This window comes from Rattus rattus, chromosome 18, assembly GCF_011064425.1.
Source record: "Rattus rattus isolate New Zealand chromosome 18, Rrattus_CSIRO_v1, whole genome shotgun sequence".
Lineage (NCBI taxonomy): Eukaryota > Metazoa > Chordata > Mammalia > Rodentia > Muridae > Rattus > Rattus rattus.
In genome coordinates this window covers 4,955,380-5,021,260 of record NC_046171.1, presented here as the reverse complement: position 1 = coordinate 5,021,260, position 65,881 = coordinate 4,955,380, and the positions used below count along the sequence as shown (strand labels likewise).

The 65,881-nt window shown below is 50.7% G+C and overlaps 2 protein-coding genes across 2 annotated transcripts in view; one reads left to right on the top strand and one right to left on the bottom strand.

The window, feature by feature from the left end:
• Nucleotides 1-14,460: 14,460 nt before the first annotated feature.
• On the top strand, nucleotides 14,461-47,293 carry Pnpla1 (patatin like phospholipase domain containing 1). Its single transcript, XM_032889194.1, is given in 10 exon segments — nucleotides 14,461-14,665; nucleotides 35,686-35,918; nucleotides 36,279-36,344; nucleotides 37,173-37,382; nucleotides 38,105-38,165; nucleotides 41,034-41,204; nucleotides 41,207-41,695; nucleotides 44,324-44,408; nucleotides 45,902-46,024; nucleotides 47,113-47,293. Coding segments are annotated over 10 exon segments (1,824 nt in total).
• Nucleotides 47,294-55,883: 8,590 nt separating this feature from the next.
• Nucleotides 55,884-65,881, bottom strand: part of Bnip5 (BCL2 interacting protein 5) — a 16,801-nt gene continuing 6,803 nt past the window's right edge. The window contains 11 exon segments of the mRNA XM_032888945.1: nucleotides 55,884-56,269; nucleotides 57,011-57,277; nucleotides 58,991-59,055; nucleotides 59,898-60,023; nucleotides 60,750-60,931; nucleotides 60,933-61,000; nucleotides 61,182-61,237; nucleotides 61,781-61,915; nucleotides 63,249-63,483; nucleotides 63,678-63,742; nucleotides 65,866-65,881. The exon segment at nucleotides 65,866-65,881 is cut by the window's right edge and continues 104 nt beyond it. Coding sequence (XP_032744836.1) covers nucleotides 56,234-56,269; nucleotides 57,011-57,277; nucleotides 58,991-59,055; nucleotides 59,898-60,023; nucleotides 60,750-60,931; nucleotides 60,933-61,000; nucleotides 61,182-61,237; nucleotides 61,781-61,915; nucleotides 63,249-63,483; nucleotides 63,678-63,742; nucleotides 65,866-65,881 — 1,251 coding nt within the window. The 3' untranslated portion in view covers nucleotides 55,884-56,233.

Here is a 65,881-nt window from a genome sequence, read left to right as displayed (position 1 = left end):
CCCGGTAGGAATCTGTTTTCTCCTTCCATTCTGTGAGTCCTGGGATCAAATTCATATCAGGCCTCGGTGTGACCTTACCCACTCGGCCATCTTGATAGTTCACAGCAGGTATTATGGTTTAAAGCAGTAGGTGACTGTTACAAGACCCTGTGAGGCTAGCCTCTGTGTCGCCTCAGCGTAGGCTTGGATATTTCAAAACATTTTTTTTTCTTTTTTTCAGAGCTGGGGACCAAACCCAGGGCCTTGTGCTTGCTGGGCAAGCGCTCTACCACTGAGCTAAATCCCCAACCCCAAAACAGACTTTTTAATAAGGGTTCTTAGATGCTTCAACCTCCCTTCTAGCCCACCACCCTCCAGAGGTAGCAGAAAAGAAAGGTTACTGGGATACAAGGGAAGGGCACCTGTTTAGAAATGGTCCTTTGGGGGTTGGGGATTTAGCTCAGTGGTAGGCGCTGCCTAAAGCGCAAGGCCCTGTTGGGTCCCAGCTCAAAAAAGAACCAAAAAAAAAAAAAAAAAAAAAAAAAAAAATGGTCCTTTGGAGCAAATCCAATCTTCATCGTCAGGATGTCAGCAGTTCAGATCACACGAACCAGCAACGCCAGCTCGATCCAAAAAAAGCCACGAGGTGTTTAGACATAGTTCCTTGGGGCGATGTCAATCTCTGATTGTCAGGACAGCAGCAGTCCAGTTCAGTGGTGTCAGGGTAGCAAACATGAATCAGCAGCGGTGGCACGATCCAGCAGAAACAGCCAGGCCTCCGCTGAATTGTCACGAGTCAGCACCAGTGACCAGCAGGTACATCAGAGGTCTGCCATGCCTCTCTCAACAAAGCGAAGGGGAGCAAAAACAAGTCACGGGAGATATAGGAAGCGTTGCAAAGCCATCTATGCAAGCCCGCCATCACTGTCTGTTGGGTCCTATTCATACTCCCCTCCAAACATCACGTGTTCTCCGAAAACACCAAAACTCCACGAGAGTCTGTATCAACTGACATATCCAGAAACTTCCACTTCACTCTGCCAATCCGCCCAAGTCCTCGGAAGCAGCAAGCCACCACCAGAACACCACCAGACGTCTTTGGGTGCATTTTTTTTTCAATGAAGTCATGACAAACAATGAATGGCAAGGATTACCCATGCCATCCAGTGTCGTCCACCGTCTGTTGGGTCATATTTATATTCCTAACATTACGTGTCTGCTTTCACAGAGTATCCTCTCACCTGTGTGCCCCAGCCAAGCATCATTTGACGTAACTGACTTTCCACCTCAGTCTCCTGGGTTTTCCTGGGTTGTCTCTGTGGATGGTTCTAAGCCAGACTGCCTACTGCTATTATGTTAAAACATTAATGGTCTCTACAATACTAACATATCCACCTCCAGCAGCTAGACTGTGGGGTACCTTTTCACGGACAAAGGCTGTATTATTTACTCTCCTGGTGTTTCCTGATAAAATACCCCGGCAGAAGTAACTTGAGGGAGAAAGGTTTTATTTTGGCTCACAGTCCCGGAGGGACACAGTCCACCCTGGTCAGAAGACATGGCCACAGAGGCAGGAAGTTGATCACACCGCATCCACACTTAGGAGGCCGAGTGGCACCCAGGAAGCGATGCCACTGTATAAAGCCTTCCTCCAGCGAGACTCCACCTCCTAAAGGTTCCGCCGTATCAACTGACTACATGACGGCTCTGTGGTATGGTTGATGGGAAGGTTTTTATGGCAGATACAAGAGGATAGCCAGAGGCTTCCGGAAGAGTCTAGTGCAGAGAAAGAAGCGGGCAGAACGACACCAGCAGACTGGACCTGGCCGTGAGAAACAGCAGCAGAACAGAGAGAGAAACGGGGTGTGGGGGTGGGGACCAGTGAGCATAATTGAATGAGGTAATAGAACAGGTAACTCTAGGGAGGGAAGCCTGTGAGCTAGAAGTTGAGACGGGCCAGGATACTAGTCTGGATGCTGGAAAGCGTAACAGGTAGAGGTCAGCATGTGCTTCGGTGTGCAGCAGGCACCACAGACAGCCGTTTGTCTGTCCCTTCTGCCTTCTAGAACTTGAGGAAATGGAGTTTCCTTTATTTTTTTTTTTAAGATTTATTTATTTAACTTATATAAGTACACTGTCACTGTCTTCAGCCACACCAGAAGAGGGCATCAGATCCCATGACAGATGGTCGTGAGCCACCATGTGGTTGCTGGGATTTGAACTCAGGACCTCTGGAAGAGTAGTCAGGTGCTCTAACCACTGAGCCATCTCTCCAGCCCCCTGGAGTTTCCTTTAAACCTGACATGGCACTAGCATGTCCCCTGAGCTAGTGGGGGACAATCCACATTCTGACCTCACCACGGGTCCATTCCGCATGCAAGTATCCAGGGACACTGGAGGAGTCAGCAAGGGACCATTGACCAAGTGACCTCTTTGGCTAGTTTGGAAAGTTACTGTCTCTGCTTTGGGGCAGAACTGCCAGCATCAGGGATGAGAGGTCACCCTTAGACATATCACCTCTGAGGATAAGTCTGCAAGGCTGAGTGGTCGTTTGGAGAAGCAGACTTATCGCTAAGCTGAGAACAGGATTGTTCCTGACACACGTTTACAAGCAGCACCTAAGACATAACTGCAGGGGTTGGGGATTTAGCTCAGTGGTAGAGCGCTTGCCTAGGAAGCGCAAGGCCCTGGGTTCGGTCCTTGCCTAGGGCGCAAGGCCCTGGGTTGGTCCCCAGCTCCGAAAAAAAGAACCAAAAAAAAAAAAAAAAAAAAAAGACATAACTGCAGCTGACGCTCTCTCTGCTTCCCAGGGAGTATGCACCTTGGTGAATTTCTCCTGCACGGAATCACGTGCTCTCCCGTGTCTGGCTCCTCATTCAGCTGGGTTTTTGTTTTGTTTTGGGTTTGTTTTGGGTTTTTTTGGAGCTGGGGACCGAACCCAGGGCCTTGCGCTTCCTAGGCAAGCGCTCTACCACTGAACTAAATCCCCAACCCCTCAGCTGTTTTTGATTCCATCCTGGGGCTCATATAGCCTTTTATAAATTTCATTATATAAACACTGTATGTCTGTCCATTCTGCCAAGGGTGTGTGTGTGTGTGTGGTGTGTGTGTGTGGTGTGTGTGTGTGTGTGTGTGTGTGTGTGTGTGTGTGTGTGAGAGAGAGAGAGAGAGAGAATGTGTGTGAGAGTGTGCCTGTGTGGTGTGTGCTGTGTGGGGTGTGTGTGTGTGTGTGTGTGTGTGTGTGTGTGTGTGTGTGTGTGAGAGAGAGAGAGAGAGAGAGAATGTGTGTGTGAGGTGTGCCTGTGTGGTGTGTGTGTGTGTGTGTGTGTGTGTGTGTGTGTGTGTGTGTGTGTGTGGTGTGTGAGAGTGCGTGTGTGGTATGTTTGCAGGCATGTGAGTGCATGACAGGATTGAGGAGGTGGAGGCCGTGTGAAGTCAGCTCCTTCCTTCTACCTTTATGTGGGTTTCAGGGAAGCTTGAGTAGCAAGTACTTTACCCCCCCAAATTGTCACCAGACCACACTTTATGCTTTTACACCCCAAGGCAAGTAACCCTGGTCCGAGAGGGTATCTTTTACTGTCTGTCTGTCCATCCATCTATTACAGTGCTGGGGTCAGACCTAGGAACTTGCAGGAGCCAGGCAAGTGCCCCGCCCTGTCCCTTTCAGTTGAAAAGAGCAGGTTCTAATGAGACAACATGGCAGGGCCATGGGAGCCGAGGTTAAAAAGGGACTAGAAGAGCCCACTAGCTGTGGGCCGACCTTGGTCCCTGTAGCACATCTCAGGCAACAGGGCGTGGAACGCGCAGAAGACTCTGAAGTGACTTCAAAGGAATCCTTCAGCTCTAGGGTGGGTGCTGTCAGAGATAAGGGCCAGGGAGGCAGATCTGACTGACTGGAAGCTTTGTGTGGAAGCCAAGTTCTGGAGATGAGATTGATTGCACACCCTGCCGGGACTGAGGCAGAGGTCCAAGGAGCTCGGGACTGTCCTGGGTTGGCCACACTTGGGTCCCTAAGAGAGAATTGTCAGAAGCATCTGGGGGGGAGTCTGCCATGGCTGGCTGTGAGGGAACAGAGAGAGGAGGAGGCTGGAAGTTGCCCAGCTGTGGGAGCAAAGTCAGCAGAAATGGTGGGGGAGTCCTGCCAGTTATAGGGAGTTCTGCAGTGTCGGGGTGAGGGTGGGGGTGGGGTAGGCAGTGGGGGTGGGGGAGCTGGAACATTGTGGGGCTCAGCTGTTGCAGGCCTGTTTGAGTTAATAGAGAGCCAGATGCCTTCTCTGGAGATGGGGGGTGTTGTAGGAGTGGATAAGAAAGTGGTGGCTTGGGGTTGGGGATTTGGCTCAGTGGTAGAGCGCTTGCCTAGGAAGCGCAAGGTCCTGGGTTCAATCCCCAGCCCCGGAAAAAAAATAAAATAAAATAAGAAAGTGGTGGCTTGGGGCTGGAGCGAGGACTCAGCTGTTAGGAACACTGACTGCTCTTCCAGAGGTCCTGAGTTCAATTCCCAGCAACCACATGGGGGCTCACAACTCATCTGTAATGAGATCTGATGCCCTCTTCTGCTGTGTCTGAAGACAGCCACAATGTACTGATATAAATAAAACAAATCTTTTTTTCAAAAAAAGGTGGCTTTTCCTAGTAAACAGAACCCCATTTTACAAGGGTTTTTTTTTTTTTTTTTTTTTTTTTTTTGGAGCTGGGGACCGAACCCAGGGCCTTGCGCTAGGCAAGCGCTCTACCACTGAGCTAAATCCCCAACCCTTTTTTTTTTTTAAATTTATTTATTTTATGTATACAAGTACACTGTAGCTGTCTTCAGACCAGAAGAGGGCATTGGATCCCTTTACAGTGGTTGTGAGCCACCATGTGGTTGCTGGCAATCGAACTCAGGACCTCTGGAAGAGCAGTCAGTGCTCTTAACCGCTGAGCCATCTCTCCAGCCCCTACAAGGGCTTTCTTTACGCNTGCGCGTGCGTGCGTGCGTGCGTGCGTGCGTGCGTGCGTGCGTGCGTGCGTGCGTGCGTGCGTGCGTGCGTGCGTGCGTGCGTGCGTGCGTGCGTGCGTGCATGAACCTTTACAGGATTCTGAAGGACAGAGTCCAGCCTGAGGTAAGCCCAGACTCAAATTTGGACCAAGTCAGTGTGTCTGCCCTTTTGGAGGGGAGATGACTTAGCATCCCTATGGTGTTCTCAGAGACGGGCTGTGGGTCCATGGCTGTGCCTCTGTCCTCTCCCAGGCCTGAGGTCTGGTTCCACCCCTCAAACCCTCAACTGCTCCTCCTCCAACCCCACTCCCCTCCCCTCCCCGCCATCAAGTCTCCTCTGCCTTCTCCCTCCTTAGTGGTTAGGACTTTAAATCTTTGATCATGTGACTCGGAACCCCAAAGTCCACACTGGGACCATGGATATGTAACCATGTAACCCCTCACTGGGATTACGTAGCGTCTGGAGATTGGAGCTCAGGTCCTTACATGTGCATCAACCATGTGATTAGCTCAGGCTAGACTCAAATTTGCTTCATAGCCTAAGGCTAGCTCTGAACTCCCGATCCCCCCTGCCTCCACCTCCCACATCCTTGGGATTACGGCAGGCACCACTGGGTCCAGCTCACTTTTATTGCACCCACAGATAGCTCTTTCGTCAGTGTAGTGGGTGTCTGGCTGTGGTATAGAGTGCTAACTGCCCATTCTATGGAGACGCGATTGCTTCCTCGCAATAGACTGAGGGCATGTGGTGCTTCCAATGATTTGCTTCTAGAACAGCACTATGAAGGCCGGTAATTGTTTCCCCAAGGTATCTGTGGAGTCTGGGTAAGGTCCCCAGGGCGCTGGGGAGCGACTGTTTGCCCAAAGTGCTGGTAACCGTTCCCATACCTGCCAGGAGGTTCCCATGGGTCAATGTTTGTGTTTTCCAGACTCAGCTAGATAAAACATTGACTTGGCGAGGTACTTCCTCCCCACCCCGGGCAGAGAAGGATCTGCCCCAAGGCGGTTTGCACTCACCAGCTGTTCAGCGTTGGGTGCCGTGTTGGCACGAGTGTGCAGTCAGTCCTGCAGCAAGCAGCCTCAGGGGCAGCCAGAGAATGCCGCCGCAGACTGGGAGCTGTTCAAAGGCGTGCACAGGTCCCTCTGAGGTGTTAAACTAGAGGCAGAAGCTGGTGTGTCCCCTGTATACCCCGTGCTGCCTGTTTCCGCCGATGTCCTGAGGCATGGCTCCTTCCTCTTTGAAAACATTAACTGGATGCTTTTCTAAGGTTTGGCGTGGACAAGATCAAATCTCACTGCCAGGAAGGTTACCTCATCTTCCCCCTTTTGTACTGAGACTGAGCCCCAGAGAGGGTGAGCACCTTGGTCCCAGTCACATAACTAGAGAGTGTAGAGCTGGAATCTTTCAGTCTGATTCTAGAGCCCTGGGCGCCGTCATCCCCCGGTTTATATTGCTTGTCTCTTCCCCACCGTAATCTGTTTTCTGTGACATCTGAAAAAGGGGACCACAAACACTCCAGCCGGCATCCTGACTCCTCTATCAGGTCCCCCCCAGAACACTTCACACTCTGACTATCCATCCAGGCCCAGCTTCTGAGTGCTTTTCTTTCAAGGGAGAACATGTGTCAATTCCCTCTGTGCTCAGCACACAGTAGGACAGCACAAAGCCCTGGTGAGCTGGGCACATGCCTTTTCCTATGACCTCACCTCCTGCAGGAGGCTCAGGTTCTGGCTTGGTTGGCAGTGTTAGCACGGACCCTGCTCTCCCTCCTCAGCACCCCAGAAAAGTCAATGTGGTGAGCGGCACAGGCTTCTAACCCCGGAGGATCAACGGCAACCTTTGCTACATAGCAAGTTTGAGGCCAGCCTGGTACAGACGAAACCGTGTCTCAGGTAAAACAAAAACCCAGCGAAACCCTTCAGTATGGTGCACTCAAAACCTTGCCAGGGGAGAAGAGAGCTCACTCCCACTGCTAAGATGAGCAGCAGAGACTTGGGGTGCCCTGGTTTGCCCTTTGACCTTTCTTGGCCTCCTTAGACCATGGAAGACTCCCAGGACCTCTGACTTTGTGTCCCCTTCACAGCCCCTGTAGCCACGCTGCCTCCCAGTGGCAGTCTGAAGGCAGTGAACAAGGGAGGATTATTTGCCTGCAAAAGATCAGGACTGGGGTTGGGGATTTAGCTCAGTGGTAGCGCTTGCTTGCCTATGCAAGCGCAAGGCCCTGGGTTGGTCCCCAGCTCCGGAAAAAAAAAAAAAAAAAAAAAAAAAAAAAGATCAGGACTATGCGAACACAGAGCCTGGAGTTTGGAGTTGGCGAGTCCGAGCTCGCATTCCTCAGAAGCAGAGCAGGCAGGTGCTGGCCCTGTCCGTGATCCGTGAGTGGCTGGGGACCAGCAAGGCAGAGCCACCTCGCTTGACTCCTGTGGCCTTCTGGGGCTCATCGCCTGTCTTTGGCCCTGCTGACAAGACTGTCTAATTGAATGCTTCAGAGACAGCAGAAGGCCACAAGGGACAGAAGAAGACGTCCCTTGTGTGTGTCTGCCCCTTGGGTGGCAACTTTGGGACCTGTGGAAAAAGAAAGTTCGCATCAGGACATTTCAGCACATATATATGTATACTCAGGTGAGATGCCCATGCACATAAACCAAACATTTAAAAATCTAAAAATTAGTTTTTCGTTATTCAGAACATTTTCCTTTTACTGGCAGAGTTTCGTTATGTAGCGACTATTGGCCTGGAACTTACTGCAACTCAAACTGGCCCCAAACTCACAGAGATCTGGTTGCCTCTGCCTCCTGAGTGCCGGGATGAGAGCTGTACCCTTGCCGTGCCCATCTTCAAACTGTTTACTTTTTGAATGAATGAATGAATGAATGAATGAAAATAAAATGGAACACATTTAAGAAATCATTTCATTTCTGATCAGAAACCTATTCAATCGGTTGGGCATTGAGGATCCTAGTTTTTTGGGGTTTTTTTGTTTGTTTGTTTGTTTGTTTGTTTCTGGAGACAGGGTTTCTCTGTGTAGCCCTGGCTGTCCTGGAACTCACTCTGTAGACCAGGCTGTTGGGCTTCGAGCTCACAGAGATCCCCCTGCCTCAGCCTCCCAGGTGCTGGGACTAAAGGCATGTGCCAGATGGGGGCAGTTCTTTTTCTTCTTCTTCTTTCACTTCAAATGATTTATTTATTTATTTAATGTATGTGAGTACACTACACTGTAGCTGTCTTCAGACAAAAGGGCATCTGTCCCTTTCCCTGGAGGCTGCCCAAGTCTGTAGGGACTTGCGAATCATTCAGAGGTTCCTGCTTCTATGACAAAATGCTTACTCTCCTCCTTAAGTGGGACAGCAGCCCATCGCACCCCCACCCCCTTCTGTAGCTTGTTCTTTTGCCTAAAATATGGTAAAGTTAGATTCGGCTCCCATCCCCACCATCCTGATGGCCTTTGTTCTCTGTACACGTGCGTGTGCCTCAGTTTCTCCAAAGACTCCCTTCCATCCACCTACTGGGGCGACCCCACACCGAGCACAGTTTGAGGACAGGTTGCCGAATGGTCAACCGTTGCCAGGGTTTCACTGTTTCACAGAACACCTCCGTGAGCCTCTACTCACCCAGCAAATATTTGTGATTGAGATCCGCTGTGCCCAGGTACCTTTCCTGAGGGACTTAGAGACAAGCAGGTGAAGCCAGCGCCACCCTGGGGGCCCCTGAGTGCGATATGTGCCGGGTGGGTGTCGGAAGAGAAGAGGTTCGGGGTTTGTTTGTGGGTCATTTTACGACTTTTGTTTCTAGGGCAAAGTCTACGTAGGCAACCCAGACTAGTCGTCTGGAACTCGCCGTCTTCCTTCCTCAGTCTCCCTTGTGCTGGGATCACGAGCGTTCACCACCACGCCCTGTCCAATTCACTTCTTCACGGGTCGTGTCCATATCCAGGTACCAAGTACAATAAATTAAGAATAACAACGTTTCCGCCCCGTAAGCCCTGTGCTGTCCACCTTTGCTGTGGGCTTGATTGGAGACGCACCATTGGACCTGGCGGTGAGGGTGTTAACTGAGCGGGGAGGGCCCAACTGGATTGTGGGTGGCACAGCCCCATGACCCGGGTCCCCGGAGTGGAAAGCAGAAGGGACCAGATCGCTAGATTTACCTCCTTGCTTCCTGACTGCGATGTGACCAGCCACTCCCATCCTGCCCAGAGCCTTCCCCACCTCGATGGGCCATACCCTCAAAACACCCTCCCGAAGTCGTTTTCCTATGTTTTGATTTGGAAGTCCATGCTTAGTTCATTGTCTTCAAGACTACAGTGTGGATTCCTCTTCCAGAGAAGGGAGGCAGGGGACTATCAATCAGGTGCAGGCTTGTCATTTTCGTACATTGCTGCACAAGCTCCTGGTTGCCCCATGTGTAGATCAGAGAGAACACTACAAATGGCGGCGGCGCCACGCGCAGGATGCGCTCACAGAGAGCACCTTGGGGATGCCTTTGCTGAAAGAGTTCGCGCTGCTCAAAGGGCGACCAGCTGTAGGAGATCACGTGCCGTATCCGCGTTGGGTTCCCAAACTTGCAGCCCCCGGTGGCGGTGGCGGTGTCCCTCTACCTCCACCTCTCATGTTGCTGAGAGGCCAAACCTACTCCATCTTGAGACCCGCCTCCAGATGCTTACCCGGATGGACGCTCCCCATTCGCCTCTATTTCCTATAAAAGCCTTGGCCCAGTGAGAGTTCTGGGCTGCTTCAACCCAACCGTCCTGTGGTTCAGCGGTGGCTAAGCCCAAACTCGAGTTTATAATAATGAGACCCTAATGCGATCGCATCGATATCGGCTCCTTGGTAGTCTTTTGGGGTTCACAAACACTTCCTGTCAAAGCAGCTAGGGAAGTCACCGAAACACACACTTCCCCTGCACCATGACAGTGTTCTATGAGGTGTTACTGGTTTCTCCTTTGTTACAATTTAACTAGGCACAATAGTATTTTAAAACTCATGAGTTTGGGCCCGTGAGATGGCTTTGTGGGCAAAGGCGCTTGCGGCCAAATCCAAGGTCCAGAGTTCAATTCCTAGGTCCCACGTGGTGGAAAGCTAGGCTCTGATAACACCAAAAGGAGCTCGGGGGAGGAAAGAGTTAATTTGGCGGCCATTACAATGTAGCAATGTACCAAGGAAGAAGCCTTGGCAGGAACTGGGAGGCAGGATTTAGGGACTCCTCCTCCCCTCCTGCTCAGCTTCCTTTCTTACACAACCCAGGCCTGTGGATCTGCCCAGGGATCACAGGGTACATTGGGCTGCACCTTCCTACATCGAATGACAATGGAGAAAATGTCCACAGACATGCCCACAGGCCGGCATAATGGGAGTAATCCTGTTTGGTTTTTTGTTTTGGGAGACAGGGCTCTCTGCGTAGCCCTGGTTGTCCTGGAACTCTCTCTGTAGACCAGACCTGTTGGGCTTGGAGCTCACAGAGATCCACCTGCCTCTGCCTCCCAGGTGCTGGGAGTAAAGGCGTGCGCCAGATGGGGGGGAAGTTCTTTTTCTTCTTTTTTCATTTCAACGATTTATTTATTTTATGTGTGTGACTACACTACACTGTCGCTGTCTTCAGACACACCTGAAGAGGGCATCGGGTCCCATTACAGATGGTTGTGAGCCACCATGTGGTTGCTGGGATTTGAACTCAGAACCTCTGGAAGAGCAGTTGGGTGCTCTTAACTGCTGAGCTGTCTCTATCCCTGGGGTCAGTTCTTAGCTGAGGTTTCCTCTTAGCGTTTAAGTCAAGGTGAGAGTGAAAGCAAGAGTCTACCTCAGAAAATTATCCTGTGATCTCCACATGTGCACACAGCTTGAACACAAACACACACACAAACCGTATTATCTATGTGCTTACTTGTTTGTTTGTTTTGGGACAAGACCGGGTTATGTAGCATTGCCTGACCTCAAACTCCTAAAGATCCACCTGTTTCTGCCTCCCAAGTGCTGGCTGGCATTAAAGGCGTTGCACACCATGCCCAGCTTAAAAAACATACAAGGATAATATTTTAAATTCATTCTTATTTTCTGAGTATGGCTGGTGTGCCTGCGTGTATACCGTGTGTATGTAGTGCCCCTAGTGGCCAGAAGAGGGCACCAGATCCTCAAAAACTAGATTTACAGATGGTTTAAGTCCCCCCACGTTGGTGCTGGGATTTGAACCCAGGTCCCCTGCAATAGAAGCAAGTGTTTCTAACTGCCGAGTGTCTTTCTAGCACCCAAATCATAAGACGGATGGATGGACAAACAGACAGATAAAATCTTCAACCAGTGTCCTCACCTGTGCCCCAGTCACCAGGCACCCTGCCTCTCCCTAGCCCCAGGCAGAAAACCAAGCATTATCTATGAATCACCTTGCTCACCTAGCCAGTCCCACAATCTGAGACTCTGTGGCAATAGCTTCGATGACTCATCCTCCAGCTATCCCCTGGCCTGGCCACCCGGGCTTCTTGCATCACTTCCCCTCCCTTCCAGGACTCCCCAGCTGGGGTGTTCTCCAAGCCCGCTGTGTTCCACTCGGAGATCCAAGGTCACGCATCTCCCTGACCTTACCCTTCTCTTCTACAGACTCTGGATCCATCTGCTTCAGAAACCTTGGACTCCATTGTCCTCTGATACTGGCAGGCATGTTGTCCTATAACCTGTTGTTCTATAACCCCTGCTAAACTTTGGAATTACCGCCTGTTTTGCAAAGAGGGGAAATCCAAATGTACTGTGCGGTCCTACTGCACATAAATAGCAGTAAATCGCCAGGGGGTGAACCTGTCTCTCTGACCCCAAGACTCCCTCCCATGCCTCTGAGCCCAGCATGCCTCCTCTCCCAAGGAAGCCCATAGCTGTCCCCTGCCCTACACAGCCCCTCCCACCACCTCTAGTTTCAGGTCCCCAGCTTCTGATGTTGCAGCCCACCCTGCTCTCCCTCCCCCTTTACTCCTCCTGGGGCAATCTAGCCTTGCACAATGTAGTAGTTAATTACAGGGCGCCTTGGATGGCTCTCTGGTGACTTCACATTCGCTTGTCAGACTCCCAGGAAGCCAGTTAGTATCTGATCTCAGGGGAGTTGAGGGGGCACTTCTCCTTGTTCCCATCGCCAAAAGCCATTGGCTTCTTCCTGTCACATGTTACACACACACACACACACACACACACACACACACACACCTAACCAAAACCTGCCTTCCAAATCTGACAATTACATGTCTGAAGTGATCTGAGGAAGATGGACCCCTCCTCAGTGGGTCTGGACTGTGTGTTTCTGGTTTGGATCAACAAAAAATAGTCAGTTGACAGGAACTCCATCGAAAGACATCGATGGGGGCTGGAGAGATGGCTCAGCGGTTAAGAGCACTGACTGCTCTTCCAGAGGTCCTGAGTTCAAATCCCAGCAACCACATGGTGGCTCACAACCATCCGTAATAAAATCTAATGCAATTGTGTTTGAATACAGTGACAGTATAAATATAAATAAATAAAAATAAATAAATAATTTTAAAAAAAAAAAAAGAAAGACATCGATGTCCTCCACCTATAGAGAGGCTGGGGCCAACTGGGACTAGGAGGGAGACAGCTTGGTGTCTCAGTTCTAATTCTGGTCCTGCTGCCATTGGGTGATTGGTGATGGTGATGGGTGTGATGGTGGAGGGGGAAAGGGAGGAGGAGGGGGAGGAGGGGAAATAAGAGGAAGAGGAGGGGAAAGAGGAGAGGGAGGAGGGGGAGGATAAAGAGGGGGAGAGGGCAGAGGAGGAGAAGGGAGAAATACAGAGAAGAGGAAGGAGGAGGGAGAGGAGGATGAGAGAAGAATATAAAGGAGGGGAGAGGGAAGAGGGGAAGGAGGCGACTAGGAAAGCTTTTGCTGCCTTAGAGATCTGCAGTGACATTTTTAGGTGGTGAGGAAATTTCCTCCTCTCCAGGAGTCATGCCCTACAGCCCCTAGAGCTAACCCTGGTCCCCAAGCCCCTGTCACTTACCAAAACACCTCTCTGATCCTGATGTCCCTACACGAGACCTCATGACCCCACCCAACCCCCATTCACAAGCTGTTTTGGACCATTTTGGAATGGTCCAGCTCTCTGCTCTCTTCCCCCTGTACACTTAAGGGACGCACTCCAGCCGGAGCGATGGCTCAGGGCTTGATGCTCTCCCTGAGGACCTGGGTTCAGTTCCCAGTACCTATATCAGGCAGCCCACAGCTGCCTGTGATTCCTGCTGCAGGGCATCCAATGCCCTCCAGAGGCCACGGACAGGCAAGAGGGCATGGACCAGGCCAGGGATGAGGAGGTGGAGTGAGAGGTGGGAAGGAGGCTGGAGACTACTGGCTGGTTATTGACAGAAGCTGGGAAGAGGAACCCTCATTGCCTCCATCAAATTGGCCTGCGCACAAGTCTGACGGGTATTGTCTTGATTAATGATTGATGGAAGAGGGCCCCGCCCACTGTAGGCGGTGCCATCCCTGGGCAGGTGGCCCAGGGTTGTGTAAGAGCAGGCTGAGCTAGTGATGGGGAGCAAGCCTGCAAGCAGTAAGCAGCGTTCTCATGGCCTCTGCATCAGTTCCTGCCTCTCTGCCCTGACTTTCCCTCATGATGAACCTTAAACTGTGAGCTGAGATAACCCTTTCCTCCCCAAGTTGCTTGTGGTCACTGTTATCAATGGAAAGCAAACCAGGTAGTCACCCAGAGCCAAACTCTTGTTAGTTTTTGCCCAGTTTTGTGCTAAGGTAAGAATAGAGAGGAGCTTGTGTAAGACCTTTCCAGAGTCTGAAGAGGGTGAGGAAGGAGCATGGGGGCGATATGAGTTGCTCCTCCCCATTGGGGTTGGGGATTTAGCTCAGTGGTAGAGCACTTGCCTAGCGAGCGCAAGGCCCTGGGTTGGTCCCCAGCTCCGAAAAAAAAAAAAAAAAAAAAAAAAAAAAAAGCCAAAGCCTTGCTTGGGGACGGGGGGATGGGACACACAGACATACACACACAAACACACACGGACTGGGGGGCGTGGCGGTTAGGGGCGTGGCATGTAACTCAGTCCCCAGTCAGTGAGGGAGGCACAGGGAGAGGCAGAGATTTTGCAACTGGATGCTGAGGGCTGAAAGGCGCCGCCTCTGTGGACACGGCCCAGAGCAGGGAGCAGGGAATGCCTCGCTCCAGAGTGCGCCCAGGATGGGTGGAGAGCGCTGAAGAGCCTGCGCCCTGCGTGAGTCTAGCTAGGTCATGAAGTCAGCATGGGGTCTGCAGGCCCACGCCCCTGCCCATGACTCTGAGAACTGTCTACATTTCATCCAGGACCTGGGGTCCCTTATCAGCCCTTCAGGGGTGTCTCTCAGCAGAGCTCAACAGGCCCAGGCAGTGGCTGGATGAACCACCCGTGGGTGCCTGGCTGGGCCGGTAGACTTGCCACATTCCCGGCTCTTGACTGACGGGGAAGGAGAGACTGAGCCAAGGCAGACGGGTGTGGGTTCTTCCTCCGCTGGGAGGCCAGAGGCCCCGAAGATGGACGAACAGGTGTTCAAAGGAGACCCAGACACCCCTCATTCCATCTCCTTCTCCGGGAGCGGGTTCCTGTCCTACTACCAGGCTGGGGCCGTGGATGCTCTGCGAGATCTGGCCCCTAGGATGCTGGACACGGCTCATCGCTTTGCAGGGACGTCAGCTGGCGCCGTGATTGCAGCCTTGGTCATCTGCGGGATTGAGATGGGTAAGACCTTTACTCTGGTGTCTCTGAAGGGGGCTGCTGGAGGGACTCCTCAGAGCAGACCGTGTCCAACTTGGAAGTGCACTGGGCGGGGGGGGGGGTTAAAACCAAGCTTGACAGCCAAGGTAGCTCCCCCTTCGCACGCACACGCACACACACGCACGCACACACGCACATCCAAGCATGCGCTTTTCCTCTTCTTCCTGTGCTGAGCTAGAACACTATAGTCTCATGAGGAGTGAGGCTAGGTGATTTTTTTTTTTTTTAATGCAAGCACTGTCTCCTCTTCCTAGTGAGGTGGGGGCTCTCAACATGCAAACCCTGAGGACTGAGGAGAAGCTGGGAACAGACAGTGAGGCACAGTGTGGGAGCTTCAGCTGCGCCCTATTGGGCCGGAGACCACAGGGCTGACCCAGGGCTCTGAGCAACAGCCTCCTTTGTCCTAACAGTGTAGAGCACGGGCCCAGTCACCCCGACCCGCTCAAGATCAGGCTGTAATGTAGAACCCCTGTGGAGCTGAAGTTCTAGAACATTCTAAAGAGAAAAGACAGATAACAAACTTCCAAATGGAGAGGTCTCTCGTGTCATAAGGGATGGGGTCTGCAAACAAACTGCAGCTGTCTGGGGCTGAAGCGGGAAGGGGGACCGTGTTCCAAAGATGTTCAGGGGTGGCCATGTTGAGGGGGAGGCCATCCAAGTGGAGACTGCACAAAGGAAGGGGACATGTAGAGAAAAGACATTTCTGGGGCCCGGGGTGACAGACCTGAGAGGGAGGAGTGGAGGTGAGGTTAGAGGAAGCAACTGATGGATCAGGTGCCTTGAGACGCCATCAGCCAGCTCCAACCCAGTGCTGACACCTGTGGGATGCTGGGGGCCCCCAAACTGAGTCCTAGCCCTGGGCATTCAATTCTGAACACACAGAAGCCAGTCCCTGTGCTCCAGCTTCTGCCATCAGGACAATCCCTGTGACGGCCTGACCTGGGCCTTCACTGATAGGAGTGAACTGCTTTGTGATTGAGCATGGAGTGCTGGAAACCGCCAACAGTCTGGTTTGGGGGTTTTAAGGATACCCGACCGCTGGGTTGGAGGGGCCTGAGTAGAAACCAACTAGGGGTTGAGTGTGCTTTGTGGAGGAGGATGGGGATTAGGTTTGGAATGAGCTAGAAGATCAAGTTGAGACCAACTGAAGGGTCAGCTATTGGATCTCTGAGGAGGCAGCAGCCGATGGGGGTGGGGCTCTGCCCGGAAGGGCAACAGTAAGGCCCTCACTAGTTGCCACACACAGGCAAGGGACTGTCTCCTTTTTAATAGTTTATAAGAAACGATGGAACAAGAGAGTTAAAATTTCTGCCCACCCTGCAGCCCCTAGTCCACTCGCCCTCCCCAAGCCTGGGCAAAGAGAGGGATAATCTTTCCAGATCTTTCTTAGGCACGGGGCCCTCTGTGGTTACACACCCAAAGTGTTTTCACCCAGGGGAAAAGATACCAGGCCTTTGGAAAGGTAAGAGTCAGCCCCTTCTGGAGTTGCTGACTCCCTGCCCTAGATACAGGGTCCCTGCAAACCCTCTCGCTATCCCCTTATCTTTGCTTTATTTAGGGAGGGTCTCACATAGCACAGGCTAGCCTTGAATTCTCTATGTAGCTGAGGATGACCTTAACTTCTGATCCTCCTGCCTCCTCACTGCAGGGGTAGCAAGCATACACTTCCATGCCTGTTTTTGTGGTGCTGGGAATTGAACCTAAGGCTTTGCACAGGCTAGGCAAACACTCTACCCAGTGCCCCAGCCCCAGCCTGCGCCTCTGCTGCCTTACAGTAAATTCTTAAAAATATACGGTCCCGGACAGTGCTTGGAATGCAGAGGCAGGCAGATCTCCGAGTTCGAGCCCAGCCTGGTCTACAGAGTGAGTTTCAAGAGAGTCAGGGCTACACGGAGAGACCGTGTCGAAAACCAAATATATATGAGTTTATAGCAAGACCTTTTAGGATCAATTCGGTTTGTTCAATGGGAGGAATAAGAAATCTGCTTAGCCAGCCTAAGGCCACCACGGATCCCAGGGAGTGGGATGAGGTCATGAAGAGGCCCTCTAGGAGGGATCAAGGCCTAGACCTGGCATGGCTCATGAATATAGCAGGATGTAAGGAGGGGTGAGGTGTATGGACCAATCCAGTGCAGTCATTTTACTGCCCCGTGATTTCCTGATAACTGAATGTCTTTTGTATCAGATCCTGTTTGAAGTTTTAAGGGTATTAACTCACCCAGACTTTACAGCTCCTTCTAAGGGGGAAACTATTATTACCTCCCTTTATACAAAGAAGGAAACAGTCACAGGATACTTACGCAGCCTAAGGTCACACAAACAGTACGTGGGGAGTTCACCCTGAGCCTTGTCTGTCCAGAGTGGATGCTGGAATGACTTAAACCACCGCTTGGCAGAGTGGACTCCTGTGAGATATGCTGGCTTTGTGGCCGCAGGGTTAACAGTGGGGCACGGGGACAGAGTTTTTACACAGACCTGATTCACTGAGGGGATGGACTGGAAAACATATTGGGCGGAGGCATGGTGGTACAGGCCTTTAATCCTTATGCACCAGAGGTAGAGGCAGGCAGATCTCTGTGAGTTCAAGGCTAGCCTGGACTGCAGTGTGAGGTCCAGGACAGCCAGGGCTATATTGGTCTCAAAGCAAAACCAAAAATAAAAAAAAAATTCATAAAAAATATTTTTTTTAAAAAAAGAAAGTACTTAGGGGAGAACATTTACCAGACAGAGGATGGGTAACCAAGGTGTTGACCTGTTATCAGAAACTCAGTGGGAGTCTAGACCGAAGTCCCCATGTATCACTAACACCAGGCCCCGCTCAGTTCATTGCTGTGTTGATGGATACCCTGGGGTTGTAAACAGTGTTGCAGGGAGCAGGGCTGTCTGGTGTCTGCCATGCCCAGGATGGGTGCAAGCCCTTAGAGTCAAGAGTAGCCTGTGGTGGGCTCTCCTGTGCCATGCTCTAGGAGTCTCTGAGGTGACTACAGTTTAATCCCCAGAGACACACAGGAGTCAGGTGAGTGTGTATGATGTGTGTGAGGTGTGTATGATGCATGCGTGTGAGATTATGTGTGTGTGATGTATGTGAGATTATGTGTGTGTGATGTATGTGAGATATATGCGTGTGAGGTGTATGTGATGTGTATGTGTGAGATTATGTGTATGTGATATATGTATGTACATGCATCTGAGATATTTGTGTGTGACATGTGTGTAAGATTATGTGTGTGATGTGTTTATGTGTAAGATTACGTGTATATGGTGTGTGTGTGTGAGATATATGTGTGTGTCATATGTGTGTGTGATATATGTATGTACACGCATGTGAGATGTGTGTGATGTGTATGTGAGATGTGTGTATATACGTGTAAGATTATGTGTGTGAGATATGTATGCGTAAGATTATGTGTGTGTGGTGTGTGTGTGTGAGATATATGTGTGTGATATATGTATGTATGTGCATGTGAGATATGTATGTGTGTGTATGTGAGGTGTGTATGTCTATGTGTGTGTGATGTGAGATTTGTGTGCATGTATGCATATATGTGTATGTGTGTATGTGTATATGTGTCTTCTGAAACATGTGAAGAAGGGGTTGGGGATTTGGCTCAGTGGTAGAGCGCTTGCCTAGCAAAACCACAAGGCCCTGAGTTGGTCCCCAGCTCAAAAAAAAAAAAAAAAAAAAAAAAAAAAAAGATGAAACATGTGAAGGTCAGAGGAGAACCTCGGTGTTACACTCAGAAACATCACACCTCCATTGAGTCAGTCTCTTGGCCTGGAACTCGCCATCGAGGCTAGACTGACTGGCTGGGGAGCCCCAGAAGACCTCCTACCTCTGCCTCTGCCTCTGCCTCTCCGGTGCTAGAATCTCAAGCATAGGCGCGGACACATGAACACTCACGTGTATACATGCATGTGCACACACAGTGCACAGCGTGTACATGCCAGCATGCCCTGCATTCTCAAGACATCTTTTTAAAAGAGGATGCATTTATTTTGATTTTTATGGGTATGGGAATTTTGCTTGCATCTATGTCTGTGTCTTCCTTCCTCTTCCCCTCTTCCTCTTCCTCCCCTTCCTCCCCTTCTTCCTCCCCCTCCTCCTCTTCCCCTCCCTCTTCTTTGAAACCTTCCTTCCATTATTCTCAGCCTCTTTGCCCTCTCCAACAGGAAAGGCCCAGTAGTGATTTTATCTGGAATTAAGTGTCCCGTGGTAAATATAACCCCTGACTCCGCTCACTGTGCCCTTTAATGAAGACGCTGTGTGTCACTGTTTATCGATTTAAGGATCTCTGTCTTGTTTTTGTCTCACTCTATAGACAAGGCTTGCCTGGAACTCATGGTGAGTCTCCTGCCTCAGTCTCCGGGACCAGGTTTATCTCTTAAGGCTCTTAAGGTTTTTACTCCTGTGAAGGAGCTTCTCTTTCCACTGCATTTCCTGATGGGTCAGCGCTGACTTAGAAGGGTTGGAGGGTTTTTCCTGCTGGTCTTGTTCTCGGGGATTCAGCACACATCCGATGAAAAACTGTGTTCATTTTCTCATACTTTATATGGGACCAACTCGTGTATATAAGTGGAGATCTGTTGCTTTTTTTTTTTTTTTTTTTTTTTTTTTTTTTGGGGGGGGGGGCCGAACCCCGGGCCTTGCGCGTGCTAGGCAAGTGCTCTCCCGCGGAGCTAAACCCCCACCCCGATCTGGCCCTTTTTGAAAAGTTTTTTTTTCTTTTCCTTGTGTGTGGGCACGCAGGTGCTCAATTGCCAGGCCAAACATGGGTCGGGGGGTGGCCTTCAGGAATTGCTTCTCTCCTGACTGCCTAGGCCATGTCCTCGCAGGCCTTGGGCTGCTAACCCTGACTAGGAGCGTCAGGGGATGAGGACATGGCAGATACACAGAAAAGCTGGGATGTTGTGGGCGGAGCTTCTGATGGAAACACTGTAGCATCCTGGGAGCTCAGCGTGTTTACTATAGACAGCAGTACACAGAGGTAGGGCATTATACACAGATAAACCAGGAGATACAATTTATACCCAGCTGGACAAGGGGGCAGGGTTATTATACACCGCTGGGGCAGGTTCAGCTAATCTTGGTAGGAGCAGTCTCTCTCTACTGGGTAGCAACCTGCAGGCTGCAAGTATCAGGGGGAGAAAGCTATGGTGGGTCCTTTCTGCACACACTATCAACATCCACACAGGGACTAAAGGAAGGCTCTGCCATTCTCTCGAGGCCAAGGCATAGATAGGGTCTTTGACATGGCGGTGCCCATATCAAGAGCACGGTGACTTGGTCCTTCATTTTCTTAGGGTTTCCTCTGCTCCCAAGGTCCTGGGTATCAAACTCAGTTCATGAGGCAGGAAGCCCCTTTACCTGTGGATCCATTCTGCTGGTGTCCTGTCTTTTTTTTTTTTTTTTCCTTTAAAAATTCTTTTAGCCCAGCCACACTTCTTCCAAAGCTGTTTCCCTTCTGAGCTTCTCTGACCAGAGACTTCTTTTCTTTCTTTTTTTTTTTTTTTTTTTTTTGGTTTTTTTTTCGGAGCTGGGGACCGAACCCAGGGCCTTGCGCTTCTAGGCAAGCGCTCTACCACTGAGCTAAATCCCCAACCCCTGACCAGAGACTTCTCTGCCTCATCCCTGGGGAACTGGTGACCAGGTCTCCTTCAGTCAGTGCAAAGCCCTTAGCACCCTGCCTGGTCCTCATCGGAGATGACATCACCATTTATTTGAGGAGAGGCAGTCTCCATGACAACCAGTGGGGTTCCAGCATTTCTGATGTGGCCAGAAGTGGGACACAGTCTCGCAGAGCTGAATTTCCTGTATTTTGGAAATAACTCTTTATAGGGTATTTTAAGTTCCATTCATTCACTCCTCTATCGTGTCTATGTGTGTGGGTGTGTGTTGGGGGCACATGGTACATCTGTGGGGGGTCAGAGGACAACTTTCAGGAGTCTGTTCTTCCTTCCCACATGTTGGTCCCAGGGATCGAACTCAGATCTTCAGGCTTAAAAGCAAGTGCTTCTTGCCAGTCCCAAAAATAATCTCTATCTCTTCTCAAAGGAAAAAGATTTGGTGGTCAGGCAGCCCCACCTCTTTCAGCTGCTACTACAGAAAGACCCCTCCCACAAAAGACTTTATGGTAGCCCTTCCCCCCTCTGCCTATCCTTGCCTTCCCTATCTTCTCTCTTTTTTTTTTCTTTTTTTTTTTTTTTTCAGAGCTGGGGACCGAACCCAGGACCTTGAGCTTGCTAGGCAAGCGCTCTACCACTGAGCCAAATCGCCAACCCCCCCACCATGGTGTCCTTCTAAGAGAGGAAGTGTCTTCTGGGTTCTAGAAAGGCACAGAGTGAGGCCAGCGCCTCCAGTCAGAACTTCCTGAGGGAGCCAGCAGTGTGAGTGGGAGTTAGGCAGGGAAAGAAAGGCTGGGCAGGACCGGAGGCCTCCAGCAAGGATGTGGGAGGACAGGATGACAAGGTGGACAAACCAGTGTATCTGGATGATGGACAACACAGGTCACCTGATGTCACGGTTTCAAGAGGGGAACTTCAGTTCATGAAGGTTTCTCAAGTGGGAAAGATGAGGAAAGGGAGCAATGGATTCTGGGAAAAAGCCCAAGCAGAACTGCCGGCCATGCTGCTGGTGGCCATGCCAGTGTCCCCTGCATTACTGAAATACGTTATGTGGACTGAGTTGACCTGTGACTGACATCACGGATCAAAACCCACAGTAAGAAAGATTTGGGGGTTGGGGATTTGGCTCAGTGGTAGAGCGCTTGTCTAGGAAGCGCAAGGCCCTGGGTTCGGTCCCCAGCCCCGAAAAAAAAAAAAAAAAAAAAAAAAAAAGAAAGATTTGGGCTGGAGGATGACTCGGTGGGTAAAGGTGAGCCTGAGGTCTACCTCCAGGATGAAGGATAGGATAGACCATTCTCACAGGCTCTGCCTTGTGACCTCCTTCCCTCCCCCAACATAGCAGAAAGACATTGGCGTTCTGACCCAGTGCCACCAAAGAGGAAGAAGGAGAAAGGAAAGTCTGTCAGGGTTGCAACTCACCTGTGACTCTGAGGTTGGAGTTAGGAGGGACGGGGAGTTCAGTTGGAGTTAGGAGGGACCGGGAGTTGGAGGCTAGCCTTTGCTACACAGTTCATTTGAAACCTGCTTGGGCTACTGGAGACTGTCTCAAAACAAAACCAAAAGATTGCTTTATTGTGGCAATATAGGCTGTATCCGCCCCCACTCTTCTGTTGTGGTAAATATTATTTGGAGGTCATTTAGTCCTCAAATAAAAGACATAAAACTTTTATATCTGTAATAAGCCTTAAGGCAGGAGAGCTGGGCAGATATCAACCCTCTGTGCTAGTTTGTTTCCCTCTCTGTCTGTAATCCCGAGGTATCACCTGCCATGTTCCGCCTGGGCTGCTCCTACTCCAGCTGGTCCGCACAGCCATGTGTTCAGGATCCACCTTTCCTATGGTGACTTCTTCCTTCCTCCTCCTCTGCTTCATCCGCTCTCCTCCTCAGAGCCCAAGCCCCGCCCACCTCTCTTCTGCCCAGCTGAAGGCGTCTTTATTCAACCAACAGTTTTTAATTCAGGAGTAAGGTTTGCCCAACAAAAGCTGGCCTAGGTGAGCATTCACTCCTCTTGAGGTAACTAAACTTGCGGATACAGTATTCAGCCTTACAATACATAGCCACGGACCAAACCTCAACACTCTTCCTCTCTCTGAGCCACAGTACAGAAGGCTGCCCGGGGCCAAGGTGCTGGTCCTTTTAGCCCAAGTCTCGGCTTGCCTCACTGGGAGAAGCTGTCTGTATGTCCCAAAGTCCAGAAGTGGAAAAACTCATTTCTCTTCTTAAAATAACAAAAGAAACCACCAACAAGGCCTTTGGCCTTATTGATACATAGTTTACTTATCATGCAGATCACCCTACTTGAAGTTTATTTAAAGTTTACCCATGGTTTGTTCAGTTGTACAACAAACGCTACAGTTTCAGAACACTTGGCCCACAAAGGAACCTTACTCCTTAGTTGTGGCCTCCGTTCCCCAGAAGTCACCAATCACCGAACCAATCCCTGATCAGCTCTCAGTCTCTCCAGATGAACACATTTAACATGACACAATGCTTCACATTTACTACACAGGCGATGCATACACCAGTTTGCACCTGGCTTCTTTCCCTCAGCGCGGTCTTATCAAGGCTCAACAGGATGTAGCATGAATAGTTGGTGTTCTGTTCCATGGTGGAACAGTATTCTACTGGGTGGACTTACCGCATTTATTCATTTATTCTCTCGATGATGAATGGGTGGTTTTTACTGTGGGCTATCGTGAATAGTGCTTTTGTGAGCATTCCTGTTCCTTTAAAAAATGTGTAGGGGAGGGGGTGATAGATGGCTCAGTGGTTAAGAGCACTGACTGCTCTTCCACAGGTCCTGAGTTCAATTCCCAGCAACCACATGGGGGCTCACAACTCATCTGTAATGAGATCTGATGCCATCTTCTGGTGTGTCTGAAGACAGCGACAGTGTACTCATATACATAAAATAAATAAATCTTTTTTAAAAATGCTTTTTTTAAGGGGTTGGGGATTTGGCTCAGTGGTAGAGCGCTTGCCTAGCAAGCGCAAGGCCCTGGGTTCGGTCCTCAGCTCCAAAAAAAAAAAAGAAAAAAAAAATGCTTTTTTTAACGTGGAAAAATTACAGGACAATGTCCTCATGTCCTCATTTAGCCGCAGCAGCATTGACCCAGGGTGTGTCAACTCAACTCCCCAATTGCTTTGTTACTGTAGAAGGCTTTCTTGTTTAAAATTTTTTAATGTATTTTTTAAAAGATTTATTTATTTACTTATTATAAGTACATCATCAAAAGAGGGCATCAGGTCTCATTACAGATGGTTGTGAGCCACCATGTGGTTGCTGGGAATTGAGCTCAGGACCTCTGGAAGAGCAGTCAGTGCTCTAACCACCGAGCCATCTCTCCAGCCCTAGAAGGCTTTAAAAAAAAAAATTTAGGGCTGGAGATGTGGCTCAGCTGGTAGGCTGCCTGTCTGAAGGTGAGTTTGATGCCTGGCACTAGGTAAAGCGGGCACTTGGTTCTTGCCGCCCCTTAGTCTGCTCTCCGAAAGGTAGCGGCAGAGCTGAGGATCTCCCAGGGAGGAATTCAGATGAGCGGCCCAGCTTTGCCCACTGAGAACAGGAGCTAAGAAATTGTGGGCAGTCAGAGAGGCTCACTCTGGGGGCTCCTTCCTTTCCTGTGGTCTTTCTGGGTGGGGTTCAGCAAGGAGGGAAAAGACTTCAGACCAGAGTCCATCTGCATCCCCTCCACTCTGGTTCTGGATGTCATCTGGCCAGAGGGCTACCTTTCTGGATCAGTTGACCTGCGGTAGAATGGAGGAGACATCAGTCTCCCCGTTGGCACAGAGCCCTCTTGGAGTCCTCGGTGCCCAATCTCCAGAGCCTTCCAAAAGCCCAGGAGACTGTTGGGAGAGCCATGTTGACTGGGGGCAACAGAAGAGGGCTCGTGCCTCTACAGCTCGTTTTCTAGTTCCCCTAAGGTCTGCGTGTGGCATTCTCTGTAGACCCCAAGCCCCAGTCCCAAGAGTCAACAAGCCATCAAGGTACACATAGGTGTTGCCCTGTGTCGTGTCCATGTCTGAATTCGTTTTAGTCAGAAGGGGAAACAGACACACCCCTTCCCTCTGAGGTAGGACCCCGGGGGGGTGGGATGACACATACCTTGTTAGCTCTCATCTATAGATCAGAACTTAGTCACATTGCCTCACCTGATAGCAAAGGATGCTGGGAAATACAGGTTTGCTCTCGGTGGGCCTCCCATGCAGCCAAGGAATAGAGAACCAATGGCTGAGTAAAGAGGGGAGGCTGGGTAGTAAAGTCTCTGGCTATGACTGTTAATAGGTGGCAGAAGATGACAGGGTGCTTGTCTAGAGTGCATGAGGCCCCAGGTTCAATCCCAGCAACCACCAGAAAGAAAAAGAATAGGGAAATTGTTCTCTGCCTCAGACCAAGTTAGAGACTTGAGAGCCACCAAGTCACAAGGCTGTTTTGGCTGGGAAAGGACATCTGTGGTGCCCTGGGCTTGTAGAGATCTGGACCGAGCTTGATCTGAGCCCCTGCCTTAGGCTGACTTGCTCTGCTCTCTGGGGATGTGGTCATCCTCATTAGCAGTTGAGCCTTGGTCTGGGCTGTGGAGGCAGCGGCCCCACTACCCATCTGAAGGAGAAGACCTGACTTCAGCGGTAGGCACCAAGGAGGAACCAGGAAGTGTGCTCCTGCAGATAGCAGGACCTGAGTCACACAGCCATGGGGCAGGGCCCTGCAGAGCCTGACCAGTGGATGCCTCAGGCAGCCAGGGCTCTCCTACCATTAACAGAAATGACTAATTATCATGGTTGAGAGCAAGGGTAGAGCCACGGTGGGCAGGAGGCCTGGTTTTGCTCCGCCAAGGTGTCCAGCTGGAGAGGTTCACGGCTGAAGGGGCGCCCCGAGGCAACCCACAGGTGTCCTGTCACACACACAACCCAACGACATGTGAGAGGTATCCACAGCGCTGGCTTCATCCTGAGGTGACTCACTCACACCGAAGGATGTGATTTCTAACAGGAACACAATCTCCAAATACAACACAGAGAGAAGTGTGTGTGTGTGTGTGTGTGTGTGTGTGTGTGTGTGTGTGTGTGTGTAGGTTGATGGCCCGGAGGTATTTATTGAGTGAGTCTCCAGAGAACTTTCTAGACATATGTATTCCCTCTGTTAGTTTGACATGACCTGTAAGACTTCTCCACTCTTTCGCAGATGAATGCCAGGAGAACGTGCCTGGATTCTTGGGGAGAGGTGCACGGGGGTGCGGAGACACCCAGAATGAGTGTCCAAAGCAAGAAAGGGGTCTGTGACAGACGTCTAGAAAACCGGGCTATGAGCTCATTCCCACAGCCCCTAATCTAAGCCTATCAGAGTCCCATTTGGTTGTTTTGGGGACCGGATCTCACTATGTAGCCTAGGCTGGCCTAAAAATCACTAGGTAGCCCAGGCTGCCCTCTAACTCATGGCAATTATGCTGCATCGGTTTCTTGAGTCGAGGGGGGGGGGGGCTATGGGTGTGAACCACCAGATGGTAATACTTCAGTATAAGTTGTTTTTTTAATTCTAAGGGTTTTAAAAAATTAAGTGTGTGTGTGTGTACACATGTGTGCTGCTAATACCATTTCTGCTAACGTAGGATGTATGACTTAGAGCATGTGTTCACTCACTTAAGGACCTACCTACCCACTTATCCACTCATCCACCCACCTACCCACAACCTTACCTACACATCCACCCCCCTTCCACAACCTTACCCACCCACAACCTTACCCACCCACCATCCACCCACAACTTTACCCACCCATCCACCTACCACCCCACTTATCCATCTGCCCACCTTCAACTTTATCCTGGGCTGGAACTTGTATCTGCACAAGCAGACAAATGGCGCCTGGTCTGGTGTTTGTGTGTGAAGGGCCCCCCATTAGTGCATACGTGTGCAGGTGCACATGTGTTTGTGTGCACCTGGGGTCAAGAGTCAACCACGGATATCTTTCTTCAAGAGCCACAGCCTCTTTTGTTTGTGTGTTTGTTTTGTATCTCACAGAGAGCTGGGGCTCTCCCGTTAGTAGACCACAAGCATCAGCCTGGCTCCCCCTCCCCCCGCACTGGGGTTGCGAGAGCTCACGGGTACATTCAGCTTTTGCATGGGTTCTGGGGGACTAAACTGGGATCTCATGTTTTTACCCCTTGAGCAATCCTCCCTGCGTCTGGCCTAGTATTCTTTTTTTTTTTTTTTTTTTTTTTTTTTTTTTTTTTTTTGGTTCTTTTTTTTTTCGGAGCTGGGGACCCGAACCCAGGGCCTTGAGCTTCCTAGGCAAGCGCTCCCAACCCCCTGGCCTAGTATTCTTGACCTAGACTCTCAGAACTATGCATTTCCAGGAATTTTGAGGGGTTTCCTGCTTAAGGTGAGGCCAGGCAGTCTCACGGGGTTCAACCCCCATCCGACTTCAATCCTTCACAGCTTGCGTTCAGTCGTTTTATACAATCAATTTTCACTTTAGATTTGCCTGGCACAAAGCCTTCTCTGGCTGAAAACTGGCCGCACCAGAGGGTCCCCACGGGGTTTCCGTGAGCGACAGGGTAGCTTTAAGGCAAACGGCTTTTATCGATGTCTCTGCAGTGCACGGTGCGTAAACGGGATCTCTGCCCTTAGAGCCTGACTGTCGCTGTGACGATAAACAAGACTCAAGGTGGGAAAGCCTGTTTGGGTGAACTACTTTCATTAAGATAAGATAATAGCGGTTATTATTAGAATGTGGTTAGGTAGTCAAGCTAGACAGACCCAGGGGAAAACACGCCTGGGAATTCAGCCTGCAATTGGGAACCAGATAGGAGCCTAAGGCTTGCAGGTCCCTCGGTCAGGGATTCTGAGCCTTGCCGGGGCTTCCCTGGGAAATCTGCTCACTCCTGCCTCCCAGAAGCCGCCTCACCTCAGCTTCCCCTGAGCAGTCATCTCAATACAGGGGAGAGCGGGCTGGCCAACTGTGATTGGCTAAGCTGGAGGCTGTTGCTAGGTTACCAGTCCACAGAGACTAGGTGAGTGTGTATGTGCGCTCAGCCCCATCCCCCTTCCCTGATTCGTCCCACACAGCAGGCCTAATTCTTGCACATCCAAGAACCGGATCCAGTCATTTACAGGGGGATGGGAGTGGGGGGTGGGGGGTGGGGGTGTCGGCCTGCAGTGCTCCTTCTCCTCTGTGTGGGGGAAGGGAAGACAGGCATCTCAAATTTAACTCTTTGAGTCGTCTTGAATAACTATTTGTCTCTTTGGGCCTCAGTGTCCCTTTTTGATTTCTGGAGATCACTAATTTATCCATCATCTGTGGATGCGTTCAGTTAATTAAGCGTCTGCCGGGATTCCAGACGCTGTGTCGAACACTAAGGGTTAGTAAGGCCTCTTTGCTCTTGGGGGAAAAAGGGTGAATTATTTCCAATTTAATCAAATAACATACACAGGCGTCAAATTATCTCTTTTCTTCCCCTTTGGTGATCGCTCCAGCCCCCGATTTTTTTTTTTTTTTTTCAAACGCAGCCACTAGCCATCTCCCATAGAAGAGGCATGTTACCAGGCTGACCCTGTCACTCCGGAGACCGCGGGTACACCCTCTCCGCCATGTTTCTACTATGTCCATTTATCTTATTTTAAACTTATTTATTTTCATGTGTGTGGGTGTTTTGCCTGCACGTACGTCTGCGTGCCACATGCAGGATGTGCTCATGAGGGCCAGAAGAGGGCGCCAGATCCCCCAGAACTGGAGTTGCAGATGGTTGCGAGCCACCATGTGGGTGCTGGATATCAAATCAGGGTGGAGGTCAGCGAACAACTTCTGTGGATTAGTTCTCTCCACCTTGTGGTTCCCAGGGATAGAACCCAGGCTCCCGCGCAAGCGCCTTTACCTGCTGAGCCTCCACGTTGGACTCGTTTTCCTTATTTTATAGACGGTGGGTGGAGCCAGTGCTACCCCAGACGGCTCGTGTGACCCTGGGATTGGAAGCAAATCTGCCTGGCTTTGTAGTACATATCTGAGGTCACAGAGGATGAAACGCCCCGAGTAGCTGAAAGTCAGAGCTGTGGCTTCACCCTGCCCTTCACAGACACCTCGTCTCGGCCCTCATTTCCCACTGAACTTCCTTGTGCTGGAGGCTTTTGAAGCCTGAGTTGTGTGGCAGTCAATATAATTGATTCTTGCTGGTTACAGATTTCCCCTCCGGCAATCTCATCACTCGGGAGACACAGGGAGGAGGCTCGGGGGTTGAAGGTCATTCTTGGCAATATAGTAAGTTTGCGGCCAACCTGGGATGTATATAGGGGGCCATATACCATAATTGAACGTGTTTCCTGTCTGTGTAGGACCTCACGGCCAGGCTTTCACTGCAGAGTCAAGCAGCAACTTCTGTTCTCTCAGTGTTGGTGGGACAAGCACCACCCGCCGTGATCCTAGAGACGGGCTGGGTGGAAGGATGTCAGCCCTGAAGGATTCCCAGTCTATCTGGAAGGTTCCTTTGCGGATACAGCATCCTGATGGGCTATTGAGGAGAAAGGAGGCTTCATAGACAAGCCTGGGCACACACACACACACACACACACACACACACACATACACACACATACACACACACACATACACATGCACACACACACACACACACGAACTGCCGCCTGTATTGGGGCAACTCACCTGGGGTTCCCTGACCAGGATGCAGTGAGCCCAAGATACTACTTTCATTTATTATATATAAGTACACTGTAGCTGTCTTCAGACACACCAGAAGAGGGCATCAGATCTCATTACAGATGGTTGTGAGCCACCATGTGGTTGCTGGGAATTGAACTCAGGACCTCTGGAAGAGGAGTCAGTGCTCTTAACCGCTGAGCCATCTCTCCAGCCCAAGATACTACTTTCAAACCCCACGTTGCTGCGGTTGGAACCATGACTGAAGGAGCCTGGCAACCTGGAAATTGTCACTACTTGTCAGGACAAAACTACTTGATAAAAATAATGTAGAAAGAAAGCCTTATTTTAGCTCAGTTTGAGGGTGCCATCCATTGTGACAGGGATGTCACACTGGCAGGAGCTTGAGACAGCTGGTAAGGACTCAGAGAGAGAGATGAAGGCTGGTAGCCAGCTCCCTTTCTCCTCCGTAGGCAGTCCAGGACCCCAGCCCAGGCAATGGTGCTGTCCACTTTCAGACTGAGTATTCTCTTCAGTTAACTCTGTCTAGAATTTCCCTGACAGACATGCCCAGAGGTTTGTCTCCCAGGTGACTCTAGGTCCTTTTCAGTTGACAATAGTAACAGAGGCCTTTGAGTGGGAGAAAGTGCTAGAAAATCACAGACACGTAGAGAAGTGAAGGTTCCAAAGCCAGCATATTCATATTCTCTCTCTCTCTCTGTGGCACGGTCTTCCTTTTTTTTTTTTTTTTAAGATTTATTCATTTATTATATATAAGTACACTGTAGCTATCTTCAGATACACCAGAAGAGGGCATCAGATCTCTTTACAGATGGTTGTGAGCCACCATGTGGTTGCTGGGAATTGAACTCAGGACCTCTGAAAGAGTAGTTGGGTGCTCTTAACCGCTGAGCCATCTCTCCAGCCCTGAGGCACAGTCTTCCATGCCTGAGGAACTCTCTGTGTAGACCTATAAAGTAACTTTTACTCACCTAAAGTAATTGTCTTATTATGTCCATCTGCTAACCTAGGCCGAGTCCTGGAAGCTTCTAGCCTCCGTACGATCTAATGTAGGCCTAGAATGTTTTCAGCCTCTGATACTCGCTGACGAATGGGCTCACCCTTTTAGCTCTTTCTGAACTCTGGCTGGCTGATTCAACTCAGCTGTTCCGGCTCCAGCTCTTCTTCAAGCTGACTGATTCAGTGCCGCTTCTCTCGGCTTCTCACTGAATTGCTCCGCTTGGCCTCATACTAACTCTGGCAGTCTGTTCTAATCTTCTGGCCCCCTTCTCATTCTCTGGCTTGTTCTCTTTCTGCAACCATCTGTGTAAGATTCCGGTAAAACTGCTTCCTCTCCTTTTCTCTCTCTGTGATCTCTTAAATTGTCTCTCTCTCTTTCTGATCCCGTGAGAGTTGGGCATGTCCTATTCTGTCAAATCTTTCTCTGATTCAGCACTTTGTCTGCCACTCAATTAGACATCACTTTCAAACATGGCTGCTTCCTTCTGTAAACTCACTTTACCTTCATTGTCTGGGGTTAAAAGTGGGTACTAAGGTTATGTCTGTATTGTACCCAGAGGGGTTAAAGGTACGTGCTAAGGGCTTACACCACAACTAGAAAGTTTTTTTCCCAGTAAACAATGGAATCCCAGGGTTCACAGTATGATCAAATATCCTGCAAAATTGACCGGATTCAATTTGAACTCGATCCAACCCTCCTACCTTTATCTCCTGAGCTCTGGGATGACCAATATGAACCATTACACCTGCTAATGGTTGTCTCCACTAAAGGACATTTCTTTGACTTGGTTACTTATCCATCTCTCCTCTCCATCACCAAAAACACTGGGAGGAGAGTCAGGGAGGAGGGAGAGACAGTGAGGAACCCTGAGGACAGACACATAGGACCTGGGGACAGACACACACAAAAACCCCGAAGATGGACAACACAAGGACCCCAAGGACAGACACACAGACCACAAGGACAGACACACAGAGACCCGAAAACAGACACACACAGAAACCAGAAGGGAAGCAAAAAGACGTAGAGAGACAGACGACCTTTCGGTTTGTGCCTGCTTTAAGCATCAGGGAAGAATTTTAAGCCAACACCCCCGGGCTGAGAGAAACCAATCCGCCTCCCTCTGGCTGTGTGTGTCTGGGTGGTACACAGCTGATTTCCAGACCGAACCATTTTCAGATGCACGGACCCTGCAAATGTCAGTACTATTTCTACTCTCTCCCCTCCCTGCCGACTGGGAATAGATCCTGTTCTAAAGCTCAAGTTAAAACAAGCACTTGAGGCTTGACTCACGCTGACCTTTGACCTCGCATGCCCACTTCTAGTGGTTTGCCCCACAGAAAAAAGTCCGGGACACAGGCAGAGAATTTAGCATAGATGTTTCTTCTGGTGTATATATATTTTAGTTCATCTATCTGTGTGTTATGTTTGAGTGTTTGCCTGCAGTGTATGTAGGCCTGTGTACCAAGTGCATGTGGCACCCACAGAGGCCAGAAGAGGGCGCTGGGTGCCCTGGAACTGGAGTTACAGATTGTTTAGTGTTGGGAATTGAACTCAGGACCTCTGTAAGAGCAGCCAGTGCTCTTAACCACTGAGCCATCACTCCGGTCCTCTGGCAGACTAGTCTTCAAAATTATGTGTGCCCTTGGAGTGTGTGCATGCTTGTGTGTGCCTGTGTGTGCTTGCCTGAGTGCGTGCTTGCATGCATGTGTGTGTTGCGTGCTTGTGTGTATATGTGAGTATGTGCATGTGCATGTGCATGTGCATGTGGTGGTTTGAATGAAAATGTCCCCCAAAGGTTCAGGAGATTGAATACGTGTCCCAGGTTGGTTGAGCTCTGTGTAGGTTCAGGAGGCAGAGCCTTGCTGGAGGAGGTGCGTCACTGAAACCTTGAGGTTTCCAAAGCCTGAGCCATTCCCAGTTAGCGCTCTCTGCTCTCGATTGTGGTTCGTATTGTGAGCCCTCCTGTCTGCTGCTTGCTTCCACGATCCCACATCATGGCAGACTCTTACCTCTCTACTCGAAGCCCGAACAAATCCTCCCTTCTATGTGTTCCTTGGTCCTAGTGGTTTATCACCATAATGGAAGAGTCGCTCATACATCATACTCGTTGGTGTATGTACATGTCCCGGTGGAGGTCAGAGGGCAGCCTGTAGGACTCAGTTCTCCCCTGGCCCTCGGGTCATGAGGATGGAACTCAAGTCCTCAGGCTTGGCAGTGAGTGACTTAACCCACTGAGCCACCTCACGGGCCTTCGAAGGCTGCCCATCCTTGTCTCTTCCCCTTCCTCCTCCTTGTTTCAAGACAGGGTTTCTCTGTGTAGCCCTAGCTCCATTGGAACTTGCTTTGTAGACCAGGTTGGCTGAGTAGGAGGGCTGCAGAGATGGCTCAGTGGTTAGAGCACCGGCTGCTCTTGCACAGGTCCTGAGTTCAATTCCCAGGAACCACCTGGTGGCTCACAAACATCTGTAAAGAGATCTGATACCCTCTTCTGGCCTGCAGGTGTACATGCAGAAAATGGTGTGGGCTCGTAACCCAGCACCAGGGTGGAGGTCGGGCAAAGAGAAGAGGACCCAGGGGCTGGAGGGCCAGCTGGTCAGCTGGAAACCCTGAGCTCCAGGTCAGTGAGAGATCATGGTCTCTACATGCACATGTGAGCAGATGTGTACATACATACATACATACACAAACAATAAATAAGTAGGTATTTATTGGCAAAGGCACAACAATATGTTGCACAATTCCTTGTGAGAGTGAGAATAAAATGGGTATTCTAAGAAGGCAGGCTAGTGGCTGGCTCAGCTCTTTCAGAGGTCCTGAGTTCAATTCCCAGCAAGTGCATGGTGGCTCACAACCATCTGTAATGGAATCCGAAGCCCTCTTCTGGCCCGCAGGTGTACATGCAGATAGAGCCTTTTAAAAAAGGCAGGTCATACGTTAATTTCTGGATAGAGGAATTTTGACTTTTTTTTTGTTTGTTTGCATTTAAGGCAGGCTGTATGTAGCCCAGGCTATCCTCAAACTCCTGATTCCTCCTGCATGTACCTCCCAAGTCCTGGGGCCACAGTAGACTTGCACCTCCACACCTGTTTGTATTGGATTTGTTTGGGGTTTCTCACATGAGTAGGTGTGCTTCCTGTGACAGAAACACACTTTCCTGAATCATCCCCAGGCACCGCCAGTGACTCCCCAGACCTGGTAGAACAGGCTGAAGCAGGCTGAGGGCGGGTCAATGACCTCAGGTAGCCTGCTAAGAACGTAAAAAAAAAAAAGTCTGGAGAGACTGCTCAGCAGTTATGAGTACTGGCCGCTCCTCCAGTTGACCTAGATGGACTCCCAGAGTCCACTTGGTGGCTCACAACCACCCGTAACTCCAGTTCCTGGGCGTCCATCACCGCTCTGACCTGGGAATCAGCAAAGGCTTGGCGGCGGGCGTAGCTTGTGCAGTGGCATGTGTACATAGACAATGTTTTTAAACAGCTCCTCTTGGGGTTGGGGATTTAGCTCAGTGGTAGAGCACTTGCCTAGCAAGCGCAAGGCCCTGGGTTCGGTCCCCAGCTCTGAAAAAAAGAAAAAAGAAAAAAAAAGCTCCTCTGAGGGCACACACACCTGTCACCCCAGCACTAGGAAACTGGCTGAAGGGAGATCAGGAGTCCAAGGTCGTCCTTAGCTACATAGTGAGTCTGAGGCCAGACTACGTTACAGGAAACCTATTCCCACCCTTGTAAATCTGTCTTCCCCGAGACCCGAGACCTTGGTGGCCTCTTGCCAGGTTGTTGTTTTTAAAAGATTATTTATTTACATGAGTACATTGTTGCTGTCTTCATACACACCAGAAGGGGGCATCGGATCCCATTACAGATGGATGTGAGCCACCGTGTGGTTGCTGGGAATTGAACTCGGGACCTCTGGAAGAGCAGTCAGTGCTCTAACCACTGAGCCATCTCTCCAGCCTGCCAGGTTGTTTTCTAACCTGACAGCTGGTTGCCACCCTCCCTAGAGGGAAGACACGACTGCTCATGCCTACACACGGTAAGGCTGACATTGCCAAGTTCCCTACTCCCAAGAAGGGGTACGATCAATCCACGTTCACAGCAAAGTCTGGGGTCCCTAGCGTGTTGTGCAACTATGATCTGGGCGCGGGTGAGGGATGGCTTGGAGTCAGAAAGCAAAACACCAGCAAACCAACACTGCCTGACTGTGTGACCTCAGGCAAGGCGCTTTTCGCTGCCTCAGTTTCTCTATCTGCACAAGGGCCCTCCAGCGTTAGCAGTCTCTGGGATTAGACCAGTGACGTATAATCTGTGAACTAGAAATGCAATAGAAATAAGCTGTCCTTTGGTCTCTACATCGATGAGTTTGGGCAAATCGGTTACCTTCTCTGTGTGTCTGCTGGAGATCCATTGCCAGGCGCTAGAATGCTAGCTGGTAAGGCTCAGCCCTTCCCACCCGCCCACAGATCTGGTTGATAAGCTTTCTGACAGAGGTGCTTATGCAACCTCCTCTCCGCTGCCTCCCACGGCAGGGAGCTCAGGGCTATACAAGTCCCTGATGCATATGCATGACTTTAAACAAACGTTTCCAAATGAGATGCTGTTTAAGGACTGGCTTCGTAGTTCAGTGATCAAGTGCGCAATTTATGCAAACGTGTGCAAAGCCCAGAGTTCAATCCCCCGGCACCAAGAGAAGACAGTATTTGTGGGACTGGAGAGGTGACTTAGTGGTTCAGGGCATTTGCTGCTCTTCCAGAGGATTTAAGTTCCGTTCCCACTGGCCATGTCATACGGCTCCCAGCTGCCTTTAACTCCAGCTCCCGGGGATCCTACAACCCCATCTAACTTCTGTGATCACACATACACATGAATAAAAATGTAAAAATCTGGGGTTGGAGAGATGGCTCAATGGTTAGAGCGCTGGCTGCTCTCCCAGAGGTCCTGAGTTCAAATCCCAGCAACCACATGGTGGCTCACAACCATCTGTAATGGGGTCTGATGCCCTCTTCTGGTGAAGACAGCGACAATGTACTCACATACATAAAATAAACAATAAATCTTTTTTAAAAAATGTAAAAATCTGGTTATGAGAGCACGGTTACTGCTAAGTTAGCAGAGTCCTTCCCAGCACATGTGCAGCCCTGGGTTCTCCCTCTTGGCACAGCATAAACCAAGCATGGAGTCGCTGCTGAGGAGACTGTAGAATTGGGAGTTCAAGGTCATCCTTGGCTACACAATGTGGGTGAAGTCTGCCAAGGGTCTGTGGCCTTTAAAGCAAGTGCCCTTGTCCCTTGGTAAAAGGCTTCCAATCTCATCTGCATTTGTGTGAGAATCTCATATGGGTCTCTCATGAGTACAGCCTGGTAGACGACCTCAGGTGTGGGGACGGGAAGCTGGAGGAGCCGTTTTGCAGGGAGAAAATATCTTTTCAGCCACTGAAAATTTCTGTTGGGTGGCGGTACATGGTTAAGAAGCAGGACACCCGAGTTCCATGCGGATGTCGGCGTCTCCAAGCTATAGGGCATCTGGGACTGCCTCCTTTGTGGTCTTGCTCTGTTCTGTTCCTGAGGCCCCAGGCTTCTGGGTTGGAGACCTCTTCGCTGAGAAGTGTTGGGTGAAATGGCTGACGTCACTGAGCCCAGGACCCCTCCCGCGTGGTCCCGCACTGTCGCTGAGGGTGCGTCTCCCCTCTGCTCCCTCCACAGAGGAGTACCTCAGAGTGCTGAATATGGGTCTGGCCGAGGTGAAGAAGTTCTTCCTGGGACCTCTGTCTCCGTCCTGCAAGATGGTACAAATGATGCGACAGTTTTTGTACGACGTGCTCCCGGAGGACTCCTACAAGGCCGCCACCGGGAAGCTCCACGTGAGCCTCACCCGGGTCACGGACGGAGAGAACGTCGTGGTTTCGGAGTACCGGTCCAAGGAGGAGCTCATTGAGGTAAGGCCCTGGTTGGGGCGCCACCTCCTGGGGAAACAGGGGCAGCACGGTCCGACCCCTTCGTCGCTTTTCTGATTTGCCTGGTCCTTCCTTCCCTTCCCTTCCTTCCTGCCTGTGTCTCTGCCAGGAACAGAGACTCGATTAGTCTACTAAGTGGTCCAGTAGATTACCAAGGACCCAACAAGGGATCAGGGTGGGAAGCGAGTTCCAGACAGTTCCCCAGGCCAGTGCCCTTACTTTAAATGTAAGGAATGGAGAATTGGTAGGGGTCAGGGGTCATTAGCACCCACCCTAGTGCCTGTAGCATCTCAGCCCTGTGTCTCCCCAGGGCCTGTAGCATCTCGCTCTGTCTCTCCCCAGGCTCTGTATTGTAGCTGCTTCGTTCCCGTCTACTGTGGCTTCATCCCCCCAACATATCGGGGCGAGGTGAGTGGCTTCGGTGAGCTGCGACCCTGGGGGCACCTTAAGGCAGGGAACATCGACCACTCAGAGTTCCTACCTTTTTTAAGGGGCACCTCCTCCGGTTGGTCCAAGTCCCTCTCTAGACCCACCAACCCCGTACTGAACCCAGCAAGTCACCAAGGCTCGCCAGGTGCTCCCAGAAGTCAGTGTGCAGAATACAGACCCCAGAACTCAGGGCCCTGAGACCCTGACTGAGGAGACCTTCAGGGCTATCAGGGCCAGGGGTCCCAGGCTTTCGTGTGCCCATGAGTAACTCAGATAATGGGGACTTTGCTTTAACAGATCCGGGCTGGCCAAGATTCTGCATCTCTGGCTTAAGGTACCCTGTGACCGGTCTCCTGTGACCGGTCCGGATAGGGGGGATGTAACCAAGTGGTCCAGATATTTTATGGCACCCCTAGGATACAGAACCTGTGTACTGGCTAGCTCTTATTCAGTTCATAAGTAAGGAAACCAACAGAAGTCCCAGCCCCCACTCCAAAGAAAAGGGGGTGGAGGTCGGTGTACCGTGGGTGAGGTTGCAGAAGGGGGGTTGGTTTCTTAAGTCATTCAGTGGAGGTACCCCATAGGTGATATCAACAAGGTTCGTGAGGGAGAACAGTCCAGGGCCAGAGCCTTAGACTTGGAGTCCCGACGCCATTATAGACGCAAGTGACCACGCCCACGCCACCTACCATCTATCTCAGAGGACCTCAGCCTCAAGGCTGGTCCGTCGCAAAAGGCGGGGCTCTGCTCTCCCATGGCCCCAGCTCCTCCAAGCCTTTTCTGACTGAGCGTCTCTCGTCCCTGAAGAGATACATCGACGGCGGCTTCACAAGCATGCAGCCCTGCGCCTTCTGGACAGACTCCATCACCATCTCCACCTTCAGCAGCCAGCAAGACATCTGTCCGAGGGACTGCCCCGCCATCTTCCACGACTTCCGAATGTTTAACTTCTCCTTCCAGTTCTCCTTGGAGAACATCACGCGCATGACGCATGCGCTGTTCCCCCCGGACCTGGTGGTGAGAGACAGGGCCCGCAGGGTGGGATCCAGAACAGATGGGGACCCTCCTTTTGTGCCTCTCCCCTCAAAGGGTCCAGGGTTTTGCCGTGTTTAAAGGACCGCTAAAAAAACCCCAGCAGGCTAAAGATGTCGTTCAATTGGTAGAGTGCTTGCCTAGCGTGCATGAATCCCGGGGTTCGATTCCCCAGCACCGCACAAACTGAGGACAGTGGAATATTGTAGTCCCAGTACTGGGGACGTGGAGGCAAGAGGATCAGGAGTTCAAGGTCACCCTTAGCTGGATGGGGGAGTTTGAGGTTAGCCCGGGCTATATGCTATCCTGTCTCCAAACAAAATCCCACAGGTTGAGAACATGAGGATGTGGGTGGTTAGAGCTACACAGACAAAGAGTTTGAACTAAAACACCAAGCTCTGTCCTTCTTATGACCCAGACGTGCGGTCTCTGGTTCCCCCAGAGACATCCCACCAACTCCCATTGTAGAGGTTGGTGATGCTCTGGGAACAGGCGACCGACACACTGATACGCCCACCCCTACCAAGTTAGCAGTTGCTTCCTGCTCTCCTGGGCGGACAGTGAGGGGGTGGGGTATAGCCCAGGGCTTGCTGACATGGTCCTGGGTAGGAGGGACTGGAGGAGTGTCTACTTATAGAGCGGCTATGGTGGGACACTGGTCCTCTTGGTGGCTGCAGCCTCGTTTGTTTTCCTGTGTCACCATCTAGATCCTGCAGGAATATTACTACCGGGGATACGATGATGCCGTCTCGTACCTGCGGAGGCTGAGTGAGTCACTGGAGCCTGGGGAAGGGAGGGGCAAGGTGTGTGGCAGGGATGGGAATAGAAGTCTGGGTAGAGGACAGGGTCCCAAAGCTGTAGCCAAGAAAGCTGGACAGAAGAACAGCCCAAGACAGACCACTGTGGCTGTGAGTTGGAAAAAAAAATATGTATATATCATATATTTTAAGTATCATATATTTTAGTCTTTTGAGACAGGGTTTCTCTGTGCAGCCATGGCCGTCCTAGAACTTGCCCTGTAGAGCAAGCTGGCCTCAAACTCAGAGATCCACTCTCTCCGCCTCCCAAATGCTGGCACTAAAGGCGTGTGCCACCGCTGACCAGCTGAGAATATTTCTAAAAGTGTATTTATGAAATTAAAAACAGAGAGGTTGGGGTTGGGGATTTAGCTCAGTGGTAGAGCGCTTACCTAGAAAGCACAAGGCCCTGGGTTCGATCCTCAGCTCCGGGGGAGGGGGGGAGGAGAAGAAAAAACAGAGAGGTTGGCGCTGGAGTTCAGTTGGTAGAGCGCTTGCCTGGCGTGCATAAAGCCCCGGGTCACTCTTCAACGCCTCATCAGACAAGGACTGCTCATGAGTGAATTCCGCCACTCAGGATAAAGCTGAGGACTGGATATTCAAGGTTACCCTCAGATATGATAGCTGCTTCTAAGCCAGTCTGTGCTGCTCCAGACCCGGTCTCAAGTAGATGTGACAACATTTGAGTGATTTACTGATCAATATCCTATGTTGGTCTGGGAAGGGGACCCGGACCAGTTTCCTCTCGCCTTCATCAGACGAATAAATCAATACAGAGGCTAATTCGATCAAACTCCATGAAGGTGACAAGCATCTTTATGGAGAGAGACCAGAGACCTGCCCATACTTAGGGTTAACTACTTAGAATGTGGTTCCAGGGGCTGGAGAGATGGCTCAGTGGTTAAGAGCACTGACTGCTCTCCCAGAGGTCCTGAGTTCAAATCCGAGCAACCAGATGGTGGTTCACAGCCATCTGTAATGAGATCTGGTGCCCTCTTCTGGTAGGTCTGAAGACAGTGACAGTGTACTTATAGATAATAAATAAATCTTTAGAATGTGGTTCCAGACAAAGGGAATCCCAGGGCCAAGGGCGCTTACCGAATGCTGGCCTGGCCTTTCTCCATGTGATCACACAATCTTCAGCGTAGATGTGTAATATCTTATCACATCGTACAAAGTACTTGGCTTCTGGACTCTGAGTTCCAAGCATTCCTTATTCTGATATGGCTATACAGCTCTGTAAGTTTAAAAAGTATACTTGGGGAAAGAAATATTTTGGGGCGAAATAAGGGTTGAACGATATTTTCTTACTAGAATATATATATATTCTTTTAAAAATTTACTTCCTGACTTTCTCCTGGGTCCTTAATCCAGGCATTCAGGGACTTAGGAAAACAGAATGAGGGAGAGAGAGGACAGAGAGAGAGAGAGAGAGAGAGAGAACCACTTGGGTCCTGGAGACGAGTGGGGTTCTCAGCCCCCCTGAGCTGGGTGTGCTTGGAAAAATCACTCTTGCTCTCAGAGTCTTAGTTCCTTTGTAAAGAAGGGTTTGTACCCGAGCTCCTGACACCTTTGCAGTGTCCAGTAATGAGTCTCCTGGGGTCTCAGCTTCTGTATCTATAAGGAGAGGGCAACGGTAGCGACTGACCGTCTCAGCGAGTTTTACTGTGAGCTCCTGGAGGATGGGGCGGGGGAGGTGGTTGGCCACCAGCTGGGAAGCCCACAATCTTCCTGGGTGATGGGGTTTGTGAGGAACTGGAGGTTGGGAAGATCCTACAATTTGATACTTACATTTTGGAGGCGACTCCGTTCCCCCGGCCAGACCACAACCTTCTGCATCTGGGTCACAGTTTAACTCTACTCTCTGGTTCCTGTCCCCGCTGCAAAGGTAGCCTAGGTTCTTCCCAGGCTCCTTGTGATGCGTGGGCCCTCCGCCAGATGGCGCCAGCGCACACGCACGAGTCCTTCCCTCTTGTCCGTCCCTCCCTCCCTCCAGGCTTCTTGGATTTTTCTACTGGCAGAAGATGTGATCAGTAGCTCCTGGGAAAACCCTGCTGGTACCCAGAGCCACACTATGGGTTCCCACCTGCCGCTAGGAAGCAGTCAGAATGCTCTCTGCTTGGTTGAGGGGAGAGGGAGAAAGGACTCATCACACAGAATGAAGCTGCCCTGGACCCCTCAATCTCATCGTCACCCCCTCTCTCCTCCCTTCCTTGCAAAAGCTCTCATTCACCCAGTTACTCCTGCAGTTGGAAGCCGCTAGCCCCGCCTGCCTCCCTGGTATGGGAAGGGAGAGGCGGAGCTAAAGGATGCCAGTCTGCACCCAGCTGTGCCCAGCAAGCTTCGCCCTCACTCCTCCCGACAAGGTCCTCCCACACATGCACATTCTATCATCCCCGTCTTTCTGGAGACGCTGGGACTGGGACTTGAGTAGAGTACTTACCTAGCGTGTGTGAAAACCTACGTTTAATTTCCAGTACTTCATAAACCTGGCAGGGTGGTGCGTGCGGTAATCCCAGCACTGGGGCTGTGCGGGAGGGGTAGAATAGACGTTCAAGGTCATCCTTGGCTATATAGTAAATTTGAGGCTAACCTGGGCTACATGAAATCTTGTCTCAAAAAAAAAAAAAAGTTTTCTGGAGCTCCTTTATGATCCCCCACCTTCGCCAAAAACACCCCCCCCTAACCCCACAATCTGTTCTCTGTCCTTACGATCTTCTAGCCCTAGCCAAGTGCTGGGACAAGGCTATGCTCATCAGATATGATATTTATGTAGATTTTGCACACACACACCCATTCTAGACTATGAGCATATCAAACCTGATGTGGTTTCTCCTAGATGCCGCGTACCTCGACTCTCCCAGCAAGAGAGTGATTTTCCCGAGGGTAGAAGTATACTGCCAGATAGAGGTCGCCCTTGGCCATGAGCCCCCACCTATGAGTCTACAGAGCCTCCCAGCACAGAGGGACAGCCCTGAGGACTGCTCTGAAACCCATGTACAGGGGGCTCTCAAGAGGACAGAAAGGACAGCCATTCCCCAGCAACCCCATCAGTGCAGACATCTGAATCTGGGTGCAAGGGGTTTAAGGAGTCACCTGTGTCCCCAACGGTCTCTTCATCCAAGCAACCAGCTGCGTCACCGTTGCTTCAAGCCCAGCCGGGCGCAGTAGTGCGGCCCGCTGACCCCAGGGACAGTTGCCCAGTGAATGTTCGAACTCCAAACCTGGAGCAAGGAGTGAAGGACGACTGTCAGCCAGACTCGGCCACTGACGACCAAAGCACAAACAGCCTGCTCCCTGCGTCGCTCCCAGCTGCAGACTCACATGAATCGAAGGCTGGATCCTCTGTGTCTGTTGGGTCACCCGAGTCTGCTGGACTGCTGCTCAAATCTTCCCAGGGAGCCACAGCAGCCCGGGCAACAGCTGGACTTCTGCCCCTAAGTCCTTCAACGCCACCCGCCCAGCCACCTGTGGAAGACCTAGGTCCAGAACAACCCTCAGGTATGACACTCCCTGCTCTGGTCCACAAGCAAGCCATCAACCACGTGGAGCTGAGAAACATCAATTCCCAGGGTGACATTGGCCATCTATTTTAGCAGCTTCCGCAGGGGATACTGGCCCTTGCCTTGTGTCTTTGTCCCCGAGTATCTTGAACCTCCTTCTGGCAACAAAAACACCACGAAGAGGTTGGAGAGATGGGCTAAGGACAATCGCTGTTCTCTTAGAGGACCTGAGTTTAGTTCAGAGTGGCCAGGAGGCTGGGTGGCTCAAAACCATGTCGGTCCCCTCTTCTGGGTCCTATGGGTGCCTGCACACACATGTGCACACACCTGCCATCTACACAACTAGAAATAAAATATTCGATCCCCAGCTCCGAAAAAAAGAACCAAAAAAAAAAAAAAAAAAGAAAATAAATCTGGGTTTTTAGGATTTTTTTTTCCTTTTGGTTTTCCAAGACAGGGTTTCTCTGTGTAGCCTTGACTGTCCTGGAACCCACCTGGCTGGCTTCAAACTCCGAGATCCTCCTTTCTCTGCCTCCCGAGTGCTAGGATTAAAGTTGAGTGCCACTGCCACCCAGCTAAAAAAAAACTCAAAAATAAAATGAATTTAATATTGATATTAAATGCTTATAATAAAGCCATTTATATTTAGGGTTAGGGTTAGGGTTAGGGTTAGATAAAGTCATGAGGACCAGAGTTTTATCCCCAGTACTCACATAAAGGCTGGGTACAGCATCCTGTGTCTGTAATTCTGGCGCCGAGGGCGTGAAGACAGGCAGATCCCTGCAGCTCCGATGGCTGATGAGCCTAGCGGGATCAGTGAAAAATTAAAACATATATAATTAAATGTGTAATTCCAGCACTCGTGAGGCAGAGGCAGGCAGATCTCTTTAGTTTGAGGCCAGCCTGGTCTATATCGCAAGTTACAGGACAATCATGGCACACAGAGAAACCCTGTCTTGAAAAAAAGCAAAAACAAATTCAATTGAGGACGACACCCAGTGTCCATCTCTGACTCCATTTGAACACTCACTCCAGACACACACACACACACACAGTGGTCCTAATAATAATCTTCATTCCAAGATGAAGGTTTACTTACTTGTGCTGGTGGCTGTTCAGGCCCCGCCCTTTGACGTCACCTTGGGGGCGGGGAAAAGCGGGATCTGCCCACCTCCCTCTGCTGCAGCCGTAGGTCTCCAAGGATCCACTGATGTGGTTGATAATTTGGCTCGTAAATATGAGAAGGAGAGCATTCTTGGCCGATTTGATTGCTTACTTGTTTGTTTGCTTATTATTTTAAAATAACCTTATTAATCCTTTGAAATATTCATACCTGCCTACATCCGTATGTGTGTTTTCGAATTTTGATTTGGTGGGTACAGTGGGATGCCTCGCACAGCACATGCGTGGGAGCCAGAGGACAGCTAGCAGGAGTTGACTCTCTCCTCTTCTAACCACATGGGTCCTGCAAAGTGTAGCTCTGGTTCTCAGGCTCGGAGGCTCGCTGAGCCTCTATGCCGACTCACTTTGGCTGTTGTGTTTTTTTTTTTTTTTTTTTTTTTTTGGGGCTGGGAACAGACCCAGGGCCTTGCGCTTCCTAGGCAGCGCTCTACCACTGAGCTAATCCCAACCCCTCTTGGCTGTTGTTTTTAAGACATTTACAGAGACTAGAGACACAGCATTTAAAGAGCACTGGCTGCTCTCCCAGCATCCCCATGACCTCTGGCGTCTGAATTCACCATACACATTTGGGCAAAACATATACACATAAGACTTTGAAAAATCGTAATGTTTAAAAAATAAAACATTATGTTTCCTGAATGCTCTGGCCCCTGCCTTTAATCTTAGCACTTTCGAGGCTAAAGGAAGCAGACCTCTGAATTCATGGCCAGCCTAGTGTTTACAGGCTGGACCGGGATCCAGGGCAGCCAGGGCTACATAGAAAGATTTGGGGGGGGGGGGATTTTCTTTGATGAACACATTCAGGGTTCGTGCGTGTTTCTGTGCCTCGCTCACATCCATACCTGGTACCAAAGAGGTCAGAAGAGGGCACTGGAAACCCTGGAGCTACAGTTACGGGCAGTTGTGAGCTCGGGATCTCTGAGTTTGAGGCCAGCCTGGACTACAGAGAGTTCCAGGATAGCCAAAGGTACACAGAGAAACCCTGGCTCAAAGAATTGGGTAAAAGAAAAAAGGAAAAAGGAAAACTTAAAAAAAAAAAATTGTTTCCTTAATGGTAGCATCTCGGGCTGGAGAGATGGCTCAGTGGTTAAGAACACCGACTGCTCTTCCAGAGGTCCTGAGTTCAATTCCCAGCCACTACCTGGTGGCTCACGATCATCTGTAATGGGGTCTGGTGTGTCTGAAGACAGCGACAGTGTTCTCATATAAAATCAATCAATCAATCTTTAAACAGTAGCATATTGCTATTGGGTCCCTGGATAGTCTGGCTCTCATTATGTAAACCAGGCCAGCCTCAAACTCTGAAATCCCCCTGCCTCTGACTCCTGGAACTAAAGGGGTGCTGGACCACAGTATCTGCCATCCTTGCTGTTCTCAGACACCATTGTTTGCAAAATGACCCAGTACCCAGTACCTGCCCTTATACCTCCCGTGTTTCCTCCAGCTACAGGGTCTCCTGCCTCATCACAGCTGACAGGCTCGGCAGCACCGGGTACCGGGAAGGGAGCCCCCGACAAGCCTCTACTGGTGTAAGTCTCCTTCCTCAGGACTTATTCCTCCTTTGCCTGGGGGAGGGGCCCAGTTAAATGAGGTTTCTGCCCTTTTGGTTGCCTGGGTATCACCTAGCTCTTCGAGTCTGTGGGGTTCACCCTTCATGCCCACTTCTCTCTCCTGTAGTGAGGAGCTATGTGGAACTTATCTGTCCATGAGATTACACCTTCCCTCTTCCCCATTGCAGCACACACGGGGTACACCCTGTTCTAGAACAGTGGGAGCGTGTGCATTCCAGGACCCGGGTCTTATTTTGGGTGAAGCCATCATGGGAACGGTGTAACAGGTGCACCATTCTAGCCTTAGGTAGCCCCTCGTGGCAGGAAAGGCCTCTCAAAGGTCTCCATTGGAGCTGGCGCAGTGGTGCGTGGCTTTAGCCCCAGCACTGTAACCTTGAAGTGAATGAAAAGGAGAGAGTAGGCTGAGCAGAGGCGAGCATGGTTCAGTGCTCTCTGCTCCTGACTGTGAGCGTGACGAGACGGGGTGCTGCAAGGTCCTGCCGCCTTCACTTCTCGTCAGTGACAGATCATCGCCTGGATTTGTGAGCCAAATAAACCGTTTCTGCCTTAAGTGACTTTGTCAGGGCTTTTGACCACCACAACAGAAAACAAACCAAGAGAGCGTGCCTACGGACTTCCGGATGGGGCCTGCAGATCTGTAGTTCTTAAAGATCCCTGGGAACTACATTTCCCAGGCCTCCCTTGCTGATTGGAAAACAGTTGGATTGGCCAGTGAAGATCAGGGGGGGTCATTCCCCCCCCCCACCCTCCCCTCTCCCCTCTCCCCCTCCCCTCCCCCTCTCCCCTCTCCCCCTCCCTCTCTCTCTCTCTCTCTCTCTCTCTCTCTCTCACACACACACACACACACACACACACACACTTTCAACTTTGTCTTTTTAGAAAAGCGGGGTTGAGGGGTTGGGGATTTAGCTCAGTGGTAGAGCACTTGCCTAGCAAGCGCAAGGCCCTGGGTTCGGTCCCCAGCTCCGAAAAATAGAAAAGGAAAAAAAGAAAAGAAAAGCGGGGTTGAAACATTCTGTTCTTAATTGTATCGTTGGATGAACTATACAATTACAAAGCCCGGGCTGGCACTGAGCGGGCAACCTGCCTCTGCTTTCCGAGTATTGAGATTATAGGTGTGTGCCACCATGTTCTTGGGCATTCTTCCGTAGAACAGAAGAGTGTTTACTTCACACCAAGCTTATTAAGATGTTTCCCCCATTATGTAATTTTATCTCTACAGTTCTCCAACTCCAGAGGATCCGACACCCTCTTTTGGTCTCTGTGATTATGTCCTTACACAAACACACTTACGCATACCAGATAAATAGTTACCGGTAACCAGACGTGTTACTGGGGAACGTTAACCTTAGCCAGGGCGGCTGGGTCTGCTGAGCCGAGGCAGGACTCTGACGGTATCAGGCGCTGTTCAGGCTCTCATACCAAGACGTCTCCTGTGTCTCTTTGCCCAGGGCGAGTCCTGCTGCAGATTCAAACACAGCAAAAAAGATGTTCAGGAGGAAACAGAAGGCAAATGCCACCAGAGAGTGCTTCCAGAGAAACCCTCAGTCCAAGAAGCCAGCTAGCAAACTGCAGTAAGTGTGAGTCTCTGCTCTGCCAGGAGAGCTCGACGCTTAGAACATCTAGGCTCTCCATTGTCTGACCTTCAAAAACGGGGTGACCCGGTTCATAATCCTGGGAGGGTGCAGCCCTCCTGTGAAAGGGAAAGCCTTCGGAAAACAGCATGTGTCGGGGTGCATGGGTCCTGGAGGTTTGCTAGCTACTTCTCAACTGTGTGTTGTGTTGTTTTGAGCAGAGTAGCCCTGGCTATCCCATAACTCACCATGTAGACCAGGCTAGCCTCAAACTCACTCACTGTGCAGCTAGAGCTAACCTTGTACTTTTGATCCCCTCCTGCTCCCGGCTCCCCAATCCTGGGATTAAAAACATGTGACATCACTCTTTGGCCAGCAAACCCCTTTCCTGTACAAACAGGGGGTTGCTTTTGAGGATTCTTTAGTCCATTTGGCAGAAATTTCTTTAAACATTTTTGGCATTTATTTACTGGCTGATTGTGTAATGTGCGTGACTGTGTGCTGGAGAGGTCAAAGGACAGGTTTTTCTGGAGGCAGATTTCCTGACCTTCTGTCTCGTGGGTCCCAGGAACTGACCTCAGACGGGCAGGGTTGGAGGCACGTGCTTCTACCCACTGAACATCCCTCTTGGGTTCCCAAACTTGTATTTTATTCAGCTGTCAATTACTCTGCCTGGGGAGATGCTGGGACCCTGCTGCCTGCTCACAATTGCCTGTAGAGAGTGTCTCATGTAACAGATGAGTCTAGGGATCTGTCTGTGTTTGAGGGTCAAGGGTCAAAGCTCCCTCTGTGATCCCTGTGTCCAAAGCAGCCATAATGTTACCCAAGAGCCAGTGAAACCTGCCAATCCTCGGGTCCAGTTGGAAACCCCAGAATAAGGAATTGTAGCTACAAGGGAAGTAAATAAATACAACTTTTAAATTAAAACAAGACCCATCCATGAGGGGGTGCAAGGGTGGGCTCTGCAGGATCTTGCAATTTGCCAGAGAGGGCAAGGGGCTACCCTGGGGTCACACAGCAGGCGAAAGTGAGACTTGAGACTCTTCTTATTTCTCCTCATGAATGTGTCCTTGGCGTCTCGAATCCAGGTCTGCACCTTGTCCACTTGACTTTCCTGTACTTCCCGAGACAGTCTGGGTCACCTACAAACCTCATCCCAACCGGATCCAAGAATACAGCTACACTGAGGTATGGAACTCCTCCGGATGTCACCTAAGAGTGACCCTGCCTCTCCTGTCTCAGGAGGATGCAGCGACTCTGGGCATATAGCTTCCTTTCTGCCCTTCCCTCCCTTCCTGGGACAGCCACGGTCAGCTCCAGCCCTTTGCCTGGACAGCTGGGAGTGTGGTGGTGCACACCTTTAGTGCCAGCATTTGGGGAAGCAGAAGCAGGTGGATCGCTGGGAGTTCAAAGCTAGCCAACACAGCCAACATTATATTAGGAGTCCTTGTGTCAAAAACTCCAAAATGGGAACAGAGGAAATACACACACACACACACACACCACACACACACACACACACACACACAGCACACAGAGAGAGAGAGAGAGAGAGAGAGAGAGAGAGAGAGAGAGAGAGAGAGAGAGAGAGAGAGAGAGAGAGCCAAAGCAAGAAAGCAAGCTAGACTGAGGAGGTGGTGGTGCACACCTTTAACTCCAGCACTCTAGAGGCAGAGCTCTGCAGGCGGATCTCTGTGAGTTCGAAGTCAGCCTGGTCTACATATCAAGTTCCAGGACAGCCAGGGCTACATAGTAAGATCCTATCTTTTTTTTTTTTTTTTTTTTGGAGCTGGGGACCGAACCCAGGGCCTTGCGCTTCCTAGGCAAGCCCTCTGAGCTAAATCCCCAACCCCAGTAAGATCCTATCTTAAAACAAAACAAAGCAAAAAGAGAGCCAAACAGAAGTTACATTGATTTTGTTAAGACCAGTGGTTCTCAATCCCTGTGGGATACCATAGCAGATATCTGGAGTATCAGATTGTTACAATACAATTCATAACAGAAGCAAAATTACAGTTACAAAGTAGCAACAACAATGATTGTATGGTTGGGGGTCAGGGCAACAGGAGGAACTACATTAAAGGGTCACAGCATTAGGAAGGTTGAGAAGCATGGGTTAAGATACCGACAACTGGGGGTTGGGGAATTTAGTTCAGTGGTAGCGCTTGCCTAGGAAGCGCAAGGCCCTGGGTTCGGTCCCCAGCTGGAAAAAAAAAAAAAAGAACCAAAAAAAAAAAAAAAAAAAAAGATACCGACAACTGGTGTGCACACCTTCACCCTGCCTCTCAGGGACAGAAGCAGGCATATCTTTGAATTTAAGGCCAGACTGACCTACAGAATAAGTTCCAGGATGGCCCTGGCTACTTGGAGAAACCCTGCCTTAATAATCAAAACCAAATCAAACCAAATAGCCCAAAACACACTGTACTGATAACTTCCAGATAGTACTCATAGTACTCATATGTCCATGGTCTATCTGCATCCATACCTGGCATAGAACAGTAATCACGCAACTGAACTGAGCAGTAGAGAGACCACCACACCCTTCTGGAAAAAACAAGAACCAGCTAATCCTTTATAATATTTCAAACATTAAAAAAAAAAAAATCACTTCCCAACGGGGAATCCCCTTTGCAGAGCAGGTAAGGGCTCTAGGATAATAAAGTGAACCCCTAAACTGGCTTTTGGAACAATCCTAGATCTCCGGTTTGATCCAGTGCAACAGAGAGCATACTGGGGAAAAGGTCGGGGTGAACTAAGACAGGATGTCTTAGGGAAGGGTCACTCAAACTGACGACTCTTTGTCCTTTCCTAGGGAGTGAGTAGACAGAATTCCTAGGCTGGAGCAGGAGAGACCCCAGTGACATGAAGCCTGGGTCCAGCCTCCACCTGAGGTCTTTTGGGACCAGGGGAGCCCTCAGCTATCCAATGCTACAGGAAGTCTACTTCCCCAAGTTTGGGTTTCCTGGTCTGAAGAGTCTCCTGCTTCCAATCTTGCTGCCTTTCCACCATTCTGCTCTGGATGGACAGACAGACATCAACGCATACCACTCACCATCCTTCCGGGAGGAGGGACACAATTCTGCTTTTGTCCAATCTGGGGCAAGCATACATCCTGACTGTACTTCTTGCCTATGTTCCTCCCACTTACATGTGACCGGGCACATCCTGTTCAGTTGGGGCAAGCAAGCTGTTTACAGAAGTGAAAACTAGTGGCTTGTTGTCTTACATGAAGGACATCTCCCAGCATTCCTGGAAGTTATCTGACCTTGGGCAAGTGGGACTTACAGGTTAAAAACATCTTTGTTGGGACTGGAGAGATGGCTCAGTGGTTAAGAGCACCCGACTGCTCTTCCAGAGGTCATGAGTTCAATTCCCAGCAACCACATGGTGGCTCACAACCATCTGTAAAGAGAACTGATGCCCTCTTCTGGTGTATCTGAGGACAGCTACAGTGTACTTACATATAATAAATAAATAAAACTTTAAAAAAAAAATCTTGGGGTTGGGGATTTAGCTCAGTGGTAGAGCGCTTGCCTAGCAAACGCAAGGCCCTGGGTTCGGTCCCCAGCTCCGAAAAAAAAAGAAAAAGAAAAAAAATCTTTGTTTTGTAGATCTCTTAAGCACAGCAATTAAAACTTAAAACATAACTTTAGCCCTTGCACTTTAAGTCCTTGCAGAATCGTTGCAGACCCCGTGAGAGCTCTGAATGAAACAAAACAAAAAGGACGTGTGACTGCTCCTAGGTATGGTGGAGGAGAAGGTTTACTGCAGACCTCTGGGAGAAAGCAGCCAGAGGCATCTGGGAGAGTCCAGAGTGAACGTGATCCTGCGGCGGGCCATGTGAGGAGAAAGAGAAAGGGGGAGACCCAGGAGACCCAAATGTAAAAGGGTAAAATAAACACGTAGCCAAAATGACTGGATTGTATATGAAAAGGCAGCTGGGGGCAGGGCAGCCCAGTGGCTATGCTAGAGAGCTCAGGGTAGAGTCCCTGGGACAATCCTAGAACAGCAGCTAGGGACTGAGGGATGCTGAGAGAGCCTGGCAGGTCCATTTTGATATGTTAATAGGCATCTCTGCTGAGGTTCAGCAGACCTGGGCACAAACAGACCGGATTCTAGGCAGGTTGCACACTTGGTCATACCTCATGCTTACCCTTCCGAGAGTCCGTCTCTGCAACCACGGACCTTGGAGGGTTCGTTCCGCCACAGTCTACTGTGAAGAAAGTGTACCCTGCAGAGTGCTACAAGTCAGAGTCACCCTGGCTAGGATTTGGACGATGGGTCTCTCTCTAAGCCTCAACATTTCCAGCCTGTCCAGCAGAAGGCGTCCCCCACTGCTCCCCAGAAAGGAAACCAGCCCAGACAGGCCCAGCCTGCCCACAGGCCCTACCAGTATTTGCTTAACTCAAATGCAAAACCTAGAGCCAAGGTTGAAGCTCAAATGTAAGCTGGACTTGGCCACTGGGGAATCTACAGAAATGTTAGCAGAGAAAGGGGGCCCTGTGCCAAGGAGGCCTTGGGGGAGGCTATAGTCCCCACCCCCCCACCCCCGCCCCAAGTCATTTCAGGGAAGAGTGGGCTTTGAAAGATTAGCAAAGAATCAAGATCCCAGAGAGGAAATGTGGCAGCTGGGCTCTAAAGGACAAGAGTTCAAGGTCAACTTACATAGTAAGTTAGAGACTAGCTTGGGCTACATAAGACTGTCTCAAAAACAAGGGGCGCCCCCCGCCACTGGAGAGATAGCTCAGTGGTTAGAGCACTGACTGCTCTTCCAGAGGTCCTGAGTTCAATTCCCAGCAACCACATGGTGGCTCACAACCATCTGTAATGAGATCTGGTGCCCTCTTCTGGCCTGTAGTCATATGTGCAGGCAAAACACTGTATACATAATAAATAAAGCTTTAAAAAAAAAAACAAAAAAAAAAACAAAACTGTCTCAGGGGCTGTCTCTAAATCCAAGATCTGCGGTTCTCACACAAACATGTGCAGGCAAAACACCAATACACATTAAAAAAAAAAAAAAAAACCCAAAAAAAAAACCAAAAACCAAAAACCAAAAAATACCTCCCAGCCATCCACAAAATTAGATCAAATAACATGGTCGATCCAGTGGTGTAGACCAGTGAGGGCAGGACCTGGAGGCTGGCATGTGGCAGCAGGTCCCTGAGGCAGGACTTTCACCCAAGTATAAGGACCTTTGCCTTCAGGAGAGTCTCTCAACCCGGGCATACCAATTCCCTGGCCCAGGGGTATGTGGTACCTGTTAAAATTGTCTTCCCTCAGAGTGCGTGTGTCAAGCCCAGAAACCTCCTGAGTGAAAAAAAACAAAAAACATTGCTGCTTCTAGGTATGGTGGGGGAGAGATGTATTTATTACAGAGGTGTGGGAGAGTCCAGAGCCTGTGCCACGTAGCAGGAGGGGGAGGGAAAGGGGGAGGGGGAGGAAGAGAGGGTAACCAAGTACCACAGCCAAGAGGCCAAAGGTACAAAATGGATGGGTGGCCAAAATGTCTGCATTATATAGGTGAAGGGCAGCCCAGCCCCTGGACTGAAGAGATCAGGGTAGAGGGCGGGGTCTGCCAGCCACGCCCTGTAACAGGTAGGGACCGAGGGATGCTGGGAGAACCTGACCAGGTCCCTTTTGACCTTAATTAGGCACCTCAGCCATTTATGCCTGCTTCGAAACTGAACACCTCCAATGTCCAAGGAGCCAGAACCCCCTTATTGATCCTCTAGGATTCTGTTAATTTCCCCAGTTATGAGGTAACGCGGGTGTTTGTAGCAGTTCCGGGATTGGCAGATGAAGACCCAGGACACCTTGTGACTGAAGCGTCAGGTGAACACCGAACAATTGCTCTCCTGGCAGCCGTTCCTAATATCACAGTCATTTACCCGAGGTTCTGATGTTACTGGTGTCCTGTGACTTCGTCTGCTAACCGTTAACTTCTATTGGTCCCTTCAGTCTCTCCCTTTCTACTTGTTTGTCTTCAGGCATGAGGCCTTGGTAGGCTGGTTTAGCCAGCCTGGAGCTCAACCTGTAGACCAGGCTGGCATTGAACTCACAGAGATCCACCTGCCTCTGCCGCCCCAGCGCCAAAGGCCTGCACCACCATACCCGGGGCTCTTCCTTTAACTGATCTCTGCCTGTGGACTGGGGACGTCTTACATAGCCTGAGAAGGCTAGGCTGATCCCACAACAGACTTCAAATTGGCAGTTAAGGACACTAGGCCTAAAACTGGGTGAGTCAGGCTGGAGAGATGGCTCAGCGGTTAAGAGCACTGACTGCTCTTCCAGAGGTCATGAGTTCAATTCCCAGCAACCACATGGTGGCTCACAACCATCTGTAATGAGATCTGGTGCCCTCTTCTGGCCTGCAGTCACATATGCAGGCAGAATGCTGTACATAAAATAAATTTAAAAAAACAAAAAAAAACCCCAAAAAACTGGATGAGTCTGGGCAAGTCAATAGGAAAAAAACAAACAAAAAAAAAAAAAAAAAAAAAACCCACCCAGGCTCCAGCCTTCACACTCAGGTAATGGGATATCCCAAACACCTGACCTGAGGTGAGGACAATAGGTCAGCAGCAGTTTCAAGATTTCCTCAGCTACTTCCCCAGCAAGTTTCCAGCCCCCACACCCTGGTAATTGAATGTTGGGTCGAGGTAGACCCAACAGATTAACACAGAGGTCCCCTACCCCAGGAGTTCCCCAATGTGCTTTAAATCAGGCCTGCAAGCTCACTTGCGTGTCTCTATCTTGATAAGGGGAGACCCCAACACGCTGCACTTCTGCAGAATAAAACATTCTTTGCGTTTACATAGTATTTGAGTCCCAGGTATCATTCTTCAGCAAATCATGGACCCTAATAGCCCAGGCTGTACTCATACTGGATACTGTTAGGTCCCAAAGAAACCCCGGGACAAATGGCTGACTGACGTGCCTATTTAACCGAGTCACCCTAGCTGGCATGCCCCGCCCCCTACCCATAATCTCTCCAACCCCAGAGCTTTAACCCCCTTCCCTGAGATTCTCCGATTCCCGTATAACCAGCCATTTTGGCTACGTGGCCTCTTGTTCTGTGGCTTCTCTTTCCGTCCACCCCCTCCTTCCTCTCTTGATCCCCACCCCCATCTCACCGCCTCATTCAGACGCACAGCAGAGAACGGCCTCCTCCCTCCATCCGCATCTGTGCTAAGTGACACCAGCTTCACGGAGTAATCAAAAAGAAAGATGGCTGACCCAGCCTCTCCATGCCTGGAGAGTGCGGTTAGGAGAGCAATGTCTCATTCCTGATATTACCAGCCTGGGAGCAGATGGGAAGCCCGGAGCTCATGACCACCCAACCTAGGACACCTTTTGTTACTGTGTCAGCACAGTGTTACACCAAGGATGGGCCAGGGAGAACCCAGGACATGGACAGGGAGGCTGGTCCCAATCTCAAGCAGGCTCTGACTGTCCTGGATAGGGTGTGGTGGTGGCCATTTTGCCTCTAACTGGATGGTACTAAGGGGCAGCCATTTTGTCTCTGCTGGGTGGAGCAAGGGGTTGGTCATCTAACTTCCCTGAAAAGACCCAGTTTACACTTTGAGTCAATGTCTTTATTGGTTCAAACAACACAGTACAAAAGAAAAAACAGAGTTGGATGCCGGCAACAGGAACTCATAACAAATATTCTATAGCCTGAATAGTTATTGTTACAGATAAGAAACAATGTCTAAGGTTTGCAGGGAGCGCTCAGAGGTAAAACAAGCCCTGTTCCACCTCCGGCAGCTCACAAGCTCACAACCAGCTGCAACTCCAGCGCCACGAGATACAGCACCCTCTTCTGGCCTCTGCGGGTACTGCACCCACATATACAAACACATAATTTAAAATAAAAACAAAATCTTTATATAAATAAGAGAATCTATGTACAGTTGGGTGTGGTGGATAACCCGAACTATGTAAAACACCAATTAGCTTAATAATAAAAATAAACCACGTACAAAAGGTTCCTGACCCTTGTTTCAAGACTTTTAGTTCCTGGGGCTGGAGAGATGGCTCTGTGGTTAAGAGCACTGGCTGCTCTTCCAGAGGTCCTGGGTTCAATTCCCAGCAACCACATGACAGCAACTGCCTGTAAATCCAGTCCCAGGAGTCTGACACCCACCCACACACAGACACACATGCAGGCAAAACACCAACGCGCATAAAATTCTTAAAAAGTCATTCAAAACTTTAGCTCTTGCATGTACACCCCAGAATAGTGCATAAAATAAATCTATGAGGAGATTGCCAAGTGCCAATTAAAGACTCCCTTGGTGCAATTTTTAATAAATGAACTAACGGTTTTAGTTGAATTTCCTGAAAGGATGCTTTCGGCCTGAGATTGGCCCCACCTGAGCGCCAGGCCTCCCTCCCCCTCACTCAACCACCCAGCTGCTCATGCCATGGGCCTGCCGTGGCCACCAAAAGTCTCCAAGGCTGACAAGGTTCCGTCTGTCATCCAGGTTTTACATTCCTGCCCATTGCCCAGGGGTCAGTGGCTCCAGCACCAGTGTGTGGGGATGGACATGTGGTATATGGGAGTCACTGCCCAGCTGGGCGTCAGGCGGAGGCTTTTGCACCCACACCTCACAGTTGTGCAGACAGACACATCCACAAGAGGACCCATTTCAAGGCGCGTCACAGCCATCGGTGAGGACAGAGTCTTAGTCAGGGTTTCTACAACACTGAGACCAAAAAGTAAGTTGAGAAGAAAGCGTTTGTCCTGCTTACACTTCCACATCGCTGTTCATCACCAAAGGAAGTCAGGACAGGAACTCACACAGGGCAGGAACCTGGAGGCAGGAGCTGATGCAGAGGCCATGGAGGGGTGCTGATTACTGGCTTGCTCCCCATGGCTTGCTCAGCCTGCTTTCTTATAGAACCCAGGACCACCAGCCCAGGGATGGCACCACCCACAACGGGCTGGGCCCTCCCGTGTTGATCACTAACTGAGAAAATGCCTTACAGCTGGGGCTCATGGAGGCCTTTCCCCAACGGAGGCTCCTTTCTCTGTGATAATTCCAGCCCATGTCACATTGGCACAAAACTAGCCAGGACAGACAGGATGGAGATAGCATGTCTTAGGGCAAGAGGCTGTCAGTCCACATCTTTGCAGCCGTCTGGGGCAGTCCGGCTTGAAGCCCTCTTCGACTTTCTGAAATCCAGGCAGCTGTGACATGATAAAGTAGCCCAGGTGTGGTGGCCCGCAACTGTAGCCTCAGTACTTGAGAGCCTGGGATGGGATTGAGAGACGCTGGTCTTGTCTGGGCCACAGGGGGAGATAATTGTTTTGTTTTGTTTTTGTTTTGTTTTGTTTTTCCGGAGCTGGGGACCGAACCCAGGGCATTGCGCTTGCTAGGCAAGCGCTCTACCACTGAGCTAAATCCCCAACCCCTGGGGGAGATAATTGTAGACACGCATTAGATAACCGGAATCTTCATAAAGGTTAACAGGATTCCGGGAGATCAGGAGTCACCCTCCGAGCTATAGGTTAGCCCAGGTTCCTGCTGGGGTCTACAGAGTTCCCAGGGGTCTCTCATGGATCCCTGAGCATTACCTGACCAACTGAGTGAGTCACTTGGCAGAGACCCAGCTGTTTGAGTAAAAATGCATTTTCCAGTTAGAAAATGAATTTTTTTTTTTTTTTTTAAAAAGCTATTTTTCAAAACAAAGACTCAAGTACGGTGGAGTGGGGTGGTAGAGGTCTGTGATGTAGTCAGCACTGGAGAGGAACTGGGGATGACCTCTGACCTACACTCCCTCCCTCCCCCCAAAGACACACAGAGACAGACAGACAGACATGCACACACACTAAGACTCAAGGATCCAGCAGGTGTCATTTCATGGCGGGGGGGTGATGAGGGAGTGGGGGGTAGGGGGGTTGGGATGTAGAGACTGCAGAGGGGAGAGCCTCTCCTCAGGTTCACTCCACAGAGCCTGACCTCCTAACCCCATTCCAGTGTTGACCCCAGCACAGCCTCTGGGTCCAGCTTCCAGGAAGAAAGTGGTGTCCTCAGACAGTGCTGAGCTCACACAGGACTGTCCATTGTCTGTTTTTGCCTGCAGGGACGTTGGTCTGGGGAGCACAAAAGAGGGCCACCCTGCAGGCTCTTCGGGCTCTGCCCACCACAGCTGCTGACCCTCGGCTATTCCGAAAGAACTTGTGTATGGATATGGCCTTCAGTCCGGACTCTGGCCATCCAGACTCATGATGTCCTGGGAGGGGAAAAGCCACAGGTCAAGTCAGCAGGTCCAAGTCTGCCAAGAGCAAGCTCCCTATGGGGCTGACCCATTAGCCTTTGCAGCCGCCCTCTCTCTCTCTCCCTCCCCCACCCACAGTTGTTCCCAGACTTTCCACCTCAGGCTCATCATTCAAATTGCCTCTGCCCCTTCCTGCAGGCTTCCTGGGACCAACCCATAACACCTGCCTCAGCTGCCTGTCCTTTGAAGTTGACTAGGCTGAGTGAGCTCTGTCTTTGTGTTTAGATTTGTCCCAGAAGACTGCAACAAGGCGGCTGGCTGGCTTTTGAACTGAAGCCTAAAAGTCAGATGAGGGACCGGCCGAAAGACGGCTCAGCCAGTAAAGGCCTTTCCCACTGAGACTGGCCAGTTGATTTCCGTCCATCCCCAGAAACTACAGGGTAGAAGGAGAGAACCAACTCCTATGAGTCGTCCTCTGACCTCCACACGGGCGCTGTGACACTCACACACGTGTGCATGCATGTGCACACATGCAAGAAACACATGAAGTTTTTTTTGTTTTTTTTCCCGGAGCTGGGGACCGAACCCAGGGCCTTGCACTTGCTAGGCAGGCGCTCTACCACTGAGCTAAATCCCCAACCCCAACACATGAAGTTTTAAAAGAACTTTTTAAAGTCTGGTTGAGCGTATCAGGAAAGTGAGAAGACCTGTTGTCCCTTGGTTCACGCTGACCTGTTCTTACCCTCCTGCTCTCACCTGCTGGGCCTTCCTGGACAGGAAGTGGGCGTAACTGTGTCCCCTGTATTGGCCTCTGGACTGCATAAGAGTACAGATGGCGCAGCTGTGGTTGGTGGCAAACTTGTTCAGTGCGCCGAAGGCACACGGTGGTGGCGGCCTGTTGCCGAGGCTCCTGTCTTCCTCTGCGAGGAGGGCCTTCTGTCTGTCTAAGGTGGCCACCAGCTTCCTCAGGGAGGCATCTGAGAACTCATTAAAAAAACGCCTGAAGCTGGGGTACTTCCGGATCTGGAACAGAAGTGGAGTCCTCAGTGCTGCAGGCAGGGTCCCCCCTACCCCAGGCTGCTCCCTCATACCTTGGGTGAGCACCCCTTCCGTTAAACCCCTCCACCACCCCACCCTCACTTCTACAAGATATGGTTTGCAGCTTCAGGGCAAAATGAAACAAAAAACAAAACAAACAAAATCAAAAGCGCATATAAGAACGCATTGTGGGGTTGGGGATTTAGCTCAGTGGTAGAGCGCTTGCCCAGGAAGCGCAAGGCCCTGGGTTCGGTTCCCAGCTCCGGAAAAAAAAAAAAAAAAAAGAACGCATTGCCCGGGGTTGGGGATTTAGCTCAGTGGTAGAGTGCTTGCCTAGCAAGCGCAAGGCCCTGGGTTCGGTCCCCAGCTCTGGAAAAAAAACAAAAAACAAACAAACAAAAAAACCCGCGTATCCCTGAGTGAGCCTCCTTTTAGAAAAGTGGAGGTGACCAGATCCCCTCTCCAAAACAGTTGGAAGTAGACTCAAGGGTCCACAAAAAAAACATTTAAAGGATTCTTAGCCCCCCCCCCCCACTAAGATCCTTCTGGCTAATTTACTTCTCTTTGTATCTGAGGTCTTCTGGGGGAGGGGGAGACAAAGACCTGGGTCTCGTGCGATTTATTTGAGATCCTGGGCACACTGATAGGGAATAAGGACCTGGGCAAGGATGGTATGATGGCCCAGGCAGTGACATGATATGCATGCCTCCTGGGGAGGGCTGAGGACTTCAGCCAAGATAGAGGCTGCTCTCAGGGGAGCAGCAATGTCAGTTTTTCCCTACTGCACATGGACATGATACAGAGGCTCTGCTTACTGGGTAGTGACGTGCAGGTGCCCTGGGACCAGGGCTGAGACTGGTAGGAAGCAGAAGCACCTTCCTCCAGGCCCTCAAGGGACCTGCCTATCTCTAAGGGAGACTGCTGGACCAGGGCAGGAGCCTGTGTGTGGGGCAGGATAGCTAGGAGCTGGCAGTGTGACCTCAGAAGGTGACCTTTGGACAGGATCTGAGGGGTCAGAGGACACAAGGTTTAGAGGTGCTGTGGCTATGGGTTGGGGCAGGCCCTGATTGGCAGGGAAGCCATTAGAACATTCTGTGTGCTCTAGGGCTCTGCCTTATTCCCTTAAGACGGTCTCTCACTGGCCCTGGAGGTTGGCCAACCACCATCGAGCCCCAGTGTTCTACCTGCCTCCTTCCCATTCAGCTCTGGGCCGGCAGGTGCATGATGCCATGCCTGGATTTTTTTCAGGCATGCTTGGGATTTGAACTCAGGCTCTCGGTGGGCATGCACAGCAAGCAGTCTCCCTGCTGAGCCACCTCCCCAGCTTGCCTGCAATTCTGTTATTTTATTTTATTTTATTTTATTTTATTTTTTTTGGTTCTTTTTTTTCCGGAGCTGGGGCCCGAACCCAGGGCCTTGCGCTTCCTAGGCAAGCGCTCTACCACTGAGCTAAATCCCCAGCCCAATTCTGTTATTTTAAACCAACATTCCCTGCCTCGTGTTAGTGCTCTCTGCACAGGCACTGTTTACGCAAATGTGGAGAATCCCTACTTTGCAAAAGAGGAAACTGAGGTTCACAGAGGTCAAGGGACATGAGCAAGGTCACTCAGAAGTAAGGATAGAACCCAGGTCTTAGGGGAGGGAGCTGGAGCGCCTCCACGCCCCTGTCTCTGCATGGAGAATTTGAGGGGTACTCACCTGCCTCCCTAGCTCCCTGTCCACCTCCTGGAGACTGGCCACCAGCTTTTGGATGATAAACTCCTCTGAGGGAAGAAAGGAAAGATGAGAGGCTGTCCCCAGTGACACCCTGGCACCCATGACGGACAGACACAGTGCACAGCCGGCCAAAGGAAAACGGCACAGTCTCTCTAAGTGCCTATGGCAGAATTCAACTCCGCCTGACACATGGGTGACTGAGGGGTTCCTAACGTCAGGAATGAAAGCTTGTGCTCCATGGAGCAGGTCCGAACATGTGGAGGGGGATGTCCCTTGGCTGTGGTGCTGCCACAACCGGAGGGCCGCTCATTGTGTTATAGCTCAGTGTTGATTTGAGCTGGGTTCACTAAAATGTGCAGAAAGGTAGAACCATTTACACCAGTGAAATTGATAAAGGACTCTAAAACCTATCGGTATCCTTGCCCAGTAGCCTCCGTTTAAAGAGCAAAACCAATAGGGGCTGGAGAGATGGCTCAGTGGTTAGGAGCGCTGACTGCTCTTCCAGAGGTCCTCAGTTCAATTCCCAGCAACCGCATGGTGGCTCACAACCATTTGTAATGGGATCTTGGCGCCCTCTGCTGGCAGGAAGGTGTACATGTAGAGTACACACATATATGTAAATGTAATAATTTTTTTTTCTTTTTTTCGGAGCTGGGGACCGAACCCAGAGCCTTGTGCTTGCTAGGCAAGCGCTCTACCACTGAGCTAAATCCCCAGCCCCATTTTTTTTTTTAAAAGAGCACACCAATAGTCTTTGTCCCCATGGCAGGGTCTCCTGGTGGGTTTTCAGCCCCAGCTTCTCTACTCCTCAGAGCATTCCCTACTTAGCCTAGGGCATGTGGAAGAGAGACTAGCAGACGCTACCCCAGAAAGCACAAGATATACTGACTAGATTCCCAGGCTCCCTCTGGTGGAGGCCCCTCATCTGGTGTGTGGCTTCTAGCCTGGAACGGCACTTCTGGGGAGCCAGCTGGTTCCCCTCCTGCAGCCTCCGCCTTCTGGAACTCCAGGCTTTCTGAAAGGGATTGCAGAAGAAAAGAAAAAAAAAAAAAAAAAAAAAGGATGAGTTTGGCATCTGTCCCCTCCTCGGCGGGGAGGGGTGGTCCAGCCCTGCCCTACTTCTGAGGAGATCTGTGTCCCCGCTCTCTGCCCTCTGCTTCCCCACGGACTGCAGTTTACGAAGCACGCGGATGTGCCCATGGCCCTCAGCCAGCAAAATCACCTCCTCTTTAAATGGGCGAGCCTCAGCTCAGTCAATCCAGACTAAGAATCATAAGACAGACCTGATGTGTTAACTGAGATAGTACTGTGCACGAGGCATATACAGCAGGCACTGCATAAGTGCAGGGGAAACCACTGCAAAACAACAATCCCCATGCTTTAGTGCAAGTCACCTTGAAATCCTCAAGTGTCCCTGTCATTGTTCTGACAACCCTAGTTCTAGCGACACCTTCGGTTTTTCAAGACCGGGTTTCTCTGTGAAACCCTGGCTGTCCTAGAACCCTGCTCTGTAGACCAGGCTGCCCTCAGACTCAGAGATCCTCCTGCCTCTGCCTCCCAAGTGCTGGGATTAAAGGCGTGAGCCGAGGTGCCTTTGTTTTTAAGAAAGGGGACTCAGAGTTTTTTTTTTTTTTTTTTTTTTTTTTTTTTTTTTTGGCCAGAAACTTGACTCCTTTGCTTCCCACAGCAGAAAGCAGAAGTCAAGGCTTGCAGTTACCATGGCAACACCAAGCCTGCTCACCTGGACTGCTGGGGATGGAAGCTCTGTGGCCACCCACACACATGGGCCGGAAGCCATGCCTCTTGGGTGGCCGCGCCTCCAGGTTGCCCGAGCCTGGAGTCCCTGAAGCCTCCATTCTCTTGACTCCTTGGAGCCGTGTGTGTTTCCTGAGAGAAAAGGCTCTATGGAGGTTAGACTTTCGCCTGTGATTTCACCTTGCCGGCTGGGGCTGGGTGCTCTCTGGGCTCCTCTGCCTCCTTCACTTGAACTTGCTACGGACAAGACAGAGATGGAGTCAGGGTCCCTGACCTCAAGAAGGTCAAAGGTGAACTATGGCCCTGAAGGAGCAGGAGTGGTGATGACCTTTGGTGCTGGGGAAGGCTGTCTTGGGGAGAGGCCAGTTTGGAGGGGTGGGGTCCCCTGAAGACTGGAAGGTCAGGAAGGCACCCTTACCTGCTGCTCTTCCTCTGCGCTCTGGAGTAGGGCCAGGATCTTCCGCCTGAATTCTCCTAGGAAACAGACAGGGTTCCTTACAAAGGCCTTTGAGGTCAGAGCCAGGTCCACACCCCCTAACTTTCCTGTTGTTTTTTCTTTTCTCTATCTACATTCTGGAGCGCAAGCTTGGGTCCTGGTGCTTATGAGGCAAGAACTTGAATGCGCGTGCACTCTCTCCAGCCTCCCCCAAAGTGCTTTAAAGCGTCTCCAGATGCTAGACAGTATTTTACATTCAAACCTGGCTCTGTCAACAATAAACTGATAACTGTAACAGGACCTCCCTTCTGGGTTCTCAGCCCCCTCCTGTCACCTCGCCAGTTCTCAAGCCGGCCACCTAACAGCATAACAGTAGCAACACATGGTTTACGGGCTGTCATTCGCTTAGAACCTCCAGCGGCCCTCGAGGGCCACCCTTGCAAAATGGGGAAACTGAGGCTGGCAGGTGAAGTGTGCTCTGGGCCAGAGCTGTTTCCACAGGGAGATTAAGTCAATACGGGTTCTTCGCTGGAGGGGGCGGTGTGACAGAACGGGGTGTCTCTGAGGGGCAAGGGACTAACTGGATTCCGAGGCTCTGTCCAGCAGTGGCTTCTCCTCAGGTCCCTGAAATACAGCAGCTGGCGGGTGGAGCTCAGAGGGATGGGAGCCTCCACCATGTACAGACCGAACTTCATGGACCGTGGGCGCCTCTGAGTCTGGGAAGCATAAAGGCACAGTAAATGTGTGTGTCAGCCACACCCAGCAGCTGGCCCTGAGCCCGGGCAGGTGCCAGTGTACTCCACCCACGGGCTTTTCAAGGCTACCGTGAGCTTCTGGGCTTTTCCGGGTCTGGGGCTCTGTTTGGGAACCCGGATCAAGCTCTCTGCAGCTCCCAGCAGTGCCTTTCCTTGGCTTTTCTGCCCACCCCCCTTCTCTGGGGTTCCCTGACCTAGCTGCTGTTTTTGGTTTGTCCACTAGGGGGCAGTAGGTGCTGGCTCCATGCCACGAATAAAGACCCATGGCCTAAACCGCTTTGCATGAAAATCCCTCCTCTTAAGACCCCAAATCCATGCTCTCCACGCCAGACATTCTCCTGACAATAGTGTCCTACAAGGCCAACCCCCATCCACCCTAACGCCCAGGAAGAACCAATGTAACCAGACCTCCCTCTAACTCTGGCTCCCGCTCTGATGAACCACGTGACTATGACATCACTTCGCTCCTGCCCTCAGGTTCCTGTCTCTGGGACAAACTATGATACAGACAGACAATAGGACACTGAGAGGAATCAGAGGCACAGAGACAGGGATGGGGTAGTGTACAACTGGGAGAGCCTGGGGTACTCAGCCGATAGATAGACGGTTAAGGCCCTGGGTTCCAGCCCTAGTACCACGCAAACTGGGTGGTGGTGCACAAGCCTATAATTCTTGCATTTAGGGAGTAGAGGCAGGCAGACAAGACGTTCAGGGTCATTTTTGGCTATGCAAGACAGTTTGAGACCAGCCTGGGCTACATGAGACCCTGTCTCAAGCAACAATAAAATCCGCCTGTGTGCGTGCAGAGATGGCTCGGTGGTTATGAGCACCAGCGGCTTTTCCAGAGGACCAGGTTTAATCCCCACATGGTGACTTATAATCATCTGTAACTCCAGCTCCAGGGGATCTGATCGGATGCCCACCTCTGGCCTCCACAAACACCGGGCATGCACGTAGTGGTGCCCAGACATACACAAAGGCCAAACATCCACACATATTAAAAGAGGGGGCAAAATGTATCTGGAAACCCAGAACCGGTTGTCTCCAGTTCTGTTACAGAAACAACCCCGGGCCAGCTGCAGAGACGCGGGTGGCTGAGGACCCTACACACAGTCACAGTCACATCAAGGGCTAAGGTGGGCCGCCTGTTCCTGAGTGAGGCCATGTGGAGGTGACGAGATTTTGTCCCTTCTCCTTCTTCAACCCTCCCCACGCGGCTCAAGGCCTAGCATCAGAAAGATTCCAGAGCTGGAGGCGGCTGCGGTTGCTACGGCAACTGCTAGAGCTTGCTTACCGTGGCTGCTGGAGGAGGAAGTTCGGGGACCACTAACACACAGGGGTAGGAAGCTGGGCCTCTTGGGCCGGGTTTCTGGGCCAAGGATAGTGGCTAAGCCCACTCTCTTGGGTTCCTCGGAGGTAGTCTTCTTAAGGGACAAGGCTCTCTTCAGGCTAGACTTCTTCTCCAGGGATTTCTTCCTGGGGGGTGGCGTTGGCTTTTGTGGAGGAACGACTTCTGGCTGAGGGACTTGCTGTGGGGAGCAGAAAGAAACTGAGTCAGACCCCTGGCCTTGAGGAGAAGAGAAAGGCGGCCCCCAGGCAGGGCCCACCCAGAGCGGGTGGTGGCTTCTGGAATTAGGGGGCGGGGCTAACTGGGAAGGGGAGGCGGGGCACGAACCGGGAGCTGCAGCAGCTCTGCAGGCGCTCTCTGATGCCTGCGCCTCACCTCTTCTTCCAGAAGGTCTCCAGCTTTCTTGAGCAATTCCACGATCTGCCAGATGACGTAATCCTCTGCAAGAGAGCACGGGTACCACCACACTCCTAAGTACGCTGACAGTGTTCAGATCTGGACTCTCAAGGAGAACGAGGACAGCCTGCATCCCTCAGGATTGAGAGTCCCCAATACCCTCCCATTCCCAATACCCAAGACCCTCCATTCCCCCAATACCCAAAGACCCTCCCATCCCCCACCGTCCAGACTGAGAACCGTCCAAGTCACAGGGAAGTGGTTTTGAGGCATAGAATGACTTTTTAAATTTCTTAATTTTTATAATTTAATTATTAGGGAGAATAGAAATGCCACACGTGTGGAGATCAGAGGACATCTCTTAGAAGCCAGTTCGCTCCTTTTATTTCGTGGGCCCCAGGAATCAAACTCACATCAGGCCTTTACCCTCTGAGCCATCTCACAGCCCAAAGCATGACGTTTTGTGCAGGGATTTAAGGCCCGATGTCCACCTGCCCTGTTCTTAGATCTGGGAACTTTGAGTTGGTGGTGGCTGTCTCTTCCCCCCTCCCCCCCCCCCCGAGTCATCATAGCTCCCCCTGTGAACTAGGGGTCACCACCTCTGCCCCGCCTCTCTCAAAGGCTGTCAGGACATCGAACAAGGAACGGGAGTTAGAAATACTTCCCAAGGGGTTGGGGATTTAGCTCAGTGGTAAAGCGTTTGCCTAGCAAGCACAAGGTCCTGGGTTGGGTCCCCAGCTCCAAAAAAAAAAAAAAAAAAAAGAAAAAACATTTCCCAAGGCTGATTCCAAGTCTCCCAGCCGCACACAATAATCAGGGGGATCCATAGAGATGGCAGGTCCCCAGCCTAAGGCCCAGAGAGGACATTGGCTGGCACTCCACAGGTCACACTGGACCTGCCACGTAGCTGCCTCCACTACACCTCTCCATAAGAACATTTCCTTGGGTGACTTGCTCTGCCTTACATGAGGGCGGTGTGCCCTCTCCATGAGCTGTACCCCAAAGGTCTGTTTGCACAAAGTGTTAAATAAACAAGTGTCTCTGTCCCTGACTTGCTGTGGGGGTGTCTACCCCTCGCTCCTGGTCTCTCACCAGCCCCCCTGGCTTCCTGTTTCCTGATACCACCTACACTTTCCTCTCAGGTGAGACAACAGTAAATGCCCTACAAACTGGCCACAGAAACGCCCTTTCAACTCTTGCATGCCCTGGCTTTAAAAATGCGGCCCCTGTTTTTAGAGAATTAGGTGAAGGGGGTGTTATGGGGGTGTTTGGATTGTGGCTGAGGCTGGACACACCACTGAGAGGCCAGTGTTTAAGTCTGTACTAACGAAGCCTCGTTTTCTTCCCTATAATTCTGCCAGGAGATTGAAGCCGGCTGACGGCTATCCGCTGCGGCTGCTGGACAGCTCTTTCCATGTTTTCTTGCAGAGCTGTTTTATTTAGTTAAGCTCAAGACTCCTTACCTGCTAAGGCAGGGTCCCTGTCTAGCCACACCTTTAGTCTCTGTTCAATAGATAGGTGGTTGTGATAACAGATAGACTGGATAGATAGATAGATAGATAGATAGATAGATAGATAGATAGATAGATAGATAGATACATACATACATACATACATACATACTACATACATACATAAGATAGACTGGATAGATGATAGACGGATGGATGGACAGATGGATATATAGATATATGGATAGATAGACAGATAGATAGATGATAAGTTAAATAGATGATTAGACAGACAGACAGATAGGTGGATGGATGAGTAGGGTCTCATGTAGCTCCAAGTGGCCTCCAATTCACTAGCAGACGACCTTGAACCAATCCTCCTGCCTCCACCTCCCCAGCGCTGGGATTCCGTGTGTACCCCACCACATCCCGTTTATGCTGGGGAGCTAATGCCAGCTTCCTGCATGCCAGGAAAGCACTGTACGAACTGAGGTGCCCCCCAAACCCCATCTCCTGTATACTACAAAGTACATTTTAGGACATCGAAAGCAAAGTCCCGTTGCCATGGTCACAGAGGCAGGCGCGCTACCGCGGCCTCTCTAGAATAACCAGAAGCAGCAGAATAGGCGAGATCTCTCTGTGCCCTGAGCCACCCCTCCAGTCCGGTGCAGACTCCCATCCATAAAGAAAGAAGGAAGCTCTGTATTTGGACTCACGGTCAGGGTTCCTGGG